Genomic DNA, 72,089 nt, shown 5'->3' with positions numbered 1-72,089 from the left:
GTTCTACCATTGCTTGGTAGTCTCCACCTCTTAGACCAATAGCTGCCCGGCACCAAATCATCATCTCACTTTTCGGGGGCATGGCAATAGGGAACGGGTCACACATTCTCACGCTACCTATCTCACCACCAGATAGTTCCACCTGTTGCCGTTTCATCAGTGCCCGGATCTCTTTTTGGAGGACACGCTGCTAGCTGGAACTGGCGTTCTTGGCAACCTGTTGCAAAATAAGAATCACCTCTGCAAGACAGTTTTCGATTACGTTAGTACCTAGGGTTATTTTTGGGTGACTCTCGCGACGGTCAATGTCCACAATGATCAGTCCTTGTGCCGGCAGTTTAACCTTACCGACCTTGATGGTCACCTCTTTAAATCCTATCTGTGGCACGGGCTGACCATTGATGGCAATAATGCTCAGGTCGTCATCTGCGTAGCGGGTTATGTCCGAGTCATTCCAGTACCGCTTGAAGAGCACGTACGGGATGGTAGTCACCTGTGACCCAGTGTCTAGTAGGGCACTCATAGGAATGCCATCCAGTACCACAGGCAAGACCGGACGTCCCCCTACGTATTTATCACGCCAGTTCGATGGGCCTGATGATCTTAAGCCTGGGGGTTGGCCCTCTACCCCAGGTTGTGCCCGTTTAAATGACAGTACCTTGCCATGTGTCCGGGTTGATTGCAGCGGCGGCAGATGGGTCGTCCGTCCTCGTTGTATCGGTCGCTGGGTCTTCCTCTGGCCGGTGGGGTCCTCCTCAGTCGGCGCCACGGGATGTCCTCCGGTCCGGATGCCAGCTGGATCTTTCCTGGAGAAGAGACCTGTAAAGACTGCACAGTTCTGGTAAGTGCGGCAACGCTCTTAGTCAGCTCTTGGACCTGATGGTGCAGGTCTGTAGCCGGGTTATTGTTCAAAGCCTGCGCCTCAGCTCCCACAGGCCCTGCAGACAAGGGCGCCGCGTCCTGGTGATAAGTGATAGCAGGGCGCCTGTGGGTCACAGCGCCACCTGGTGCCAGTTCTCGGAGCACCCGGATGGCTCTGTCCTTGAACTGTGCAAAGTCCAGGTCAGGGTCCTGTAAGGCCATTTCCCGCAACTGGGTTCGGTGGGCATTGCACAGTAGACCCTCAATAAATTGTTCGGTCAACAGCTTGTCTTCATTCCTCACGCTGTCAGGGTCTGCCTGCTTAATGGCTCTCAGGGCCTCTTGTAGGTTTAGAGCATAGTCTCTTATACTTTCATGTGGCCGTTGTTTGCACCCGTAAAATCTGAGCTTTATTTCGGCTGAGGTGCAGGTGTCAAATGTGTCTTTCAGCCGGGCTAGTATTTCTCTGACAGTCCTCTTCTTCCCAGGTGACCAGGACTTTACCTTCCTTTGGGCTGCCCCGATTAACTGGGCCACCAGGATGCTTACTTTTTGCTCTTCCGTGAGGGGGTATACCTGGAAGAGGCTAGCCAGTCTTTCCCTAAAGTCACTTAGGGTATGTGACTCCCCTGAGTACTGGGATAGCCAGGTTGCCCCCGGGATATAGGGCATGGTGAATGGCATGACCGCAGCAGCGGTTGCGGTGGCAGCCGGTGTGGCGGTGGAGCTCCCCTCGGTGTCCGACATCCTCCTTCCCCCCTAGTGGACCGTGGCCTACCTTGCGATGCTCTTCTTTAGTAGGCCGCGGCTCCGCAGTCGATCGTCGGGGTCGAGGGCCTTGCGTCGCGCTACTGTGACGTCAGCGTCGCTCCCTCTCCCTTCCAGGACCTTACGCAGCGTCAGTGCGTGGGATGGAGCTTCGGGTCTCGCGCGCTTTCGGCGTCCATGCCCCTCTTCTTCCCGCGCGGCATCCTGAAGATGGCGGGAAGCAGCTGCGGAAGGCGGGAAGACGGCAAAAGACGGCGGGAAACGACCCAAGATGGCGTCCGATGGCGGGAAACGACTCCGGACGGCGGGAAACTTCGCCACAGGTAATTACAAAAGTCTTTTTCAGGCACGCAGTACCCGGGCACGAGATCTTGCCGACTACGCCAAAGTTGACGAGCCCCCTGGGCCTGTGCTGTGCAGGGGATACCCGGAGCCGGATCGCTGGGGGTTGTAGTCCTCTGTGGCTGTAACTTGGTCAGTGCCCAGGGCGGTCAAACCAGTGGCAGTCTTAGTGTAATAACAAATGTCCGACTACGCCACCCGTGGATTGCGGTCAGTGGGGACCGCCGCTGCGCTGCAGACCGCTGAGGCTGATGTTGTATGCGCAGCCAAGTGTGGGATAACTCCCCACGGGAGAAGTATTGCCTCAGGGCAGCTAGTGTGGATGATGGGAGTGATGGTGTGAGCGTCCCATTACTAATGGTGCTGGTGCGGCGATGAAACACAGAGACATGTGGTGCAGTTCAGGGTCTTTACTGATGGCATAACGCAGACCCTCCTGGGAGTACTGGCTAGCAGTAGAGGCCTGGTCAGTCTGAGAGCTAGCAGGAGCTCCCCCTGGCCAGGTGGAGTTGTAGGCCTCCCCGTCCATCTGTACTCTTTCCTGGCTACCTTGCTGTGTGCGGGTAGAAGTAGCCCACGTCCCTGAGTATACCGTGTGGTGCTCACCCGTATGGCCGGTGACTTGGGGCCTTCCGTTAGCCTCCGCTTCACGATGGCGGTGCTGGTCCCTAGCTTGTGACCGTGCCTCCGGGCTTCTATGGCCAGAGGACATGGAATCCCCTGCCGGTTGGATTCTGCTGCTGGAGCTGGATGTCCCCACAGCCTCGGACTCCGTGTCCGGGTTTAGTGTCTTCAGCCAAGGCGAGCTATCTAGCTTCCAGGATCTGGCACTCGCTCCTGCTCCTACAGAGCTCCTAGTTCTTGCTTTCCCTGTGTCTGCTGTCCTCCAGACCTGACTGCGTCTCTGTCTGGAACTTCACTCTGACTCTCCTAATCCCGCCCCAGACCTAGTTTATAAGGGGAGATTCCTCCCCTCCCAGGTCTGGGCGGGCAGTGTTGTATGCTTAGGGCTCCTGACCAGAGAAACCTCCCACTTGCTCTCAGACATAATATTTCTATTACTGTGGCAACCAGACCCCTGGGGTGCCACACATCTTTTGAGTGCGTTTTTGTGGCTTCTTTTTGTGGCTCACAAAACTCACCAAAAGTCACTCAGGAGCCTTCCAGGGGTCTCTCTTACCTTCCCCTTGACTTGCATTATAAGTCTGGAACTCTTCTAAGTGAAAAACACCTGAAGAATGATGTGCTCATTTCAGTTAACCGCTTGGCGTTTTTGGCATCTTGATGAGGTTAAAAGGCGCTCAAAAGCCTGATCATATGAAAAGCAAATCTCTTTTACATGGAAATTAATATGTTCAGACCTTTGAGCATTTTCAAAGTTTTTTTCAGGATGTTTTTGTTGTGGACCCAGTTCAAATCCGCCTTATGAAGAGGGAAAAGCCGTGAACTGTACAAGGTTCTAATTGATGATGACTTTAAATCAGATTTTTACATTTTAGTGAGGCCTAGAAGTTTGCTTTGCTTTTCTAAGATGTCTTCCAGAGGGATAATCACTGAACTTGATCACGGTGCTTTAAGAAAAGGTGTGTGAAACTCACATGGATTTCATGTCTGAGTAGTCGTGGCCGAGTGGTTAAGGCGATCGACTAGAAATACATCGGGGTCTCCCCGCGCAGTTTCAAATCCTGCTGACTGCGTCCATGTTCCCAAAACTTCTGACAGATTATTGAAGATCAATTTTCATATTCCCTCGTCTATCTCCCAAGACAGTGGTCTGTGACCTTTCGACCGGGTTAGTAGAACCATACTGACAGCATCTTCGGATATTCTTTTGATTAGCCTGCCCTGCGCGACATAACGTGCGTCCCGATGCTAAACAAAAGAAGCACCGCAGGTGCCATCAAGTAAGAAGACCTTCTTCCGCTCTTGTCCAGCGGCCACAGAGCACTATCGTGGTTGATGGACTGGGACATGGGCTTTAATTTCTACAAACTCTACTTGAATTATGTCTCGGATGAAAGCTTTTACTACTAGTGTTGAGCCACCCCCAAAGTGTTCGAGTTCGGTTCGGTTCGTCGAACACCCGTGTGTTCTCCGAACTGTTCGTCGAACACCTTCGAACACCCTTAAAACCAATGGCAGGCAAACAAAAACACATAGAAACACATAGAAAACATCTTCAAAGGTGTCCAAAAGCTGACAAACTGCTCAGAAGACACAACTAACACATGGAAAAGTGACAAGTACATATAGTCATGCGAAAAGAAAAGAGGTGGAGGAGTAAAAGGAGGGGGAGACACAGATATAGGCATGTCATGCCCTCCTAAAATCCAAAAAGTGAGAAGCCGAAAAGACCAGTCCGTTCCTGCCCGTGCCACCTCCGTGTCGCCGGGTTTGTGCCAGAGCCGCGGTGGACCCTGACGGCCAGCCCCCCTCTCCCAATACTGGTGCCTGTCCGCTGGTGGGTTGAGCTGGACCCCCCCTGTGGTTGAGGCAGCTCTAAGCTTTTTAATTTAAATTGTCTCTCTAATTTGAATGAATACACTTTAACTCCTTTTTCAAGGATCTATTGGAGGGCAAGTCTCATGCCAGCAGCCGCGCAATTCCAGCTCCAGTAGCGTCCACTAAAGCTGCTGCAGATAAAAAGCTTTTATAAGGATCGAGCTCGGCTGTCCACCGCAAGGCATCCTACCGCCAGTCCCAGCCCCTATGCCTTGGGGTGCCTCCTGATGCTCTTCACTGAGTATCCCATGGTCCCGAAGCATTTCCTTTGAAAAAATTAAGTGTCAAAACTACAGGTGGCGTAGCTTGCTTAACAGCCGGGATAATCCGCTGACTAGCAGACACTGCTACTAGGCACAAAGTATTTCCTGGGCTAGATGCAGTTAAAAATTTGTAATTAGATACTCTCGTTGGATGCTGAGAAAGCATTCCATAGAGTCTCCTGGCACGCCATATATTATTCTCTTAAAAAGCTTGGGGTAGGGGTCTAGGGGACCCTTTTATAGCCAAAATTACGGCCCTGTATCGCAATACATCACCTAGGCTGAAGATAAATGGAACTGTAGCACCCTGAGGGCTATGTTGCTACAGAGGTATTGCACCTCACCCAGAGGTGTGATATCTCACTCTCAGGTAAGGATGGAGTGTGGATCAGGACCCGACACCTGCATGCTTTACACCACATTGCCATGGGGCAGGGCGACCAATATGCCACTGAGATGGGCACGACAGTCCCTGTCCCTGGCTGGAGTGGGGGGAGGGAACACTGAGGAAGGGGAACCCTGTAGTGCAGGAGCAGGGAGGAAGCAGTTCCTGGGTGCATTGAGAAGGGAGTATAAAAGGTGGGCACCATCTTAGTTCAGTGCAGAGAAGTCTGAGCAGAAGTGACAGGGAGCAGGGGCTCTGCGTGAGCTCAACTCCGAAGGCAGGCCTAGTAACAGAGGCCCAGGCCTGGAAGAGGGAGAAGGAAGGAAGAGGAGCGGAGAAGGCTCCAGGAACGAGGAACGAAGGGATCCCAGGGGTGCGGCCGGGCGAGTCGCCACCGCACGCCCAAATCCACCTGCGTGGAGGGGTCAGGCCAAAGGGGGAGACCTGTCCCCGAAATTAGTGGAGGCGGGAAACGACCCTCAGCTAGAAACCGGAGGCTGTGACATTTTATGTGGCACAGCCCCTCGCTACACCCGCTAGGAAGGCACCACATAGGGTCAGGGAAACTGGCGCCAAGTTTACCAAGAGGAGGCCCGAGGCAGCTGCACAGAAGGGTTGGTAAGAAAGGCCAGACAAAGGACACACAAAGGGGGTCCTGTGAAGCACTCCAAAGTTATCTGGGAGTTGTCTGAGCCCCTCACCTGGTGAGCACAGTACGACGTGTGCAGCCGTTACCTGCAGAAGTGGTCTGGATAATAAGAACTGCGAGTAAAGGCCCTGGACTGCATCACTGACTCTGTGTCAATACTGCTGCTGCCCTGCACCATCACCCCCATCCTCCGCATACACTGCCCTGAGGCTATACTCCTCTCGTGGGGAGTTATGCTACGCTCTGCTGCACCCACAACACCAGCCTCAGCGGTCTGCCCTGCAGCGGTGGTTCACTTTGACCGCAATCCACGGGTGGCGTAGTCGGACATTTAAACGTCAAAACCACATAAATAGTTCCGCAACTGATTTGACCGCCCTGAGCCACGGAACCGGGTCGCCGCCACGGAGACTACAACCACCAGCATCCACCAAAAAGGGTCCAGTTCCGGGTGTCCCAAGGCCCAGGGGACGCGTCAGAACATTTTCATCACCTTTCATAATCACCAATGGGACAAGGCAGGGATGTCCTCTGTCCCCTCTCTTATACATCCTAGTGATGGAGCACCTGCTCTCATCAATTTGCCATAACCCCAATATTAGGTGGATTGAGGTGGGAGGCACCGAGTACAAGTGCTCTCTATTTTCTGATGATGTCCTTGTATATATCACTCAATCACATATATCCATCCCTGCTGTTATGGCTGAAATAGATCACTTTGTTACATGGTCAAATTTTAAAATCAATGCAGCGAAGTCTGAGGCCCTCGATGTCTCCCTCCCCAAATCCATACAGGATTCCATCCAGTCCAACTTTCCCTTTGCCTGGCCCTCACAGGGTATCAAATACTTAGGAATTCCTATTCATAGAGACCTCTCCCGTCTATGTTATCTTAATTTTGGGCCCTTTATTGAACAACTCCATACAGACCACGGTTGGCAAGTTAGAACTGTAAGATTCACTACGTGAACCACTGGTGTTTTGTGGAAAAGCACATGTACACTGTGTTCCAAATTATTATGCAAAAAGTGTTTAGGAGTGATAAGGGAAGAATTTGTTTGTTTGTCAGTTAAACTCATTGATGGTGATGTGTGTCAGGGCTCTTTATATCACTGTAAGCAATTGCAGACACCTGTGCTAATTAGTTTGGCAGGTGTGTCCAATGAAAGGCAAGACTACTTAAGAAGGCTGTCCCACATTATTAAGCAGCCTACATTTTCTGCCAAAATGGGAAAGAAAAAGGATGTGTCGGCTGCTGAGAAGCAACAAATTGTGCAGTGTTTAGGTCAAGGCATGACTACAATCAACATTGTGCGATGATCAGGATGAAGTGTCTTGACAATCAAGAAGTATGTAGCTGATTCACAGTACACACGTGTGCGTGCTGATAAGGGCAAATTGAGGACTCTTTCCTACAGGCAATTACATCAGGTTAAAAGAGCAGCGGCAAAAATGCCATGTCATAGCAGCAGACAAGTTTTTGAAGCTGCTGGTGCCTCCAACGTCCCCCAAACAACAAGATGCAGGGTCCTTCAGAGGTTTGCAGCTGTGCGTACACCATCCTGTCGACCTCCTCTATCCACTTCACACAAGCAGAATCGGCTCCAGTGGGCCAAAGATTACATGAAGACTGATTTCAAAACTGTTTTGTTCACAGATGAGTGCCGTGCAACGCTCGATGGTCCAGATGGATGGAGTGGAGGATGGCTGGTTGATGGACACCCCACGCAAACACGGCTACAGCGCCAACAAGGAGGAGGTGGAGTAATGTTTTGGGCTGGAATCATGGGGAGAGAGATTGTTGGCCCCTTTAGGATCCCTGAAGGGGTAAAGATGATCTCCATAATGTATGTGGAGTTTCTCAAATAGCACTTCCTCCCATGGTTCAAGAAGAAGAACCATGTATTCCACAGCAAGATCATTTTTATGTATGATAATGCACAGTCTCATGCTGCACATAACACATCTGCATCTCTGGCTGATATGGGCATAAAAGGGGACAAACTTATGGTGTGACCCCCATGCTCCCCTGACTTCTACCCCATTCAGAACCTCTGGAGCATCATCAGAAGGAGTGTCTATGATGGCGGGAGGCAGTTCACATCTAAGCAACAGCTCTGGGAGGGTATTCTGTCCTCATGCAAAACAATTGAAGCAGAAACCATCCAAAACCTGACAAATTCAATGGACAAGAGAGTTCAGAAGCTCCTTTCGAACAAGGGGTCCTATGTGCAAATGTAACATCACCTAGAATAAAGTTTTGAGTTTAAAACTGTTTGATTTCAGTTTCTAATAACCTGCTAATGCTTATAATTTCAAAAATGACCATTTTTTTGGTCTTTATTAAAATTAAAAGGTTGATCGAAGAGTGTGGGGGAGCTAAGAGTGTGGCAACCCAGTAGTCAGGTTTACTTCGAATTCTGACAATCTGAGGGTCATGTTGCAGGTAATGCAGCAAGAAGGCACTTATGTGTCTGGCGCATCTCGGAGCCCCAAAATAATTTTCCGGGCTAGATGCAGCTAAAAATTATTATTAATTTTAAATCTGGTGGAACTTAGTATAGATGGCCTAATAGAATCAGTACTGCACACTGCTACAAAGCCCAAATTATTTTCCAGCCAAGATACAGATAAACATGATTAGTAATTTTAAATCGTGTGGAACTTATTATAGATGGCCTAATAGAATCAGTGCTGCACACTGCTACAAAGCCCAAATTATTTTCCAGCCAAGATACAGATAAACATGATTAGTAATTTTAAATCGTGTGGAACTTAGTATAGATGGCCTAATAGAATCAGTGCTGCACACTGCTACAAAGCCCAAATTATTTTCCAGCCAAGATACAGATAAACATGATTAGTAATTTTAAATCTGGTGGAGCTTAGTATAGATGGCCTAATAAAATCATCACTGCACACTGCTACAAAGCCCAAATTATTTTCCAGCCAAGATACAGATAAACATGATTAGTAATTTTAAATCTGGAGGAGCTTAGTATAGATGGCCTAATAGAATCAGTACTGCACACTGCTACAGAGCCCAAATTATTTTCCAGCCAAGATACAGATAAACATGATTAGTAATTTGAAAGCTTAAAACGGTTGGTGAGGTGATTTTAACCAATCATCAAGCTTTTACTCTCCCCAGGATGACACAGGGGTAGAAAAGTTGTTTCGGATCCATGATTTGTTCATCTTTATGAACGTGAGTCTGTCTACATTATCAGTGGAGAGCCACGTGCGCTTATCTTTCAGCACACCACCAGCAGCGCTGAACACACGTTCAGACAGAACGCTGGCTGCGGGGCATGACAAGATCTCCAAGGTGTAAGTGGCTAGCTCCGGCCATTTATCCAGATTGGAAGCCCAAGAAGAGCAAGGTCCAGTGACACAGTCATGGCTTCAATGTTTACTTGGAGATACTCCTGTACCATCGTCTCTAGGCTTTGACTATGTGTCAGACTTCTTGTCTCCTGTGGCCTTGCAAAGGATGGGCTAAAAAAGTGGTGAAATGATTCCGCAAAATTGATGTTACCAGCAGATACTGTGTTTCTGTTACGGTTTAAGTGCTGAACACTCGACGGTCCCACGGTTGGCAAGTTGGAACTGTGAGATTCACTACGTGCACCACTGGTGTTTTGTGGAAAAGCACATGTAAGATTCTGCAACAGTCTCTGCTGATACTCCTGCATGCGTGCATCCCTTTTTAGGGCAGGAATAATTTCTGCAAATTTACTTTTGTACCGGGGATCTAACAGTGTGGCAACCCAGTAGTCAGGATTATTTCTAATTCTCACAATTCGAGGGTCATGTTGCTTGTAGTGCAGCAAGAAGGCACTCATGTGTCTTGCGCATCCAGGAGCACCAAGTCCCTTTTGTGTTGGTGGCGAGGTAACAATCATGCTTCCTTCCTCTGTCCTCTCCCCCCAACCTCGCACAACAGAAATGTGATCAAGGTCTCCCTCATCTGATGAGTCTTCCATCAGTTCGTCCTCCACTCCTTCCTGGGCTCCTGCACCTTCCTCACTAGTTTGGCTGCTACCATGCGCCCTGGTAAAACCATCTCCCCCACCCTCACATGCCAGCTGCCTTGGTGCTGCCGACCGTCTGGACCTTGCAAATGTTAGCCCTTCCGCATACAACTCCTCCTCCTCTACTTCCTCCACCTCCTCTTGTGCCACCAACTGACTCCGAATTCTGTTTAACATGTGCTCCAGCATGTAAATCACCGGAATAGTCATGCTGATAATGGCATCGTCAGCACTAAACATCTACGTCGCCATTTCAAAACTGTGCAGAAGGGTGCATAGGTCCATGATCTGAGACCACTCCTCCAGCGTGATTTGCCCCACCTCTGGATCTCGTTGGCCCAGGCTATACGTCAGAACGTATTGCACCAGGGCTTGTCGGTGCTGCCACAGTCGCTGCAACATGTGCAGAGTTGAATTCCACCGGGTAGGCACATCGCATTTTAGCCGGTGAAGTGGCAGGCCCAACGACTTCTGTAGAGATGTAAGTCGCTGAGCTGCGGGATGCGTACGGCGGAAGTGAGCACACAGCGACCGTGCCCTCTGCAGAAGGCCATCTCATCAGGGATAGTGGGCTAAAAATTGCTGGACAACCAGGTTCAACACGTGAGCCATACAAGGCACGTGTGTGACATTGCCCGGCGAAGGGCCGCACCCAGGTTTGCAGCATTGTCGCACACAGCCTTCCCTGGTTTCAGGTCCAGTGGAGACAACCATTCATGAAATTGGTACTCCAGAGCTGACCACAACTCCTCAGCTGTGTGACTCACATTTCCCAGACATTTCAAAGTAAAAACCGCCTGATGACGTTGAGCTCTACTGCCAGCATAGTAAGGAGGTGTGCAGGATCCGTTCTGCGCAGTTAGAAAGCTTGTGGCATGACCAGACAGGCTTTGGGTTCAGGTGGAGGACCGAGAGGAGGTTGAGGAGGCAGAAGCAGTGGAGGAACTTTGAGATAAAGAGGATTGACGCACAACTCGTGGGGATGGCAAGACTTGGTCAGCAGCCCCTTGTCCTGCTGTCACCACAGTTACCCAGTGCCCCGTCAGCGACATGTAACGCCCCTGTCCATGCCTACTCGTCCAAGTGTCTGTGGTGAAATGCACCCTGTCACACACAGAGTTTCTCAAAGGAGCGGTGATGTTGTGTGCGACATGCTGGTGGAGCGCAGGCACACCTTTCTTTGAGAAGTAGTGCCGACTGGGCATCTGGTACTGGGGCACTGCGACGGACATAAGGTCTCGAAAATCCTCTGTGTCCACCAGGCGGAAAGGCAGCATTTCTGTAGCCAAGAGCATGCAGATGGTGAAATTCAACCTCTTAGCTTTCTCATGGCTAGGAGGAAATGGTCTTTTACTTGTCCACATCTGGGGGACCGAGGGCTGGCTATTGTGCTTAGACGGGGTTGATAAGGGTGTCCCCGGCAAACTGCCGGTCTGTGAGGAAGATGCAGGCGGACGTGTTGGGTTGCCTTGATCCAAAGGTGGTGCTATCGATGTCGGACAGCGCTCAACACCAGCTGGTGTTACCACCTCCAAAGAAAATGATGACTTGCCAATCACGCTGGCTGTTGCGGGTAAAGAGGTGGAAGGTCTGTGCCCCAAAACAGGTGTGACTGCTGTCCCCCCAGTCACAGAGGATGAAGAGGCCGCGGATGCACAAAATATGGCAGACGGCGGTTGGCCCGGCCGGCTAGGCCGCATTGTAGCACACTGAGCTTCCCACTGCAACTTATGCTTCATGTCCATGTGCCGGTTCATGCATGAAGTACTCAAACTATGTATTTTTTGGCCTCTACTTAGCTTTTGCTGACAAATGTTACAGATAACACGAGTTGGGTCATCTTTATCGATCTGAAAAAATGCCCAGGCTATGCAAGGCTTAGCACCCATGCGACCTGAAGAGCCACCACGACTTGTGGTGAGAGGCAGAGTTGTGTTTGAGGATGCAGTTGTTGACGTGCTTCCAGTACTACGTCTCTGTCCAGGAAGGCGCAACCTGACCTCGTCGTCACTAGCATTCTCCTCCACCTCCTCTGCTGACCTCATCTCTTGGCTGACTGTGGGTTGACAGTAAGTGGGATCTCCAACTTCATCATCATCACCCTGTGCGTTATCACACCCGTCGTCCTCAGAGTCAACCTGTTCCTGCCCTGACAAAAAACTAAAGTTGTCGCTCCAATCAGGTCTTTGAGTCTCATCATCGTCTTCCTCATTGTCTCCAACAACAGGATGTAACGGGTCTGGGAGGCGGAACCTCTGAGCAACTATACAAGGGGGCGGTCCTTGTAAGGAAGCGGGTGGCTCCCAGGGAAGACGGGCAGGTAGTCACGGCAAGTGACAGGGACAGTCTCTGGGTAGAAGGGCAGGTAGTCACAGCAAGTGACAGGGACAGTCTCTGAGTAGAAGGACGGGTACTCACGGCAAGTGACAGGGACAGTCTCTGGGTAGAAGGACAGCAGGCAGGTGGCTGGTGAGCACTCCCAGGTGAGCGGGCGAGAGTCTCTGGACAGGCAAGTGGTCACGGAAAGTGATGGCAGAGCCTCCAGGTAGGCTAGCAGGCAGGTAGCAGGTGAGCGCTTCCAGGTGAGCGGGCAAGAGTCTCTGGATGGGCAGGTGGTCACGGCAAGTGACGGCAGAGCCTCCAGGTAGGCTAGCAGACAGGTAGCAGGTGAGCGCTCCCAGGTGAGCAGGCAAGAGTCTCTGGACAGGCAGGTCGTCACGGCAAGTGACGGAAGAGCCTCCAGGTAGGCTAGCAGACAGGTAGCAGGTGAGCGCTACCAGGTGAGCAGGCAAGAGTCTCTGGACAGGCAGGTGGTCACGGCAAGTTACGGCGGAGCCTTAAGGTAGGCTAGCAGGCAGGTAGCAGATGAGCGCTCCCAGGTGAGCGGGCAGGCTGGTCCATAGACAGACTGACAGGTGTCGGAAGGCAGACCGTCGGACCGCAGGCTTGCAAGCAGGTAAACGGATATCAGGCAGGTATCAAGCAAGAATCTGGCAGGTGACTGGCAGGTAACAAGCAGGAATCTGGCAGGTGACTGGCAGGTAACAAGCAGGAATCTGGCAGGTGACTGGCAGGTAACTGGTAACGGGACCTGAGGGCTGAAGCAGAGTGAAGGCTTTGCAACAACATTGCTCGGTCACCTCCATTTTGGAGGAGGTGCCTTATATATGGTGAAGTCCTCCGGCCATTGGCCGGGGACTCCTTGGGACGGCGCGCCAGCAGGGCAGGAGGAAGACGCCAGGCACGGAGCGGAGAGGTGAGGGGAACAGCGGCCCTGCCTAGCAGGAGGCAGGGACGCCGACGCTACAGTACCCCCTCTTTAGGCCCCACCTTTTTTAGGCCAGAGAGAAATTTATCAAGGATGAGAGGGGCATGGATGTTCTCCCGAGGCTCCCACGTTCTCTCCTCAGGACCAAACCCCTTCCAATCTACCAGAAAAAAGGTCTTTCCTTTTACCCTTTTGGTGGCCAGAATGTTCTCTACCTCAAACTCGTTCTCAGCGGAAACCGGAGCAGGAGGCGTACCTGTAGATTTGGAAAAAGAGTTAAGTACCACAGGTTTGAGGAGAGATACATGGAAGGAGTTAGGGATCCGTAGGTTGGCCGGGAGTTTCAATTTATAGGACACCGGATTGATCTGTTTGATAACTTACAGTGGGCCGATGAACCGAGGCCCTAACTTGTAGGAAGGAACCTTGAGCCGGACATACTTGGACGAGAGCCAGACTTTATCTCCAGGACGGAATTGTGGAGGATCCAGGCATTTTTTGTCAGCGTTTTTTTCATCCGCTCAGACGACTGAAGGAGTGCGGATCGGGTACTTTCCCAAATGGAGGAGAATTCACTAACGAGAGATTCCGCAGCCGGATTGTCCACCGAGGTGGAGACGGGAAACGGGATCCGAGGATGCTGACTGAAGACTAAAAAAAACGGGGATTTGGAGGAAGATTCGGTCTCGTGATTATTGTAAGAGAACTCGGCCCATGGGAGGAGATCCACCCAGTCCGAATGGTGGGCATTAACGAAGTGCCGGAGGTAACTGGTCAGGTTCTCATTGATCCGCTCCACTTGACCATTGGACTGTGGATGGTAAGCGGAGGAGAAGTCCAGAGTGACGTCAAGCAACTTACATGTGGCTCTCCAGAAGCGTGAGGTGAACTGAACCCCACGATCTGACACGATGTGGAGGGGCAGGCCATGGAGACGGAAGATGTGGCGGATAAAGTCTTTAGCCAGTTCGGGTGCAGACGGGAGGCCCGGCAGGGGAATGAAGTGCGCCATCTTGGAAAAGCGATCAGCGACCACCCAAATGACAGTACAACCGGCAGAGACAGGGAGATCCGTTATAAAGTCCATAGCTATATGCTGCCACGGGGCAGCAGGTACTGGAAGAGGAAGGAGGCGACCGGCTGGCAGGTGTCTCGGAACTTTGTTGCGGGCGCAAGACACACAGGCAGAAACAAAGTCTATTACATCCTTGTGCAGGGTAGGCCACCAGTAATGCCGGGTAATGAGCTGGAGGGTCTTTTTCTGACCGGCGTGGCCAGCTAGCTTAGACGAGTGACCCCAGTGTAGGACCTTCCTCCGATCAGGTACAGTTACGAACGTCTTACCGGGAGGGAGATGATTTAGATTCACAGGGGCCACTTGCATTACTCTGGCGGGATCAATGATGTGCTTAGGTTCTTCCTCTAGATCAGATACCAGGAAGGATTGGGACAAGGCGTCAGCTTTGATGTTTTTGTCTGCCGGGCGAAAATGAAGAACAAAATCAAAGTGGGCAAAAAACAAGGACCACCGGGCTTGGCGCGGGTTAAGTCTCTGGGCGCTCTGAAGGTAAGCCAAGTTCTTGTGGTCCGTGTAAATTATTACCGGGTGAAGAGCCCCCTCGAGCAGGTAACGCCACTCCTCCAGTGCCAGCTTAATGGCTAACAATTCTCGGTCTCCAAAAGAATAATTGCGCTCAGAAGAGGAGAAGAGTTTGGAGAAAAAAACGCAGGTTACCATTCTTCCGGAAGATTACTTTTGGGTAAGTACCGCCCCTGCTCCGGAGGAGGAAGCGTCAACTTCTAGGAAGAATTGTTTGTTGCCGTCCGGACGATGCAGCACCGGGGCGGAGGAGAAAGCCTGTTTTAAGGAAAGAAAGGCCTCCTCAGCTTCGGGTGGCCATCTTCTGGGATTAGTGCCCTTACGGGTGAGCGCAGAGATAGGGGCAGTCCGGGAAGAGAAGTGCGGTATGAAGAGGCGGTAATAGTTGGCGAAGCCCAGGAACCGCTGAATAGCCTTCAACCCCTCTGGTCAGGGCCACTTCTGGATGGCAGACAGTTTCTCAGGATCCATTTGTAGGCCGGTCTGAGAGATTATGTAGCCCAGAAATGGAAGAGAGGTCTGTTCAAAGATGCAATTCTCATATTTAACTTAGAGGTGATTCTGCCTGAGCCTGAGCAGGACCTGACGAACATCCCTCCGGTGAGTAGGAAGGTCCGGAGAGAAGACCAAGATGTCATCCAGGTACACCACCACGCAGGAGTAGAGAAGGTCACGGAAGATGTCATTGACCAACTCTTGAAAGACGGCAGGAGCATTACAGAGACCGAAGGGCATTACAAGGTACTCATAGTGGCCGTCCCGGGTGTTGAATGCCGTCTTCCACTCATCCCCCTGACAGATACGGACCAGGTTATACGCCCCACGGAGATCCAGTTTGGTGAAGATTCTAGCCCCCCTCAGACGGTCAAATAATTCAGGAATGAGCGGGAGGGGGTATTTATTCTTCACTGTAATCTGGTTAAGGCCTCTATAATCTATACATGGACGGAGTGAGCCGTCCTTCTTTTTGACGAAGAAGAAGCCTGCTCCCGCCGGGGAGGTAGACTTCCGGATAAATCCCCGGGCCAGATTCTGCTCAATATATTCTGACATGGACCGGGTCTCCGCAGCGAACAAAGGGTAGATACGCCCACGGGGAGGAGTAGAGCCGGGTATCAGGTCGATTGGGCAGTCGTATGGTCTATGAGGGGGTAATGTCTCTGCTTCTTTTTAATTGAAGACATCCGCATAAGACCAATAGGAAACCGGTAGACCGGGTAGATTGACTGGGGTAGGAGAAGGACGAGCAGGATGAACGGGAACTAGACAAGTCTTATGGCAGTCCTGTCCCCAGCGAAGGACTTCTCCGGTCTGCCAGTCCAGCACGGGTGCATGTTTCTGGAGCCAAGGTAGGCCTAGCAAGAGTGCGTGAGAGAGTCCAGACAGAACATGAAAGGAGATGCTCTCAGAATGCAGCATTCCCACCTGTAGAGTTAGAGATTCGGTGATGAGTTGGATGGGATGTGGTAAGAGGCCCCCATCCACGGCGGCGACAGATAAGGTACGGCCAGAGGTTTGGTGGGAATACGGTATTTCTCTACCAGGGATTGAGAGATGAGATTTCCAGCAGCTCCTGAGTCAAGTTGAGCCAGTTCAAAATAGCGGTTCTCTCCGCAGATGATAGAGACTGACAGCATCAGGGATGGAGAGGGTTTACTTTTGTCTAGGGCGACCTCTCTAAGCGATCCTAGACACAGGTGTTTCCCGACCTCTCAGGGCAGGAACGGATCCGGTGCTCCTTACTGCCAAAGTAGAAGCAGCTCCCCTCGGCACGGCGTAAGTCTTGACGGGTTTTGACCATCTTGGTCTGGTCGACCTGCATAGGCTCAGGTGAGTGTGCCTGGGGAGTAACGGAGGGAGTAACGGGTTTCTGGAAGGTAGGAGCTAGACGTGGAAACCTCCTCTCACGGGTGACCTCTTTGGCGCGCTCCTGGAACCGGATGTCAATCCGGGTGGCAAGTGTTATTAAGTCGTCGAGAGTGGTAGGAATGTCCCGACCGGCGAGTTCATCTTTAATACGGCCGGACAGACCCTCCCAGAAGACAGACACCAGGGCGTCGTTATCCCAGGCCAGCTCCGAAGCAAGGGTACGGAACCGTATGGCATATTGGCCTACGGTGAGATTTCCTTGATGGAGGCGTGGCAGAGACGATGCGGATGAGGTTCTCCGTCCGGGTTCGTCGAAGACTTTCCGGAAAGCCGTGAGAAAGGCTGGCAGGTCGGACACCAGGGGGTCTCCTCTCTCCCATAGAGGATTTAGCCAAGCCAGAGCCTCCCCCGTGAGGTGGGACATGATAAAGGCTACTTTGGACCGGTCAGAGATAAACTGGTGGGACAAAAGTTCAAAGTGCAGGGTGCACTGGTTTATGAAGCCCCGAGCTTGAGCGGAGTCACCTCCAAAGCGAGGAGGTGCAGAAAGCCGGGGTCCGGGGCAGGATACCATGGTATTGGTGGGCAGCGGCGCTGCCGGGTTGCGAGTCATGACACTAGCGGTGGTAGCTGGTGGAGCAGTCAGAGTGTCCAGGCGAGAGTTGACATTCCGCAGGTGACTCAGGATGGACTCCTGTTGGGACCTCTGATGGGACAGTTCATTACATAGATCCGAGAGCGAGGGAGCTTGGGTGCCACCGGGTTCCATGGCCCGAGCAAACTGTAACGGGTCTGGGAGGCGGAACCTCTGAGCAACTATACAAGGGGGCGGTCCTTGTAAGGAAGCGGGTGGCTCCCAGGGAAGACGGGCAGGTAGTCACGGCAAGTGACAGGGACAGTCTCTGGGTAGAAGGGCAGGTAGTCATGGCAAGTGACAGGGACAGTCTCTGGGTAGAAGGGCAGGTAGTCACGGCTAGAGATGAGCGTTGTTCGACTCGAACTGTTTGCCAAATTCGAGCTGTTTTGGGCGGTGTTCGAGCCGTTCGGCGAACACGAACGATTTGAGAAAAATTCGGCTGTTCGAGGTTATGTTCGATAACTGTTCGTGCACCAAAATCATAACTGGATTTTTTCTCAGTAATGATGAAAATTAATGTTAATACGCAGTTTGAGTGTACAGCGGGGTGGGGGGAGGGGCAGGGGATGGATCTCTGCAGGAATAATGAAGATCTCCATTTTTTTTTCTCTTTCCCGCATTTACAGTGGGGAGGTGCAATCTGTCAGCCTATCAGCAGCGCACACACGGAGCGAAGTGTTTTTTTTCACACAAGCAAGGGCATGTGTCATTGGCAGTGTATGTCACATGTCTTGCCCTATAAGACCAAGCCATTTTCCCCGTCGCCACCATTTTCTCACTGCTGCAGCTGCGTGTTAGACGGCACCGCTGTTGCTGTGTGCGCTATACCTTGTTAATTTCAAGCCAATTTTCGCACAAATCTTCAGATAGCTTGGGAGTAGGGAATAGTTGTGATTGCAGTCCTTTTAAGGACTAGGTTACAGCATTTCCTACGACTTTTATCAGGCAAGTCTGTGCTCTTAAATAGATAGATTGTGGGAGTAAAGAGTAATTGTAATTGCAGTCCTTTTCAGGACTAGGTTACATCAGTTCCTATCAGTTTTTGCCAGGCAGGTCTGTGCCAGTGCTGTGCAAATTTTTTTCACAGCATTTGGCTGAATCTAGCAAAGCTAATATTTTTTGGCCTATTGCAGAGTGTGTTAGTCAGTGGAGTAGCCTATCTGTGTTGCAAGATATACCACCTGTGTATAGAATACCAATTTTTTTACTGCACCTAGTGAAGTAAAATCTTTTGGGCATAGCATCATTCTATTAGTCCATCTATACTGACCTCCATCAGGTTGCAAATTGAATATAATTTTTTTCTGCATCTAGCTCTGAAAAAATATATTTGGCCTTCTAGCAGTGTGTGGGACTTTCTCTATTAGTCCATCTATACTGACCTCCATCAGGTTGCAAATTAAAAATAATTTTTTGTCTGCATCTAGCTCTGAAAAAATATTTGGCCTTCTAGCAGTGTGTGGGACTTTCTCTATTAGTCCATCTATACTGACCTCCATCAGGTTGCAAATTCAAAATAATTTTTTGTCTGCATCTAGCTCTGAAAAAATATTTGGCCTTCTAGCAGTGTGTGGGACTTTCTCTATTAGTCCATCTATACTGACCTCCATCAGGCTGCAAATTAAAAATAATTTTTATCTGCATCTACCTCTGAAAAAATATTTGGCCTTCTAGCTGTGTGTGGGACTTGTTCTATTAGTCCATCTATACTGACCTCCATCAGGTTGCAAACTGAATATAATTTTTTTCTGCATATAGCTCTGAAAAAATATTTGGCCTTCTAGCAGTGTGTGGGACTTTCTCTATTAGTCCATCTATACTGACCTCCATCAGGTTGCAAATAAAAAATAATTTATATCTGCATCTAGCACTGAAAAAATATTTGGCCTTCTAGCAGTGTGTGGGACTTTCTCTATTAGTCCATCTATACTGACCTCCATCAGGTTGCAAATTAAAAATAATTTTTTGTCTGCATCTAGCTCTGAAAAAATATTTGGCCTTCTTGCAGTGTGTGGGACTTTCTCTATTAGTCCATCTATACTGACCTCCATCAGGTTGCAAATTAAAAATAATTTATATCTGCATCTAGCTCTGAAAAAATATTTGGCCTTCTAGCAGTGTGTGGGACTTTCTCTATTAGTCCATCTATACTGACCTCCATCAGGTTGCAAATTAAAAATATTTTTTTGTCTGCATCTAGCTCTGAAAAAATATTTGGCCTTCTAGCAGTGTGTGGGACTTTCTCTATTAGTCCATCTATACTGACCTCCATCAGGTTGCAAACTGAATATATTTTTTTTCTGCATCTACCTCTGAAAAAATATTGGGCTTCTAGCTGTGTGTGGGACTTGTTCTATTAATCCATCTATACAGACCTCCATCAGGTTGCAAACTGAATATAATTTTTTTCTGCATCTACTTCTGAAAAAATATTTGGGCTTCTAGCTGTGTGTGGGACTTGTTCTATTAATTCATCTATACAGACCTCCATCAGGTTGCAAACTGAATATAATTTTTTTCTGCATCTACCTCTGAAAAAATATTTGGGCTTCTAGCTGTGTGTGGGACTTGTTCTATTAGTCCATCTATACTGACCTCCATCAGGTTGCAAACTGAATATAATTTTTTTCTGCATCTAGCTCTGAAAAAATATTTGGCCTTCTAGCAGTGTGTGGGAATTTCTCTATTAGTCCATCTATACTGACCTCCATCAGGTTGCAAATTAAATATAATTTTTATCTGCATCTAGCTCTGAAAAAATATTTGGCCTTCTAGCAGTGTGTGGGACTTTCTCTATTAGTCCATCTAAACTGACCTCCATCAGGTTGCAAATTCAAAATAATTTTTTGTCTGCATCTAGCTCTGAAAAAATATTTGCCCTCTAGCAGTGTGTGGGACTTTCTCTATTAGTCCATCTATACTGACCTCCATCAGGTTGCAAATTCAAAATAATTTTTTGTCTGCATCTAGCTCTGAAAAAATATTTGGCCTTCTAGCAGTGTGTGGGACTTTCTCTATTAGTCCATCTATACTGACCTCCATCAGGCTGCAAATTAAAAAAATTTTTTATCTGCATCTACCTCTGAAAAAATATTTGGCCGCCTAGCTGTGTGTGGGACTTGTTCTATTAGTCCATCTATACTGACCTCCATCAGGTTGCAAACTGAATATTATTTTTTTCTGCATCTAGCTCTGAAAAAATATTTGGCCTTCTAGCAGTGTGTGGGACTTTCTCTATTAGTCCATCTATACTGACCTCCATCAGGTTGCAAATTAAAAATAATTTACTTCTGCATCTAGCTCTGAAAAAATATTTGGCCTTCTAGCAGTGTGTGGGACTTTCTCTATTAGTCCATCTATACTGACCTCCATCAGGTTGCAAGTTAAAAATATTTTTTTGTCTGCATCTAGCTCTGAAAAAATATTTGGCCTTCTAGCAGTGTGTGGGACTTTCTCTATTAGTCCATCTATACTGACCTCCATCAGGTTGCAAATTAAAAATAATTTATATCTGCATCTACCTCTGAAAAAATATTTGGCCTTCTAGCAGTGTGTGGGACTTTCTCTATTAGTCCATCTATACTGACCTCCATCAGGTTGCAAATTAAAAATATTTTTTTTTCTGCATCTACCTTTGAAAAAATATTGGGCTTCTAGCTGTGTGTGGGACTTGTTCTAATAATCCATCTATACAGAACTCCATCAGGTTGCAAACTGAATATAATTTTTTTCTGCATCTACCTCTGAAAAAATATTTGGGCTTCTAGCTGTGTTTGGGACTTGTTCTATTAGTCCATCTATACTGACCTCCATCAGGTTGCAAACTGAATATAATTTTTTTCTGCATCTACCTCTGAAAAAATATTTGGGCTTCTATCTGTGCTTGGGACTTGTTCTATTAGTCCATCTATACTGACCTCCATCAGGTTGCAAACTGAATATAATTTTTTTCTGCATCTAGCTCTGAAAAAATATTTGGCCTTCTAGCAGTGTGTGGGACTTTCTGTATTAGTCCATCTATACTGACCTCCATCAGTTTGCAAATTAAAAATAATTTTTATCTGCATCTAGCTCTGAAAAAATATTTGGCCTTCTAGCAGTGTGTGGGACTTTCTCTATTAGTCCATCTATACTGACCTCCATCAGGTTGCAAATTCAAAATAATTTTTTGTCTGCATCTAGCTCTGAAAAAATATTTGGCCTTCTAGCAGTGTGTGGGACTTTCTCTATTAGTCCATCTATACTGACCTCCATCAGGCTGCAAATTAAAAATAATTTTTATCTACATCTACCTCTGAAAAAATATTTGGCCTTCTAGCTGTGTGTGGGACTTGTTCTATTAGTCCATCTATACTGACCTCCATCAGGTTGCAAACTGAATATAATTTTTTTCTGCATCTAGCTCTGAAAAAATATTTGGCCTTCTAGCAGTGTGTGGGACTTTCTCTATTAGTCCATCTATACTGACCTCCATCAGGTTGCAAATTAAAAATAATTTATATCTGCATCTAGCTCTGAAAAAATATTTGGCCTTCTAGCAGTGTGTGGGACTTTCTCTATTAGTCCATCTATACTGACCTCCATCAGGTTGCAAACTGAATATATTTTTTTTCTGCATCTGCCTCTGAAAAAATATTTGGGCTTCTAGCTGTGTGTAGGACTTGTTCTATTAGTACATCTATACTGACCTCCATCAGGTTGCAAACTGAATACAATTTTTTTCTGCATCTACCTCTGAAAAAATATTTGGGCTTCTAGCTGTCTGTGGGACTTGTTCTATTAGTCCATCTATACTGACCTCCATCAGGTTGCAAATTGAATATAATTTTTTTCTGCATCTAACCCAGCCAATAGTTTTGGCCTAATACCACAGTTTGGCCACTCAGCTCTGCTCGGTTCCCATCCATTGTTTTTTTGTGCAAACAACTCCAGAGTTGTGAATTAGTTAACCACCAAAATGAGTGGAAAAAGGCCTGCTGCTGGTGGAAAAGGGAATAGGCGTGTTGGGAAGGAGAAAAAAGGTTGTGTCCGTGGGGTAGGTGTTAAAGCATCAGTAACATCTGCAGAAGAAAGACCATCTTCCAGCCAAACTAAAATGTCTACTTCTTTTATCGGACAATGTGATAAGATCTCTTTCTTACGGCCACGCCAATCGCTACAAATTCCAGATGAGTCACAAAAACAGCAGGTGCTTCAACGGATATCAAGTGCTCCTTTAAGTGGGCTCTCCTCCACATCAACTTCAACATCACAAATACTCCAGTCCTCAAAGGTGTCACCCCAATCGCACTTGCTTCCTCACAGCTCCCAAATCTCCAGCTGCCCGTCTGAGTATGAGGTAGAACAGATGGTTGAGTCTGCAGAGCTGTTTACTCATACTATAGCCTGGGAATCAGAGGTCGACTCCAGCGCTTCTGTGAATCCAGACGAGGAAATGATCTGCACTGATGCCCAGAATCTTTATGAGTCGGATCCAGGACCAGACGCAAAAGGTTCTGACCATAATGTAGACCCTCATTCCCAAACTGTAACTCCTGTTGGTGGAGACAATGAGGAAGACGATGATGAGACTCAAATACCTGATTGGAGCGACAACTTTAGTTTTTTGTCAGGGCAGGAACAGGTTGGCTCTGAGGACGACGGGTGTGATAACGCACAGGGTGATGATGATGAGGTTGGAGATCCCACTTACTGTCAACCCACAGTCAGCCAAGAGATGAGGTCAGCAGAGGAGGTGGAGGAAGATGCTAGTGATGACAAGGTCAGGTTGCGCCTTCCTGGACAGAGACGTAGTACTGAAAGGATGTCAACAACTGCATCCTTAAACACAGCTCTGCCTCTCACCACAAGTCGTGGTGGCTCTTCAGGTCGCATGGGTGCTAAGCCTTGCATAGCCTGGGCATTTTTTCAGATCGATAAAGATGACCCAACTCGTGTTATCTGTAACATTTGTCAGCAAAAGCTAAGTAGAGGCCAAAAAATACATAGTTTGAGTACTTCATGCATGAACCGGCACATGAACATGAAGCATAAGTTGCAGTGGGAAGCTCAGTGTGCTACAATGCGGCCTAGCCGGCCGGGCCAACCACCGTCTGCCATATCTTGTGCATCCGTGGCCTCTTCATCCTCTGTGACTGGGGTGACAGCAGTCACACCTGTTTTGGGGCGCAGACCTGCCACCTCTTTACCCGCAACAGCCAGCGTGATTGGCAGGTCATCATTTTCTTTGGAGGTGGTAACATCAGCTGGTGTTGAGCGCTGTCCGACATCGATAGCACCACCTTTGGATCAAGGCAACCTAACATGTCCGCCTGCATCTTCCTCACAGACCGGCAGTTTGCCGGGTACACCCTTATCAACCCCGTATAAGCACAATAGCCAGCCCTCGGTCCCTCAGATGTGGACAAGTAAAAGACCATTTCCTCCTAGCCATGAGAAAGCTAAGAGGTTGAATTTCACCATCTGCAAGCTCTTGGCTACAGAAATGCTGCCTTTCCGCCTGGTGGACACAGAGGATTTTCGAGACCTTATGTCCGTCGCAGTGCCCCAGTACCAGATGCCCAGTCGGCACTACTTCTCAAAGAAAGGTGTGCCTGCGCTCCACCAGCATGTCGCACACAACATCACCGCTTCTTTGAGAAACTCTGTGTGTGACAGGGTGCATTTCACCACAGACACTTGGACGAGTAGGCATGGACAGGGGCGTTACATGTCGCTGACTGGGCACTGGGTAACTATGGTGACAGCAGGACAAGGGGCTGCTGTCCAAGTCTTGCCGTCCCCACGAGTTGTGCGTCAATCCTCTTTATGTCAAAGTTCCTCCACTGCTTCTGCCTCCTCAACCTCCTCTCGGTCATACACCTGCACCCAAAGCCTGTCTGGTCATGCCACAAGCTTTCTAACTGCGCAGAAGGGATCCTGCACACCTCCTTACTATGCTGGCAGTAGGGCTCAACGTCATCAGGCGGTTTTTACTTTGAAATGTCTGGGAAATGTGAGTCACACACAGCTGAGGAGTTGTGGTCAGCTCTGGAGAACCAATTTCATGAATGGTTGTCTCCACTGGACCTGAAACCAGGGAAGGCCGTGTGCGACAATGCTGCAAACCTGGGTGCGGCCCTTCGCCGGGGCAATGTCACACACTTGCCTTGTATGGCTCACGTGTTGAACCTGGTTGTCCAGCAATTTTTAGCCCACTATCCCAGACTAGATGGCCTTCTGCAGAGGGCACGGTCGCTGTGTGCTCACTTCCGCCGTTCGCATCCCGCAGCTTAGTGACTTACATCTCTACAGAAGTCGTTGGGCCTGCCACTTCACCGGCTAAAATGCGATGTGCCTACCCGGTGGAATTCAACTCTGCACATGTTTCAGCGACTGTGGCAGCACCGACAAGCCCTGTTGCAATACGTTCTGACGTATAGCCTGGGCCAGCGAGATCCAGAGGTGGGGCAAATCACGCTGGAGAAGTGGTCTCAGATCAGGGACCTATGCACCCTTCTGCACAGTTTTGAAATGGCGACGAAGATGTTTAGTGCTGACGATGCCATTATCAGCATGACTATTCCGGTGATTTACATGCTGGAGCACATGTTAAACAGAATTCGGAGTCAGGTGGTGGCACAAGAGGAGGTGGAGGAAGTAGAGGAGGAGGAGTTGTATGCGGAAGGGCTAACATCTGCAAGGTCCAGACGGTCGGCAGCACCAAGGCGGCAGGCATGTGAGGGTGGGGGAGATGGTTTTACCAGGGTGCATGGTAGCAGCCAAACTAGTGAGGAAGGTGCAGGAGCCCAGGAAGAAGTGGAGGACGAACTGATGGAAGACTCATCAGATGAGGGAGACCTTGGTCACATTTCTGTTGTGCGAGGTTGGGGGGAGAGGACAGAGGAAGGAAGCATGATTGTTACCTCTCCACCAACACAACAGGGACTTGGTGCTCCTGGATGCGCAACACACATGAGGGCCTTCTTGCTGCACTACCTGCAACATGACCCTCGAATTGTGAGAATTAGAAATAATCCTGACTACTGGGTTGCCACACTGTTAGATCCCCGGTACAAAAGTAAATTTGCTGAAATTATTCCTGCCATAGAAAGGGATGCACGCATGCAGGAGTATCAGCAGAGACTGTTGCAGAATCTTACATGTGCTTTTCCACAAAACACCAGTGGTGCACGTAGTGAATCTCACAGTTCCAACTTGCCAACCGTGGGACCGTCAAGTGTTCAGCACTCAAACCGTACCAGAACCACAGTATCTGCTGGTAACATCAATTTTGCGGAATCATTTCACCACTTTTTTAGCCCATCCTTTGCAAGGCCACAGGAGACAAGAAGTCTGACACATAGTCAACGCATATTGACGATGGTACCGGAGTATCTCTAAGTAAACATTGAAGCCATGACTGTGTCACTGGACCCTTGCTCTTTTTGAGCTTCCAATCTGGATAAATGGCCGGAGCTAGCCACTTACACCTTGGAGATCTTGTCATGCCCCGCAGCCAGCGTTCTGTCTGAACGTGTGTTCAGCGCTGCTGGTGGTGTACTGACAGATAAGCGCACGCGGCTCCCCACTGATAATGTAGACAGACTCACGTTCATAAAGATGAACGAATCATGGATCCGAAACGACTTTTCTACCCCTGTGTCATCCTGGGGAGAGTAAAAGCTTGATGATTGGTTAAAATCACCCTACCAACCGTTTTAAGCTTTCAAATTACTAATCATGTTTATCTGTATCTTGGCTGGAAAATAATTTGGGCTTTGTAGCAGTGTGCAGCACTGATTCTATTAGGCCATCTATAATAAGCTCCACCAGATTTAAAATTACTAATCATGTTTATCTGTATCTTGACTGGAAAATAATTTGGACTTTGTGGCAGTGTTCAGCACTGATCCTATTAGGCTAAGCTCCACCAGATTTAAAATTAATAATAATTTTTAGCTGCATCTAGCCCGGAAAATAATTTTGGGGCTCCGAGATGCGCAAGACACATAAGTGCCTTCTTGCTGCACTACCTGCAACATGACCCTCATATTGTCAGAATTCGAAGTAATCATGACTACTGGGTTGCCACACTCTTAGATCCCCCAAACTTTTCGATCAACCTTTTCATTTTAATAAAGACCAAAAAAATGGTCATTTTTGAAATTCTAAGCATTAGCAGGTTATTAGTAGTGTTGAGCCACCCCCGTAGTGTTCGAGTTCGGTTCGGTTCGTCGAACACCCGTGTGTTCGCCGAACTGTTCGTCGAACACCTTCGAACACCGTTAAAACCAATGGCAGGCAAACAAAAACACATAGAAACACATAGAAAACACCTTCAAAGGTGTCCAAAAGCTGACAAACTGCTCAGAAGACATAACTAACACATGGAAAATGACAAGTACATATAGTCATGCGAAAATAAAAGAGGTGGAGGAGTAAAAGGAGGGGGAGACTCAGATATAGGCATGTCATGCCCTTCTAAAATCCAAAAAGTGAGAAGCCGACACGGCCAGTCCGCTCCTGCCCGTGCCACCTCCGTGTCGCCGGGTTTGTGCCAGAGCCGCGGTGAACCCTGACGGCCAGCCCCCCTCTCCCAATACTGGTGCCTGTCCGCTGGTGGGTCGAGCGAGCCCCCCTGTGGTGGAGGCAGCTCTAAGCTTTTTAATTTAAATTGTCTCTCTAATTTGAATGAATACACTTTAAATCCATTTACAAGGATCTATTGGAGGGCAAGTCTCATGCCAGCAGCCGCGGTAATTCCAGCTCCAGTAGCGTCCACTAAAGCTGCTGCAGTTAAAAAGCTTTTATAAGGTCGAGCTCGGCTGTCCACCGCAAGGCATCCTACTGCCAGTCCCAGCCCCTATGCCTTGGGGTGCCTCCTGATGCTCTTCACTAAGTATCCCATGGTCCCGAAGCATTTCCTTTGAAAAAATTAAGTGTCTAAACTACAGGTGGTGTAGCTTGCTTAACATCCGGGATAATCCGCTGACTAGCAGACACTGCTACTAGGCACAAAGTATTTCCTGGGCTAGATGCAGTTAAAAATTTGTCATTAGATACTCTCGTTGGATGCTGAGAAAGCATTCCATAGAGTCTCCTGGCACGCCATATATGATTCTCTTAAAAAGCTTGGGGTATGGGTCTAGGGGACCCTTTTATAGCCAAAATCACGGCCCTGTATCGCAATACGTCACCTAGGCTGAAGATAAATGGAACTGTAGCACCCTGAGGGCTCGGTTGCTACAGACGTATTGCACCTCACCCAGAGGTGTGATATCTCACTCTCAGGTAAGGATGGAGTGTGGATCAGGACCCGACACCTGCATGCATTACACCACATTGCCATGGGGCAGTGCGACCAATATGCCCCTGAGATGGGCACGACAGTCCCTGTCCCTGGCTGGAGTGGGGGGAGGGAACACTGAGGAAGGGGAACCCTGTAGTGCAGGAGCAGGGAGGAAGCAGTTCCTGGGTGCATTGAGAAGGGAGTATAAAAGGTGGGCACCATCTTAGTTCAGTGCAGAGAAGTCTGAGCAGAAGTGGCAGGGAGCAGGGGCTCTGCATGAGCTCTGCTCCGGAGGCGGGCCTAGTAACTTAGGCCCAGGCCTGGAAGAGGGAGAAGGAAGGAAGAGGAGCGGAGAAGGCTCCAGGAGCGAGGAATGAAGGGATCCCAGGGGTGCGGACGGGCGAGTCGCCACCGCACGCCCGAATCCACCTGCGTGGAGGGGTCAGGCCAAAGGGGGAGACCGGTCCCCGAACTAGTGGAGGCAGGAAACGACCCTCAGCTAGAAACCGGAGGCTCTGACATTTTATGTGGCGCAGCCCCTCGCTACACCCGCTAGGAAGGCACCACATAGGGTCAGGGAAACAGGCGCCAAGTTTACCAAGAGGAGGCCCGAGGCAGCCGGACAGAAGTGTTGGTAAGAAAGGCCAGACAAAGGACACACAAAGGGCGTCCTGTGAAGTGCTCCAAAGTTATCTGGGAGTTGTCTGAGCCCCTCACCTGGTGAGCACAGTACGACGTGGGCAGCCGTTACCTGCAGACGTGGTCTGGATAATAAGAACTGTGAGTAAAGGCCCTGGACTGCATCACTGACTCCGTGTCGTTACTGCTGCTGCCCTGCACCATCACCCCCATCCTCCGCATACACTGCCCTGAGGCTATACTCCTACAGTGGGGAGTTATGCTACGCTCTGCTGCACCCACAACACCAGCCTCAGCGGTCTGCCCTGTAGCGGCGGTTCACTCTGACCGCAATCCACGGGTGGCGTAGTCGGACATTTAAACATGAAAACCACATAAATAGTTCCGCCACTGGTTTGACCGCCCTGAGCCACGGAACCGGGTCGCCGCCACGAAGTCTACAACCACCAGCATCCACCAAAAAGGGTCCGGCTCCGGGTGTCCCAAGGCCCAGGGGGTGCGTCAGAACATTTTCATCACCTTCCACAATCACCAATGGGACAAGGCAGGGATGTCCTCTGTCCCCTCTCTTATACATCCTAGTGACGGAGCACCTGCTCTCATCAATTCGCCATAACCCCAATATTAGGTGGATTGAGGTGGGAGGCACCGAGTACAAGTGCTCTCTATTTGCTGATGATGTCCTAGTATATATCACTCAATCACATATATCCATCCCTGCTGTTATGGCTGAAATAGATCACTTTGTTACATGGTAAAATTTTAAAATCAATGCAGCGAAGTCTGAGGCCCTCGATGTCTCCCTCCCCAAATCCATATAGGATTCCATCCAGTCCAACTTTCCCTTTGCCTGGCCCTCACAGGGTATCAAATACTTAGGAATTCCTATTCATAGAGACCTCTCCCATCTATGTTATCTTAATTTTGGGCCCTTTATTGAACAATTCCATACAGACCACGGTTGGCAAGTTAGAACTGTAAGATTCACTACGTGAACCACTGGTGTTTTGTGGAAAAGCACATGTACACTGCGTTCCAAATTATTATGCAAAAAGTGTTTAGGAGTGATAAGGGAAGAATTTGTTTGTTTGTCAGTTAAACTCATTGATGGTGATGTGTGTCAGGGCTCTTTATATCACTGTAAGCAATTGCAGACACCTGTGCTAATTAGTTTGGCAGGTGTGTCCAATGAAAGGCAAGACTACTTAAGAAGGCTGTCTCACATTATTAAGCAGCCTACATTTTCTGCCAAAATGGGAAAGAAAAAGGATGTGTCGGCTGCTGAGAAGCAACAAATTGTGGAGTGTTTAGGTCAAGGCATGACTACAATCAACATTGTGCGATGATCAGGATGAAGTGTCTTGGCAATCAAGAAGTATGTAGCTGATTCACAGTACACACGTGTGCGTGCTGATAAGGGCAAATTGAGGACTCTTTCCTACAGGCAATTACGTCAGGTTGAAAAAGCAGCGGCAAAAAAGCCTTGTCATAGCAGCAGACAAGTTTTTGAAGCTGCTTGTGCCTCCAACGTCCCCCGAACAACAAGATGCAGGGTCCTTCAGAGGTTTGCAGCTGTGCATACGCCATCCTGTCGACCTCCGCTTGATTTCAGTTTCTAACAACCTGCTAATGCTTATAATTTCAAAAATGACCATTTTTTTTGGCCTTTATTAAAATGAAAAGGTTGATCGAAAAGTTTGGGGGATCTGAGAGTGTGGCAACCCAGTAGTCATGATTACTTCGAATTCTGACAATATGAGGGTCATGCTGCAGGTAGTGCAGCAAGAAGGCACTTATGTGTCTTGCGCATCTCGGAGCCCCAAAATTATTTTCCGGGCTAGATGCAGCTAAAAATTATTTTTAATTTTAAATCTGGTGGCGCTTATTATAGATGGCCTAATAGGATCAGTGCTGCACACTGCTACAAAGCCCAAATTATTTTCCAGTCAAGATACAGATAAACATGATTAGTAATTTGAAAGCTTAAAACGGTTGGTAGGGTGATTTTAACCAATCATCAAGCTTTTACTCTCCCCAGGATGACACAGGGGTAGAAAAGTCGTTTCGGATCCATGATTTGTTCATCTTTATGAACGTGAGTCTGTCTACATTATCAGTGGAGAGCCGCGTGAGCGTATCTGTCAGCACACCACCAGCAGCGCTGAACACACGTTCAGACAGAACGCTGGCTGCGGGGCATGACAAGATCTCCAAGGCGTAAGTGGCTAGCTCCGGCCATTTATCCAGATTGGAAGCCTAAAAAGAGCAAGGGTCCAGTGACACAGTCGTGGCTTCAATGTTTACTTGGAGATACTCCTGTACCATCCTCTCTAGGCGTTGACTATGTGTCAGACTTCTTGTCTCCTGTGGCCTTGCAAAGGATGGGCTAAAAAAGTGGTGAAATGATTCCGCAAACTTGATGTTACCAGCAGATACTGTGGTTCTGTTACGGTTTGAGTGCTGAACACTTGACGGTCCCACGGTTGGCAAGTTGGAACTGTGAGATTCACTACGTGCACCACTGGTGTTTTGTGGAAAAGCACATGTAAGATTCTGCAACAGTCTCTGCTGATACTCCTGCATGCGTGCATCCCTTTCTATGGCAGGAATAATTTTGGCAAATTTACTTTTGTACCGGGGATCTAACAGTGTGGCAACCCAGTAGTCAGGATTATTTCTAATTCTCACAAATCGAGGGTCATGTTGCAGGTAGTGCAGCAAGAAGGCACTCATGTGTGTTGCACATCCAGGAGCAACAAGTCCCTGTTGTGTTGGTGGCAAGGTAACAATCATGCTTCCTTCCTCTGTCCTCTCCCCCCAACCTCGCACAACAGAAATGTGATCAAGGTCTCCCTCATCTGATGAGTCTTCCATCAGTTCGTCCTCCACTTCTTCCTGGGCTCCTGCACCTTCCTCACTAGTTTGGCTGCTACCATGCGCCCTGGTAAAACCATCTCCCCCACCCTCACATGCCTGCCGCCTTGGTGTTGCCGACCGTCTGGACCTTGCAGATGTTAGCCCTTCCGCATACAACTCCTCCTCCTCTACTTCCTCCACCTCCTCTTGTGCCACCACCTGACTCCGAATTCTGTTTAACATGTGCTCCAGCATGTAAATCACCGGAATAGTCATGCTGATAATGGCATCATCAGCACTAAACATCTTCGTCGCCATTTCAAAACTGTGCAGAAGGGTGCATAGGTCCCTGATCTGAGACCACTCCTCCAGCGTGATTTTCCCCACCTCTGGATCTCGTTGGCCCAGGCTATACGTCAGAACGTATTGCACCAGGGCTTGTCGGTGCTGCCACAGTCGCTGCAACATGTGCAGAGTTGAATTCCACCGGGTAGGCACATCGCATTTTAGCCGGTGAAGTGGCAGGCCCAACGACTTCTGTAGAGATGTAAGTCGCTGAGCTGTGGGATGCAAACGGCGGAAGTGAGCACACAGCGACCGTGCCCTCTGCAGAAGGCCATCTAGTCTACGATAGTGGGCTAAAAATTGCTGAACAACCAGGTTCAACACGTGAGCCATACAAGGCACGTGTGTGACATTGCCCCGGCGAAGGGCCGCACCCAGGTTTGCAGCATTGTCGCACACGGCCTTCCCTGGTTTCAGGTCCAGTGGAGACAGCCATTCATGAAATTGGTTCTCCAGAGCTGACCACAACTCCTCAGCTGTGTGACTCACATTTCCCAGACATTTCAAAGTAAAAACCGCCTGATGACGTTGAGCCCTACTGCCAGCATAGTAAGGAGGTGTGCAGGATCCCTTCTGCGCAGTTAGAAAGCTTGTGGCATGACCAGACAGGCTTTGGGTGCAGGTGGAAGACCGAGAGGAGGTTGAGGAGGCAGAAGCAGTGGAGGAACTTTGACATAAAGAGGATTGACGCACAACTCGTGGGGACGGCAAGACTTGGACAGCAGCCCCTTGTCCTGCTGTCACCATAGTTACCCAGTGCCCAGTCAGCGACATGTAACGCCCCTGTCCATGCCTACTCGTCCAAGTGTCTGTGGTGAAATGCACCCTGTCACACACAGAGTTTCTCAAAGAAGCGGTGATGTTGTGTGCGACATGCTGGTGGAGTGCAGGCACACCTTTCTTTGAGAAGTAGTGCCGACTGGGCATCTGGTACTGGGGCACTGCGACGGACATAAGGTCTCGAAAATCCTCTGTGTCCACCAGGCGGAAAAGCAGCATTTCTGTAGCCAAGAGCTTGCAGATGGTGAAATTCAACCTCTTAGCTTTCTCATGGCTAGGAGGAAATGGTCTTTTACTTGTCCACATCTGAGGGACCGAGGGCTGGCTATTGTGCTTAGACGGGGTTGATAAGGGTGTCCCCGGCAAACTGCCGGTCTGTGAGGAAGATGCAGGCGGACATGTTAGGTTGCCTTGATCCAAAGGTGGTGCTATCGATGTCGGACAGCGCTCAAGACCAGCTGGTGTTACCACCTCCAAAGAAAATGATGACCTGCCAATCACGCTGGCTGTTGCGGGTAAAGAGGTGGCAGGTCTGCGCCCCAAAACAGGTGTGACTGCTGTCCCCCCAGTCACAGAGGATGAAGAGGCCGCGGATGCACAAGATATGGCAGACGGTGGTTGGCCCGGCCGGCTAGGCCGCATTGTAGCACACTAAGCTTCCCACTGCAACTTATGCTTCATGTCCATGTGCGGGTTCATGCATGAAGTACTCAAACTATGTATTTTTTGGCCTCTACTTAGCTTTTGCTGACAAATGTTACAGATAACACGAGTTGGGTCATCTTTATCGATCTGAAAAAATGCCCAGGCTATGCAAGGCTTAGCACCCATGCGACCTGAAGAGCCACCACGACTTGTGGTGAGAGGCAGAGTTGTGTTTGAGGATGCAGTTGTTGACGTGCTTCCAGTACTACGTCTCTGTCCAGGAAGGCGCAACCTGACCTCGTCGTCACTAGCATCTTCCTCCACCTCCTCTGCTGACCTCATCTCTTGGCTGACTGTGGGTTGACAGTAAGTGGGATCTCCGACCTCATCATCATCAACCTGTGCGTTATCACACCCGTCGTCCTCAGAGCCAACCTGTTCCTGCCCTGACAAAAAACTAAAGTTGTCGCTCCAATCAGGTATTTGAGTCTTATCATCGTCTTCCTCATTGTCTCCACCAACAGGAGTTACAGTTTGGGAATGAGGGTCTACATTATGGTCAGAACCTTCTGCGTCTGGTCCTGGATCCGACTCATAAAGATTCTGGGCATCAGTGCAGATCATTTCCTCGTCTGGATTCACAGAAGCGCTGGAGCCGACCTCTGATTCCCAGGCTATAGTATGAGTAAACAGCTCTGCAGACTCAACCATCTGTTCTACCTCATACTCAGACAGGCAGCTGGAGATTTGGGAGCTGTGAGGAAGCAAGTGCGATTGGGGTGACACCTTTGAGGACTGGAGTATTTGTGATGTTGAAGTTGATGTGGAGGAGAGCCCACTTAAAGGAGCACTTGATATCCGTTGAAGCACCTGCTGTTTTTGTGATTCATCTGGAATTTGTAGCGATTGGCGTGGAAGTAAGAAAGGGATCTTATCACATTGTCTGCTAAAAGAAGTAGACATTTTAGTTTGGCTGGAAGATGGTCTTTCTTCTGCAATTGTTACTGTTGCTTTAACACCTAACCCACGGACACAACCTTTTTTCCCCTTCCCAACACGCCTATTCCCCTTTCCACCAGCAGCAGGCCTTTTTCCACTCATTTTGGTGGTTAACTAATTCACGACTCAGGAGTTGTTTGCACAAAAAAACAATGGATGGGAACCGAGCAGAGCTGAGTGGCCAAACTGTGGTATTAGGCCAAAACTATTGGCTGGGTTAGATGCAGAAAAAAATGATATTCAATTTGCAACCTGATGGAGGTCAGTATAGATGGACTAATAGAACAAGTCCCACACACTGCTAGAAGCCCAAATATTTTTTCAGAGCTAGATGCAGAAAAAAAATTATTTTTAATTTGCAACCTGATGGAGGTCAGTAGAGATGGACAAATAGACCAAGTCCCACACACTGCTAGAAGCCCAAATATTTTTTCAGAGCTAGATGCAGAAAAAAATTATATTCAATTTGCAACCTGATGGAGGTCAGTATAGATGGACTAATAGAACAAGTCCCACACACTGCTAGAAGCCAAAATATTTTTTCAGAGCTAGATGCAGAAAAAAATTATTTTTAATTTGCAACCTGATGGAGGTCAGTATAGATGGACTAATAGACCAAGTCCCACACACTGCTAGAAGCCCAAATATTTTTTCAGAGGTAGATGCAGAAAAAAATTATATAAAATTTGCAACCTGATGGAGGTCAGTATAGATGGACTAATAGAACAAGTCTCACACACTGCTAGAAGAAAAAAAATTATTTTTAATTTGCTACCTGATGGAGGTCAGTATAGATGGACTAATAGACCAAGTCCCACACACTGCTAGAAGCCCATATATTTTTTCAGAGCTAGATGCAGAAAAAAATTATATTCAATTTGCAACCTGATGGAGGTCAGTATAGATGGACTAATAGAACAAGTCCCACACACTACTAGAAGCCCAAATATTTTTTCAGAGCTAGATGCAGAAAAAAAATATTTTTAATTTGCAACCTGGTGGAGGTCAGTATAGATGGACTAATAGACCAAGTCCCACACACTGCTAGAAGACCATATATTTTTTCAGAGCTAGATGCAGAAAAAAATTATATTCAATTTGCAACCTGATGGAGGTCAGTATAGATGGACTAATAGAACAAGTCCCACACACTACTAGAAGCCCAAATATTTTTTCAGAGCTAGATGCAGAAAAAAAATATTTTTAATTTGCAACCTGGTGGAGGTCAGTATAGATGGACGAATAGAACAAGTCCCACACACTGCTAGAAGCCCAAATATTTTTTCAGAGCTAGATGCAGAAAAAAAATATTTTTAATTTGCAACCTGATGGAGGTCAGTATAGATGGACTAATAGAACAAGTCCCACACACTGCTAGAAGCCCAAATAGTTTTTCAGAGCTAGATGCAGAAAAAAATTATATTCAATTTGCAACCTGATGGAGGTCAGTATAGATGGACTAATAGAACAAGTCCCACACACTGCTAGAAGCCCAAATATTTTTTCACAGCTAGATGCAGAAAAAAATTATTTTTAATTTGCAACCTGATGGAGGTCAGTATAGATGGACTAATAGACCAAGTCCCACAAACTGCTAGAAGCCGAAATATTTTTTCAGAGCTAGATGCAGAAAAAAATAATATTCTATTTGCAACCTGATGGAGGTCAGCATAGATGGACTAATAGACCAAGTCCCACACACTTCAAGAAGCCCAAATATTTTTTCAGAGCTAGATGCAGAAAAAAAATATTTTTAATTTGCAACCTGATGGAGGTCAGTATAGATGGACTAATAGACCTAGTCCCACACACTGCTAGAAGCCCAAATAGTTTTTAAGAGCTAGACGCAGAAAAAAATTATTTACAATTTGCAACCTGATGGAGATCAGTATAGATGGACTAATAGAACAAGTCCCACACACTACTAGAAGCCCAAATATTTTTTCATAGCTAGATGCAGAAAAAAAATATTTTTAATTTGCAACCTGATGGAGGTCAGTATAGATGGACTAATAGACCAAGTCCCACACACTGCTAGAAGCCCAAATATTTTTTCAGAGCTAGATGCAGAAAAAAATTATATTCAATTTGCAACCTGGTGGAGGTCAGTAGAGATGGACTAATAGACCAAGTCCCACACACTGCTAGAAGCCCAAATATTTTTTCAGAGCTAGATGCAGAAAAAAATTATATTCAATTTGCAACCTGATGGAGGTCAGTATAGATGGACTAATAGAATTATGCTATGCCCAAAAGGTTTTACTTCACTAGGTGCAGTAAAAAAATTGGTATTCTATACACAGGTTGTGTAGCTTGCAACACAGATAGGCTACTCCACTGACTAACACACTCTGCAATAGGCCAAAAAGGATTAGCTTTGCTAGATTTAGCCAAATGCTGTGAAAAAAACTTGCACAGCACTGGCACAGACCTGCCTGGCAAAACTCATAGGAACTGATGTAACTTAGTCCTGAAAAGGACTGCAATTACAATTAGTCTTTACTCCCAACCTATCTATTTAAGAGCACAGACCTGCCTGATAAAAGTCGTAGGAAATGCTGTAACCTAGTCCTTAAAAGGACTGCAATCACAACTATTCCCTACTCCAAAGCTATCTGTAGACTTGTGCGAAAATTGGCTTGAAATTAACAAGGTATAGCGCACACAGCAACAGCGGTGCAGTCTAACACGCAGCTGCAGCAGTGAGAAAATGGTGGCGACGGGGAAAATGGCTGGGTCTTATAGGGCAAGGACATGTGACATACAATGCCAATGACAAATACCCTTGCTTGTGTGAAAAAAAGCACTTCTCTCCGTGTGTGCGCTGCTGATAGGCTGACAGATTGCACCTCCCCACTGTAAATGCGGGAAAGAGAAAAAAAAATGGAGATCTTCATTATTCCTGCAGAGATCCATCCCCTGCCCCGCTGTACACTCAAACTGCGTATTAACATTAATTTTCATCATTACTGAGAAAAAATCCAGATTTTGGTGCACGAACATTTATCGAACATAACCTCGAACAGCCAAATTTTTTTCAAATCGTTCGTGTTCGCCGAACGGCTCGAACACCGCCCAAAACAGCGCGAATTTGTGATTGGCGAACAGTTTGAGCCGAACAACGCTCATCTCTATTTACGACACAATGATTAATCTTTAGCAACTTCTGGATGAACAGCTTTCTAACAGTATAAAATTTGCAATTTATTTTTTCTCACCCTTTTTCCAAGTAATAGATGCAACACTCTATTTGCCAGTTTTTATCAACATTTAAAACTCTCCTTGTAGTGATAGCGTGGAATTCTACGCACACTTGTGAAATAAAAGGATAGTAGATATTAATTTACCATTTTGTATTAATAGTAGATTTGCACTGCAGCTTTAGAGCCTGTTTTCACAACCATTCATGATTTAACATGCTCGTTTCACCATTTTCTTCACAAGAATATCCAGCTAGGTCCATTGTTTCTCTGGTTCCATGGTGTAATTGTTAGTACTCTGGACTTTGAATCAAGTGATTTGAGTTCAAACCTCAGTGGAGCTGGGTAATTCTTCATGAAAAACAGGTTTCACTTTTTCCGCTCACACTGTGTCCTCCTATGCCCAAAGTTTAACATATAAAGACGAAGTTAAAATCCACATACGAAAAGCCAAAAAAAAACTTGAATATTGCAAGGATCCATAAAATTATCACTTTGAATCCTATGGCCAAAGTTATCTATTATATAGGATTAGCGAAAGTTGAAATTGACATCAGGAAACAAAACTCATACTATTTATGTGACACCAAGCAACCATTCTCTATAACTTGTGTTAATGATCACATGACGCTTTTTCCAGATGGGTAAAACTGACATGGATTTCAAGCCAAAATGGCTTCAGGAAACATCAGCATTTTATTTTCCTGAGTCATCTTTTCTCTTGTTTTTCAGCATTTCCTAATGCGGTTTGTAAACATTTTTGGTGACGTTTTTCTAAGAATTGTTTTGGGCATCTTTTGAGTGCATTTTTGTGGCTTCTTTTTGTGGCTCACAAAACTCACCAAAAGTCACTCAGGAGCCTTCCAGGGGTCTTTCTTACCTTCTCCTTGACTTGCCTTATAAGTCTGGAACTCTTCTAAGTGAAAAACACCTGAAGAATGATGTGCTCATTTCAGTTAACCGCTTGGCATTTTTGGCAACTTGATGCGGTTAAAAGGCGCTCAAAAGTCTGATCATAGGAAAAGCAAGTCTCTTTTACATGGAAATTAATATGTTCAGACCTTTGAGCATTTTCAGAACGTTTTTGTAGTGGACCCAGTTCAAATCCGCCTTATGAAGAGGGAAACGCCATGAACTGTACAAGGTTCTAATTGATGATGAATATAAATTAGATTTTTACATTTTAGTGAGGCCAAGAAGTTTGCTTTGCTTTTCTAAGATGTCTTCCATAGGGATAATCACTGATTTTGATCATGGTACTTTAAGAAAAGGTATGTGAAACTCACAAAGATTTCAAGTCTGAGTAGTCGTGGCCGAGTGGTTAAGGTGATGGGCTTGAAATCCTTTAGGGTCTCCCCGCCTAGGTTCAAATCCTGCCGGCTACATGCATGTTCCCTAAATTTTTGACCGAATATTGAAGTTCAATTTTCATATTCCCTCGTCTATCTCCCAAGACAGTGGTCTGTGATCTTTCTACTGGGTTTGTAGAACCAGACTGAAAGCATCTTCGCATCTTCTTTTGATTAGCCTGCCCTGAGCGACATAACATGGGTCACGATGCTAAAGAAAAGAAGCACCGCGGGTGCCATCAAGTAAGAAGATCTTGACCCGCTCTTGTCCAGCGGCCACAGAGCACTATCGTGGCTGATGGACTGGGACATGGGCTTTGATTTCTACAAACTCTTCTTGAATTATGTCTCGGATGAAAGCTTTTACTACACAATGAATAATGTTTAGCAACTTCTGGATGAACAGCTTTCTAACAGTATAAGTTTTGCAATTTATTTTTTCTCACCCTATTTCCAAGTAATAGATACAACACTCTATTTGCCAGTTTTTATCAACATTTAAAACTCTCCTTGTTATGATATTGTGGAATTCTACGCACACTTGTGAAATAAAAGGATAGTAGATATTATTTTACCATTTTGTATTAATAGTAGATTTGCACTGCAGCATTAGAGCCTGTTTTCACAACCATGCATGATTTAACATGCTCGTTTTAGCCTTTTCTTCACAAAAAGATCCAGCTGAGTACATTGTCTCTGTGGTTCCATGGTGTAATGGTTTGCACTCTGGACTTTGAATCCAGTGATCTGAGTTCAAATCTCAATGGAACCTGGGTAATTCTTCATGAAACGCAGGTTTCACTTTTGCAGCTCACACTGCCAAAGGTTTAACATATAAAGACAAAGTTAAAATCCACACACCAAAAGCCATAAAAACTTGAATATTACAAGGATCCATAAAATGATCACTTTGAATCCTATTGCCCAAGTTATCTATTATATAGGATTAGCGAAAGTTGAAATTGAGATCAGGAAACAAAACTCATACTATTTATGTGACACCAAGCAACCATTCTCTATGACTTGTGTTAATGATCACATGACACTTTTTCCAGGTGGGTAAAACTGACATGGATTTCAAGCCAAAATGGCTTCAGGAAACATCAGCATTTTATTTTCCTGAGTCAACTTTTCTCTTGTTTTTCAGTATTTCCTAATGCGGTTTGTAAACATTTTTGGTGGCATTTTTCTAAGAATTGTTTTGGGCATCTTTTGAGTGCGTTTTTGTGGCTTCTTTTTGTGGCTCACAAAACTCACCAAAAGTCACTCAGGAGCCTTCCAGGGGTCTTTCTTACCTTCCCCTTGACTTGCATTATAAGTCTGGAACTCTTCTAAGTGAAAAACACCTGAAGAATGATGTGCTCATTTCAGTTAACCGCTTGGCGTTTTTGGCAACTTGATGCGGTTAAAAGGCGCTCACAAGCCTGATCATATGAAAAGCAAGTCTCTTTTACATGGAAATTAATATGTTCAGACCTTTGAGCATTTTCAGAGATTTTTTCAGGATGTTTTTGTAGTGGACCCAGTTCAAATCCGCCTTATGAAGAGGGAAAAGCCATGAACTGTACAAGGTTCCAATTGATGATGACTTTAAATCAGGTTTTTTCATTTCAGTGAGGTCTAGAATTTAGCTTTGCTTTTCTAAGATTTCCTCCAGAGGGATAATCATTGATCTTGATCATGTTGCTTTAAGAAAAGGTGTGTAAAACTCACAAGTATTTCATGTCTGGGTAGTCGTTGGCGAGTGGTTAAGGCGATGGCCTAGAAATCCTTTGGGGTCCTCCGCGTAGGTTCAAATACTGCCCGCTATGTCTATGTTCCCAAAACTTTTGACCGATTATTGAAGATCAATTTTCATATTCCCTCGTCTATCTACCAAGACAGTGGTCTGTGATCTTTGGACTGGGTTCGTAGAACCATACTGACAGCATCTTCGGATCTTCTTTTGATTAGCCTGCCCTGAGCGACATAACATGCGTCCCAATGCTAAACAAAAGAAGCACCGCGGGTGCCATCAAGTAAGAAGACCTACTCACGCTCTTGTCCAGCAGCCACAGAGCACTATCGTGGCTGATGTACTGGGACATGGGCTTTGATTTCTACAAACACTACTTGAATTATGTCTCGGATGAAAGCTTTTACTACACAATGAATAATCTTTAGCAACTTCTGGATGAACAGCTTTCTAACAGTATAAGTTTTGTAATTTATTTTTTCTCACCCTTTTTCCAAGTAATAGATGCAACACTCTATTTGCCAGTTTTTATCAACATTTAAAACTCTCCTTGTTGTGATCTCGTGGAGTTCTATGCACACTTGTGAAATAAAAGGATAGTAGATATTAATTTACCATTTTGTATTAATAGTAGATTTGCACTGCAGCATTAGAGCCTGTTTTCACCACCATTCATGATTTAACATGCTCGTTTCACCCTTTTCTTCACAAGAAGATCCAGCAAGATGCAATGACCCTCTGGTTCCATGGTGTAATGGTTAGCACTCTGGACTTTGAATCCAGTGAACTGAGTTCAAACCTCTGCGGAACCAGGGTAATTTTTCATGAAACACAGGTTTAACTTTTTCCGTTCACTCTGTGTCCTCTTATGCCCAAGGTTTAACATATAAAGACAAATTTAAAATCCGCATACCAAAAGCCAAAAAACACTTGAATACTACTAGGATCCATAAAATGATCACTTTGAATCCTAGGGCCAAAGTTATATAGGATTAGCGAAAGTTGAAATTGACGTCAGGAAACAAAACTCATACTATTTATGTGACACCAAGCAACCATTCTCTATGACTTGTGTTAATGATCACATGACACTTTTTCCAGGTGGGTAAAACTGACATGGATTTCAATTCAAAATGGCTTCAGGAAACATCCGCACTTTATTTTCCTGAGTCATCTTTTCTCTTGTTTTTCAGCATTTCCTAATGCGGTTTGTAAACATTTTTGGTGGCGTTTTTCTAAGAATTGTTTTGGGCATCTTTTGAGTGCGTTTTTGTGGCTTCTTTTTGTGGCTCACAAAACTCACCAAAAGTCACTCAGGAGCCTTCCAGCTGTCTTTCTTATCTTCCCCTTGACTTGCATTATAAGTCTGGAACTCTTCTAAGTGAAAAACACCTGAAGAATGATGTGCTCATTTCAGTTAACCACTTGGCCTTTTTGTCAACTTGATGCGGTTAAAAGGCGCTCAAAAGCCTGATCATATGAAAAGCAAGTCTTTTTTACATGGAAATTAATATGTTCAGACCTTTGAGCATTTTTAGAGTTATTTTTCAGGATGTTTTTGTAGTGGACCCAGTTCAAATCCGCCTTATGAAGAGGGAAAAGCCATGAACTGTAAAAGGTTCTAATTGATGATGAGTTCAAATCAGATTTTTACATTATAGTGAGGCCTAGAATTTTGCTTTGCTTTTCTAAGATGTCTTCCAGAGGGATAATCACTGATCTTGATCATGGTGCTTTAAGAAAAGGTATGTGAAACTCACAAGAACTTCATGTCTGAGTAGTCGTGGCTGAGTGGTTAAGGCGATGGGCTAAAAATCCATTGGGGTTTCCCCGCCCAGGTTCAAATCTTGTCGACTACGTCCATGTTCCAAACCTTTTGAGAGATTATTGAAGATCAATTTTCATTTTCCCTCGTCTATCTCCCAAGACAGTGGTCTGTGATCTTTGGACTGGGTTTGTAGAACCATACTGACAGCATCTTCGGATCTTCTTTTGATTAGCCTGCCCTGCACGACATAACGTGCGTCCCGATGCTAAAGAAAAGAAGCACCGCGGGTGCCATCAAGTAAGAAGACCTTTTCCCGCTCTTGTCCCGCGGCCACAGAGCACTATCGTGACTGATGGACCGGGACATGGGCTTTGATTTCTACAAACTCTACTTGAATTATGTGTCGGATGAAAGCTTTTACTACACAATGAATAATCTTTAGCAACTTCTGGATGAACAGCTTTCTAACAGTATAAGTTTTGCAATTTATTTTTTCTCACCCTTTTTCCAAGTAATAGAAGGAACACTATTTGCCAGTTTTTATCAACAGTTAAAACTATCCTTGTTGTGATATCGTGGAATTCTACACACACTTGTGAAATAAACGGATAGTATATATTAATTACCATTTTGTATTAATAGTAGATTTGCACTGCAGCATTAGAGCCTGTTTTCACATCCATTCATGATTTAACATGCTCGTTTCAACCTTTTTTTCACAAGAAGATCCCGCTACTTTGAATCTAGTGATCTGAGTTCAAATCACAGTGGAACCTGGCTAATCCTTTATGAAACGCAGGTTTCACTTTTTCCGCTCACACTGTGTCCTCCTATGCCCAAGGTTTAACATATAAAGACAAAGTTAAAATCATCATACCAAAAGCTAAAAGAAAATTGAATATTACAAGGATCCATAAAATGATCAGTTTGAATCCTATGGCCAAATTTATCTATTATATAGGATTAGTGAAATTAAAATTGACGTCACGAAACAAAACTCATACTATTTATGTGACACCAAGCAACCATTCTCTATGACTTGTGTTAATGATCACATGACACTTTTTCCAGGTGGGTAAAAATGACAAGGATTTCAAGCCAAAATGACTTCAGGAAACATCAGCATTTTATTTTCCTGAGTCATCTTTTCTCTTGTTTATCAGCATTTCCTAATGCGGTTTGTAAACATTTTTGGTGGCGTTTTTCTAAGAATTGTTTTGGGCATCTTTTGAGTGCGTTTTTGTGGCTTCTTTTTGTGGCTCACAAAACTCTCCAAAAGTCACTCAGGAGCCTTCCAGCTGTCTTTCTTATCTTCCCCTTGACTTGCATTATAAGTCTGGAACTCTTCTAAGTGAAAAACACCTGAAGAATGATGTGCTCATTTCAGTTAACCACTTGGCCTTTTAGTCAACTTGATGCGGTTAAAAGGCGCTCAAAAGCCTGATCATATGAAAAGCAAGTCTTTTTTACATGGAAATTAATATGTTCAGACCTTTGAGCATTTTTAGAGTTATTTTTCAGGATGTTTTTGTAGTGGACCCAGTTCAAATCCGCCTTATGAAGAGGGCAAAGCCATGAACTGTACAAGATTCTAACTGATGATGAGTTCAAATCAGATTTTTACATTTTAGTGAGGCCTAGAATTTTGCTTTGCTTTTCTAAGATGTCTTCCAGAGAGATAATCACTGATCTTGATCATGGTGCTTTAAGAAAAGGTGTGTGAAACTCACAAGGACTTCAGGTCTCCTTGCTTAGATTCAAATCCTGCTGGCTACATCCATGTTCCCAAAACTTTTGACCGATTATTGAAGATTAATTTGCATATTCCCTCGTCTATCTCCCAAGACAGTGGTCTGTGATCTTTGGACTGGGTTTGCAGAACCATACTGACAGCATCTTCGGATCTTCTTTTAATCAGCCTGCCCTGCGCGACATAACGTTCGTCCCGATGCTAAACAAAAGAAGCACCACGGGTGCTATCAAGTAAGAAGACCTTCTCCCACTCTTATCCAGCGGCCACAGAGCACTCTCGTGGCTGATGGACTGGGACATGGGCTTTGATTTCTACAAACTCTTCTTGAATTATGTCTCGGATGAAAGCTTCTACTACACAATGAATAATCTTTAGCAACTTCTGGATGAACAGCTTTCTAACAGTATAAGTTTTGCAATTTATTTTTTCTCACCCTTTTTCCAAGTAATAGAAGCAACACTCTATTTGCCAGTTTTTATCAACATTTAAATCTATCCTTGTTGTGATATTGTGGAATTCTATGCACACTTGTGAAATAAAAGGATAGTAGATATTAATTTACCATTTTGTATTAATAGTAGATTTGCACTGCAGCATTAGAGCCTGTTTTCACATCCATTCATGATTTAACATGCTCGTTTCACCCTTTTCTTCACAAGTAGATCCAGCTAGGTACATTGTCCCTATGGTTCCATGGTGTAACTGTTAGCACTCTGGACTTGGAATCCAGCAATCTGAGTTCAAATCTCAGTGGAACCTGGTTTATTCTTTATGAAATGCCAGTTTCACTTTTTCTTCTCACACTGTGTCCTCCTATGCCCAAGGTTTTACATATAAAGACAAAGTTAAAATCCACATACCAAAAGCCAAAAAAACATTGAATATTACAAGGATCCATAAAATTATCACTTTGAATCCTATGGCCAAATTTATCTATTATATAGGATTGGCGAAATTAAAATTGACGTCAGGAAACAAAGCTCATACTATTTATGTGACAACAAGCAACCATTCTCTATGACTTGTGTTAATGATCACATGACACTTTTTTCAGGTGGGTAAAACTGACATGGATTTCAAGCCAAAATGGCTTCAGGAAACATCAGCATTTTATTTTCCTGAGTCATCTTTTCTCTTGTTTTTCAGCATTTCCTAATGCGGTTTGTAAACATTTTTGGTGGCGTTTTTCTAAGAATTGTTTTGGGCATCTTTTGAGTGCGTTTTTGTGGCTTCTTTTTGTGGCTCACAAAACTCACCAAAAGTCACTCAGGAGCCTTCCAGGGGTCTTTCTTACCTTCCCCTTGACTTACATTATAGGTATGGAACTCTTCTAAGTGAAAAACACCTGAAGAATGATGTGCTCATTTCAGTTAACCGCTTGGCGTTTTTGGCACCTTGATGCGGTTAAAGGGTGCTCAAAAGGCTGATCATATGAAAAGCAGGACTTTTTTACATGGAAATAAATATGTTCAGACTTTTGAGAATTTTAAGATTTTTTTTCAGGATGTTTTTGTAGTGGACCCAGTTCAAATCCGCCTTATGAAGAGGGAAAAGCCATGAACTGTACAAGGTTCTAATTGATGATGACTTTAAATCAGATTTTTACATGTTAGTGAGGCCTAGAATTTTGCTTTGCTTTTCTAAGATGTCTTCCAGCGGGATAATCACTGATCTTGAACATGGTGCTTTAAGAAAAGGTGTGTGAAACTCGCTAGGATTTCATGTCTGAGTAGTCGTGGCCGAGTGGTTAAGGCGATGGACTAGAAATCCATTGGGGTCTCCCTGCGCAGGTTCAAATCCTGTTGGCTACACCCATGTTCCCAAAACTTTAGACAGATTATTGAAGATCAATTTTCATATTCCCTCGTTTATCTCCCAAGACAGTGGTCTGTGATCTTTGGACTGGGTTTGTAGAACCATACTGACAGCATCTTCGGATCTTCTCTTTATTAGCCTACCCTGCGCGACATAACGTGCGTCCCTGATGCTAAACAAAAGTAGCACCGTGGGTGCCATCAAGTACGAAATCTTCTCTCTCTCTTGTCCAGCGGCCACAGAGCACTATCGTGGCTGATGGACTGGGACATGGGCTTTGATTTCTACAAACTCTACTTGAATTAAGTCTCGGATGAAAGATTTTACTACACAATGAATAATCTTTACCAACTTCTGGATGAACAGCTTTCCAACAGTATAAGTTTTGCAATTTATTTTTTCTCACCCTTTTTCCAAGTATTAGATGCAACACTCTATTTGTCCGGTTTTATCAACATTTAAAACTCTCCTTGTTGTGATCTCATGGAATTCTATGCACACTTGTGAAATAAAAGGATAGTATATATTAATTTACCATTTTGTATTAATAGTAGATTTGCACTGCAGCATTAGAGCCTGTTTTCACCACCATTCATGATTTAACATGCTCGTTTCAACCTTTTCTTCACAAGAAGATCCAGCTAGGTACATTGTCCCTTTGGTTCCATGGTGTAATGGTTAGCGCTCTGAATTTAGAATCCAGTGATCTGAGTTCAAATTTCAGTGGAGCTGGGTAATTCTTTATGAAATGCAGGTTTCACTTTTTCCGCTCACACTGTGTCCTCCTATGCCCAAGGTTTACCATTTAAAGACAAAGTTAAAATCCGCATACAAAAAGCCAAAAAAAACTTGAATATTACAAGGATCCATAAAATGATCACTTTGAATCCTATGGTCAAATTTATCCATTATATAGGATTAGCGAAATTAAAATTGACGTCAGGAAACAAAACTCATACTAATTATGTGACACCAAGCAACCATTCCCTATGACTTGTGTTAATGATCACATGACACTTTTTCCAGGTGGGTAAAACTGACATGATTTCAAGCCAAAATGGCTTCAGGAAACATCAGCATTTTATTTTCCTGAGTCATCTTTTCTCTTGTTTTTCAATATTTCCTAATGCGGTTTGTAAACATTTTTTGTTGCGTTTTTCTAAGAATTGTTTTGGGCATCTTTTGAGTGCGTTTTTGTGGCTTCTTTTTGTGGCTCACAAAACTCACCAAAAGTCACTCAGGAGCCATCCAGGGGTCTTTCTTACCTTCCCCTTGACTTGCATTATAAGTCTGGAACTCTTCTAAGTGAAAATCACCTGAAGAATGATTTGCTCATTTCAGTTAACCGCTTGGCCTTTTTGTCAACTTGATGCGGTTAAAAGGCGCTCAAAAGCCTGATCATATGAAAAGCAAGTCTTTTTTACATGGAAATTAATATGTTCAGACCTTTGAGCATTTTTAGAGTTATTTTTCAGGATGTTTTTATAGTGGACCCAGTTCAAATCCGCCTTATGAAGAGGGCAAAGCCATGAACTGTACAAGTTTCTAACTGCTGATGAGTTCAAATCAGATTTTTACATTTTAGTGAGGCCTAGAATTTTGCTTTGCTTTTCTAAGATGTCTTCCAGAGGGATAATCACTGATCTTGATCATGGTGCTTTAAGAAAAGGTGTGTGAAACTCACAAGTACTTCAGGTCTGAGTATTCGTGGACAAGTGGTAATGGCAATGGACTAGAAATCCTTTGGAGTCTCCCTGCTTAGGTTCAAATCCTGCTGGCTACGTCCATGTTCCAAAAACTTTTGACCAATTATTGAAGACTAATTTTCATGTTCCCTCGTCTATCTCCCAAGACAGTGGTCTGTGATCTTTGGACTGGGTTTGCAGAACCATACTGACAGCATCTTCGGATCTTCTTTTAATTAGCCTGCCCTGCGCGACATAACGTGCGTCCCGATGCTAAAAAAAAGAAGTTCCACGGGTGCCATCAAGTAAGAAGACCTTCTCCCGCTCTTGTCCAGCGGCCACAGAGCACTATAGTGGCTGATTGACTGGGACATGGGCTTTGATTTCTACAAACTCTTCTTGAATTATGTCTCGGATGAAAGCTTTTACTACACAATGAATAATCTTTAGCAACTTCTGGATGAACAGCTTTCTAACAGTATAAGTTTTGCAATTTATTTTTTCTCACCCTTTTTCCCAGTAATAGAAGCAACACTCTATTTGCCAGTTTTTATCAACATTTAAAACTATCCTTGTTGTGATATCGTGGAATTCTACACTCACTTGTGAATTAAACGGATAGTAGATATTAATTACCATTTTGTATTAATAGTAGATTTGCACTGCAGCATTAGAGCCTGTTTTCACATCCATTCATGATTTAACATACTCGTTTCACCTTTTTCTTCACAAGAAGATCCAGCTAGGTACATTGTCCTTCTGGTTCCATGGTGTAATGGTTAGCAATCTGGACTTTGAATCCAGTGATCTGAGTTCAAATCTCAGTGGAACCTGGGTAATCCTTTATGAAATGCAGGTTTCTCTTTTTCCGCTCACACTGTGTCCTCCTATGCCCAAGGTTTAACATACAAAGACAAAGTTAAAATCCACATACCAAAAACTAAAAAAAAATTGAATATTACAAGGATCCATAAAATGATCATTTTGAATCCTATGGCCAAATTTATCTATTATATAGGATTAGCGAAATTAAAATTGATGTCACGAAACAAAACTCATACTATTTATGTGATACCAAGCAACCATTCTCTAAGACTTGTGTTAATGATCACATGACACTTTTTCCAGGTGGGTAAAACTGACATGAATTTCAAGCCAAAATGGCTTCAGGAAACGTCAGCATTTTATTTTCCTGAGTCATCTTTTCTCTTGTTTTTCAGCATTTCCTAATGCGGTTTGTAAACATTTTTGGTGGCGTTTTTCTAAGAATTGTTTTGGGCATCTTTTGAGTGCGTTTTTGTGGCTTCTTTTTGTGGCTCACAAAACTCACCGAAAGTCACTCAGGAGCCTTCCAGGGGTCTTTCTTACCTTCCCCTTGACTTGCATTATAAGTCTGGAACTCTTCTAAGTGAAAAACCCCTGAAGAATGATGTGCTCATTTCAGTTAACCGCTTTTCGTTTTTGGCAAATTGATGCGGTTAAAAGGCGCTCACAAGCCTGATCATATGAAAAGCAAGTCTCTTTTACATGGAAATTAATATGTTCAGACCTTTGAGCATTTTCAGAGTTTTTTTCAGGATGTTTTTGTAGTGGACCCAGTTCAAATCTGCCTTATGAAGAGGGAAACCCCTTGAACTGTACAAGGTTCTAATTGATGATGACTTTAAATTAGATTTTTACATTTTAGTGAGGCCTAGAAGTTTGCTTTGCTTTTCTAAGATGTCTTCCAGAGGGATAATCACTGATCTTGATCATGGTGCTTTAAGAAAAGGTATGTGAAACTCACAAGAATTTCATGTCTGAGTAGTCGTGGCCGAGTGGTTAAGGCGATGGGCTAGAAATCCTTTGGGGCCTCCCCGCGCAGGTTCAAATTCTGTCGACTACGTCCATGTTCCAAAACTTTTGACAGATTATTGAAGATCAATTTTCATATTCCCTCGTCTTTCTCTCAAGACAGTGGTCTGTGATCTTTGGACTGGGATTGCAGAACCATACTGACAGCATCTTCGGATCTTATTTTGATTAGCCTGCCCTGCGCGACATAACGTTCGTCCTGATGCTAAACAAAAGAAGCACCGCGTGTGCCATCAAGTAAGAAGACCTTCTCCTGCTCTTGTCCAGCGGCCACAGAGCACTATCGTGGCTGATGGACTGGGACATGGGCTTTGATTTCTACAAACTCTACTTGAATTATGTCTCGGATGAAAGCCTTTACTACTAGAGATGAGCGTTGTTCTACTCGAACTGTTCGCCAATCTCAAATTCGAGCTGTTTTGGGCGGTGTTCGAGCCGTTCGGCGAACACGAACAATTTGAGAAAAATTCGGCTGTTCGAGGTTATGTTCGATAACTGTTCGTGCACCAAAATCATAACTGGATTTTTTCTCAGTAATGATGAAAATTAATGTTAATACGCAGTTTGAGTGTACAGCGGGGTGGGGGGAGGGGCAGGGGATGGATCTCTGCAGGAACAATGAAGATCTCCATTTTTTTTTTCTCTTTCCCGCATTTACAGTGGGGAGGTGCAATCTGTCAGCCTATCAGCAGCGCACACACGGAGCGAAGTGCTTTTTTTTCACACAAGCAAGGGCATGTGTCATTGGCAGTGTATGTCACATGTCCTTGCCCTATAAGACCAAGCCATTTTCCCCGTCGCCACCATTTTCTCACTGCTGCAGCTGTGTGTTAGACGGCACCGCTGTTGCTGTGTGCGCTATACCTTGTTAATTTCAAGCCAATTTTCGCACAAATCTACAGATAGCTTGGAAGTAGGGAATAGTTGTGATTGCAGTCCTTTTAAGGACTAGGTTACAGCATTTCCTATGACTTTTATCAGGCAGGTCTGTGCTCTTAAATAGATAGGTTGTGGGAGTAAAGACAAATTGTAATTGCAGTCCTTTTCAGGACTAGGTTACATCATTTCCTATCAGTTTTTGCCAGGCAGGTCTGTGCCAGTGCTGTGCAAGTTTTTTTCACAGCATTTGGCTGAATCTAGCAAAGCTAATCCTTTTTGGCCTATTGCAGAGTGTGTTAGTCAGTGGAGTAGCCTATCTGTGTTGCAAGATATACCACCTGTGTATAGAATACCAATTTTTTTACTGCACCTAGTGAAGTAAAATCTTTTGGGCATAGCATCATTCTATTAGTCCATCTATACTGACCTCCATCAGGTTGCAAATTGAATATAATTTTTTTCTGCATCTAGCTCTGAAAAAATATTGGGATTCTAGCTGTGTGTGGGACTTGTTGTATTAATCCATCTATACTGACCTCCATCAGGTTGCAAACTGAATATATTTTTTTCTGCATCTACCTCTGAAAAAATATTTTGCTTCTAGCTGTGTGTGGGACTTGTTCTATTAATCCATCTATACAGACCTCCATCAGGTTGCAAACTGAATATATTTTTATCTGCATCTACCTCTGAAAAAATATTGGGCTTCTAGCTGTGTGTGGGACTTGTTGTATTAGTCCATCTATACTGACCTCCATCAGGTTGCAAATTAAAAATAATTTTTATCTGCATCTACAGTACCTCTGAAAAAATATTTGGGCTTCTAGCTGTGTGTGGGACTTGTTCTATTAGTCCATCTATACTGACCTCCATCAGGTTGCAAATTGAATATAATTTTTATCTGCATCTAGCTCTGAAAAAATATTTGGCTTTCTAGCAGTGTGTGGGACTTTCTCTATTAGTCCATCTATACTGACCTCCATCAGGTTGCAAATTAAAAATAATTTTTATCTGCATCTAGCTCTGAAAAAATATTTGGGCTTCTAGCTGTGTGTGGGACTTGTTCTATTAATCCATCTATACAGACCTCCATCAGGTTGCAAACTGAATATATTTTTTTCTGCATCTACCTCTGAAAAATATTGGGCTTCTAGCTGTGTGTGGGACTTGTTGTATTAGTCCATCTATACTGACCTCCATCAGGTTGCAAACTGAATATATTTTTTTCTGCATCTACCTCTGAAAAAATATTGGGCTTCTAGCTGTGTGTGGGACTTGTTCTATTAATCCATCTATACAGACCTCCATCAGGTTGCAAACTGAATATATTTTTTTCTGCATCTACCTCTGAAAAAATATGTGGCCTTCTAGCAGTGTGTGGGACTTTCTCTAATAGTCCATCTATACTGACCTCCATCAGGTTGCAAATTCAAAATAATTTTTTGTCTGCATCTAGCTCTGAAAAAATATTGGGCTTCTAGCTGTGTGTGGGACTTGTTGTATTAGTCCATCTATACTGACCTCCATCAGGTTGCAAATTAAAAATAATTTTTATCTGCATCTACAGTACCTCTGAAAAAATATTTGGTCTTCTAGCTGTGTGTGGGACTTGTTCTATTAGTCCATCTATACTGACCTCCATCAGGTTACAAATTGAATTGAATTTTTATCTGCATCTAGCTCTGAAAAAATATTTGGCCTTCTAGCAGTGTGTGGGACTTTCTCTATTAGTCCATCTATACTGACCTCCATCAGGTTGCAAATTGAATATAATTTTTATCTGCATCTAGCTCTGAAAAAATATTTGGCCTTCTAGCAGTGTGTGGGACTTTCTCTATTAGTCCATCTATACTGACCTCCATCAGGTTGCAAATTAAAAATAATTTTTATCTGCATCTACCTCTGAAAAAATATTTGGGCTTCTAGCAGTGTGTGGGACTCATTGTATTAGGCCATCTATACCAAGCTCCACCAGCTTTGAAATTAATAATAATTTTTAGCTGCATCTAGCCCTGAAAATAATTTTTCCCAATAGTGGTAGCAATAGAAATATGGGGCACGCGCCTGGCTAACAAAAATATACGCTTCATAACACAAAACACCAGCCTAGCGCACTGCATTAATAAGATGGCATCATCGTCTCTCCCAGTGCTAGGCCCTACTACGCAGGCTAGTATTCCTGTGCCTAAAACACAATGTATGGGTCCGCGCTAGCCACTATGCTGAGGGGTATAAAGCTGCTGCTAACGCTTTATAACAATTCAATTGGCAGATTTTAACAGAGCTCTTCCACAACGCCCACCCATCGGGCAACAGTTGCCCACCCTCCCTATGGGATCTAGTGGCGAATAGTTGATGCCATTAATCAGAGCGTCAGTTGCCCCGTCAACGTGGCAAGCATACGGTAGGGCATGGGAAGAGTGGACACGACTAGTAGCAGGCAGACGGGTTGACCAATGTGAACAAGCCAGATCACAAGTCAAAATAGAATTTCTCCACCAGCTAATGATGAGGGGCATATCAGGGGCGTCAGCGCAGCGGTGTCTGACCGGAGTAGCATTTCACTTCCAACTACTGAATTGGGGAGATGTAACAAAGATTCATCATCAGACAATCCATAAAAGGGTGGAAAAGGGGTCAGAAAGTCAGGAATGTAGACGTCCCATCCCGTGTCACTAAAACTGATTTCTCACATCTTATCCCTAACACCATTAACATGACACTCACAATTTGAAGCAACACTAATGTCTACTGCATTTGTGATCGCCTTCTTCGGGGCGCTATGTATAAGCGAATTAGTCCCTCAATCCAAAATTACCACCAGTGGACGCTTATTACACCAGGAAGTAGTCATAGCCAATAATGCAATACGTGTACGCATACACCAATCGAAAACGGTTCCAGCGGGCAGGGGTACTTGGGTACTTCTACAACCCACAAACGGTACACTGAGTCGGGTAACAATAGTAAAAACATATCTAACCATCAGATCACAAAGTAATTTCGTCGTATCACACATTGATGGAACGCCATTATCAAGATACCTGTTCCAAGCTATATTTAATAAATGCATAACATCGGCAGGGAACCACCCCAAAGATTACGGGACACACTCATTCCGCATAGGTGCGGCCACGGAAGCAGCAAGAGCAGGACTGTCAGAAACGGAAGTTCAGAGGATAGGGAGATGGCGATCCACGTGTTTGGCGAGATACATAAGACCGGACTTGTTATCCCAACGTGGTTTCTTTCTTTTACAGGTGACGCTAAGCCAAAAGTGTGAGTGATAGGCCACTCGTATATATATTTGGCACAAAAAAGGGCGAAAGTCCGCCCAGGCGGGAGGAAAATAGAGTTTCATAACACATATTTCAACTGGAGAGGTATTAGAGGCCTGCTATGGCCACAGGTACTAATGGAGGTAATCAAGGTAGGGAGAGAGGCAAGAGGTCCGGTCATCTTAGTTATACAGGCCGGGGGAAACAACCTAGGTCATCACAAGAGCGCATAACTAATGGCAATAATGAAACTAGACACTGAGCGCTTCAGAGAATTTTTCACAAAATTAGCTATAGTATGGTCAGAGATTGTGCCGATAGCGGTATGGCAAGGTGCGCGAGACATCACGGCCATCGAATGGACAAGGCGGGTAATAAATATTCGGATGGCAAAATTTAGAAGAGACAGAGGCAGTGTAGTGATACGACACCGACAACTGGAAGGAGATAAAGCAGGCCTCATACGGCCCGACGGTGTTCACTTAATAGATATTGGACTGGACATATTCCTGTCAGGACTCCAGGACGGAGTGGAACAAGCGTTAAGAGTGATGGGTGGGGGTCAGAGTCCTGCATACGAGTACGCTGGATCCTCCGTGGCCTGGAAATAGAAAGGACATGTTGGAGAGTTACACTTGTTGTCCAACTTGCCGGAGTGGGGACCCAGGGCATGCTGCAACAAGCTGAATTATTTTAGAAATAAAATGCCTTTCTAATGGAATGAGTATAAAGAGTTAATAAAGCTGTGACCAATCCTCACCCATCCAGTTGTAAGAGTTACATTATTGGGTTGTCTATGAAAGGGGGGCGGTAGGGGGGCTGAGCATTTGGGTTTGGTTGGGGGTCCCCACAGTCTGCCTAGGCTAGATTAATTTAAAAATTCTTATTAGATACACAGGCGGTGCAGCTTGCTTCGCAGCTGGGCTACTACGCCCAAAGTATTGCCTAGGCAAGATGCAGTTAAAAATTCTACGCTGACTAGCAGACACTGAAGATTTGGAGCAGACCTCTGAGTAAACAGCTCTTCAGACTCAACCATCTGTGTTACCCCAAGCCATAGTGTATGTAGTTTCTTACAGTTAAAAGGGGGGGGGCGCGACCCAACCCACCTGGAATTGACGATGCCAACGTCACGTAAGACACAGCAAGGGGACTCCCAAAATTGTGGCACAGACACCACTTAACCCTAGAACGCATACCTGTGGCCTTGCAGGCCCGCCCAGTTAATTGTTTTCTATTTTCTGCAAGATTGCTTTAGTTAGAATTTTGAAACTCTAGGTATTCTTCATGTATATAGTTGTTTGTCATTTGAGTTTGAGTTATTCCATGTTATTTGCACATGGGCCTAAAGGGCCCCAGGTATGTGAAAGTGTAGATTTTTATGGTCATGCGTTCTAGGGTTAAGTGGCATCAATTGCCCCACTGTTGCTTAAAACGGTTGGTGAGGTGATTTTACCAAATCCCCAAGCTTTTAGTCTCCCAAGGATGACACAGGGGTAGAAATGTCCTTGCGAATCCATGATTTGATCATCTTTATGAACGTGAGTCTGTCTACATTCTCAGTGGACAGCCGCGTGCGCTTATCTGTCAGCACACCACCAGCAGCGCTGAACACACGTTCAGAGAGAACGCTGGCTGCATGGCATGACAAGATCTCCAAGGCGTGAGTGGCGAGCTCCGGCGATTTTTCAAGATTGGAATACCAAAATGAGCAAGGGTCCAGTGACACAGTCATGGCTTCGATGTTCACTTGGAGATTCTCCTGTACCATCCTCTCTAGGCATTGACTATGTGTCAGACTTCTTGTCTCCTGTGGCCTTGCAAAGGATGGTCTAAAAAAGTGGTGAAACGATTCCACAAAATTGCTGTTACCAGCAGATACTGTGTTACTGTTACTGTTTGAGTGATGAAGACTTGACAGTCCCACCGTTGGCAAGTTAGAACTGTGAGATTCACTACGTGCACCACTGGTGTTTTGTGGAAAAGCACATGTAAGATTCTGCAACAGATACTCCTGCATTCGTCAATACCTTTTTATGGCAGGAATTATTTCGGCAAATATACTTTTGTACCAGGGATCTAAGAGTGTGGCAACCCAGTAGTCGGGATTACTTCGAATTCTGACAATCCGGGGGTCATGTTGCAGGTAGTGCAGCAAGAAGGCACTCATGTGTCTTGCGCATCCAGAAGGACCAAGTCCTTGTTGTGTTGGTAGCGAGGTAAGAATCATGCTTCCTTCCTCTGCCCTCTCCCTCCAACCTCGCACAACAGAAATGTGATCAAGGTCTCCCTCATCTGATGAGTCTTCCATGCCCATTGGCAGTTCGTCCTCCACTTCTTCCTCGGCTCCTGCACCTTCCTCAACAGTTTGGCTGCTACCATGCGCCCTGGTTAATCCCTCTCCCCCACCCTCCCATGCCTGCCGCCTTGGTGCTGCCAACCGTCTGGACCTTGGAGATGTTATCCCTTCCGCATACGACTCCTCCTCTACTTCCTCCACCTCCTCTTGTCCCACCACCTGACTCCGAATTCTGTTTATCATGTGCTCCAGCATGTAAATCACCGTAATAGTCATGCTGATAATGGCATCGTCAGCACTAAACATCTTGGTCGCCATTTCAAGACTGTGCAGAAGGGTGCATAGGTCCCTGATCTGAGACCACTCCTCCAGCGTGATTTGCCCCACCTCTGGATCTCGTTGGCCCAGGCTATACGTCAGAACGTATTGCACCAGGGCTTGTCGGTGCTGCCACAGTCGCTGCAACATGTGCAGAGTTGAATTCCACCGTGTCGGCACATCGCATTTCAGCCGGTGAACTGGCAGGCCCAACGACTTCTGTAGAGATGTAAGTCGTTGAACTGCGGGATGCGAACGGCGGAAGTGAGCACACAGCGACCGTGCACTCTGCAGAAGGCCATCTAGTCCGGGATAGTGGGCTAAAACCAGGTTCAACACGTGAGCCATACAAGGCACGTGTGTGACATTGCCCCGGCGTAGTGCCGCACCCAGGTTTGCAGCATTGTCGCACATGGCCTTCCCTGGTTGCAGGTCCAGTGGAGACAACCTTTCATGAAACTGGGTCTCCAGAGCTGACCAAAACTCCTCAGCTGTGTGACTCACATTTCCCAGACATTTCAAAGTAAACACTGATGCGTTGAGCCCTGCTGCCAGCATAGTAAGGAGGTGTGCAGGATTCCTTCTGCGCAGTTAGAAAGCAGGTGGCATTACCAGACAGGCTTTGGGTGCAGGTGGAGGACCGAGAGGAGGTTGAGGAGGCAGAAGCAGTGGAGGAAGTTCGAGATAAAGAGGATTAACACACAACTCGTGGGGACGGTAAGACTTGGACAGCAGCCCCTTGTCCTGCTGTCACCATAGTTAAACAGTGCCCAGTCAGCGACATGTAACGCCCCTGTCCATGCCTTCTCGTCCAAGTGTCTGTGGTGAAGTGCACCCTGTCACACACAGAGTTTCTCAAAGAAGCGGTGATGTTGTGTGCGACATGCTAGTGCAGCGCAGGCACACCTTTCTTTGAGAAGTAGTGCCGACTGGGCATCTGGTACTGGGGCACTGTGACGGACATAAGGTCTTGAAAATCCTCTGTGTCCTCCAGGTGGAAAGGCAGCATTTCTGTAGCCAACAGCTTGCAGATGGTGAAATTCAACCTCTTAGCTTTCTCATGGCTAGGAGGAAATGGTCTTTTACTTTTCCACATCTGAGGGACCGATGGCTGGCTGTTGTGCTTAGACGGTGTTGAGTAGGGTGTCCCCGGCAACTGCCGGTCTGTGAGGAAGATGCAGGTGGACATGTTAGGTTGCCTTGATCCAAAGGTGGTGCTCTCGATGTCGGAGAGCGCTCAACACTAGCAGGTGTTTCCACTTCCCAATGAACTGACGACCTGCCAATCACACTGGCTGTTGCGGGTAAAGAGGTGGCAGGTCTGCGTCCAAAAACATGTGTGACTGCTGTCCCCCCAGTCACAGAGGATGAAGAGGCTTTGGATGCACAAGATGGGGCAGACGGTGGGTGGCCCAGCCGGCTAGGCCGCATTTTAGCACAGTGAGCTTCCCACTGCAACTTATGCTTCATATCCATGTGACGGTACATGCATGAAGTACTCAAACTATGTATTTTTTGGCCTCTACTTAGCTTTTGCTGACAAATATTACAGATAACACGAGTTGGGTCATCCTTATCGATCTGAATAAATGCCCAGGCTATGCAAGTCTTAGAGCCCATGTGACCTGAAGAGCCACTACGACTTGTGGTCAGAGGCAGAGTTGTGGTTGAGGATGCAGTTGTTGACGTGCTTCCAGTACTCCGTCTCTGTTCAGGAAGGCGCAACCTAACCTCGTCGTCAATAGCATCTGTGATGCCCCGCTGCGCTTGGTATCACAGATCCTACAAGAGTGCATTGATGGAATCCTCCACAAGAGGCCCCCATAAACATTCACACATCTCCACCTTCCACCTCAGACCAGCAGAGGGAGCCCGTTAGGGATATAAATAGGGAAGGTGGAGCTAGGCAGTTCAGTTCCTCTGAAGAGTTCCTGCAGTAGAGAAGCCTAAGAGAGGTCAGTCTGCAGTGGAGCTCAGTCTAGTCTAGAGAACGCAGTTAATAGTTCAGCAGTGGAGCACGAGGCTCCTGCTTGCTAGATTCAGGGAGCCCAGATAGAGCTTAAGGTGTGCCGGTGCCGTAAGATCAGTGAAGCGCGGCAAGCTGCCGTTAGTGTGTATAGCCTAGTGAGGGCCCGAATAGGCCGAAGGCGAGTGGCGAGTTAGTACATAAGGGGCAGAGGAGCTTAACCAGCTCACCCCGAAGCATTTACCGGACACAGGATCCGAGCTTACCTGTATCTCTATGACCCAGTAAGGCATAACCGGAATCCCTGGAGAACTACAGGTCCCAGGATCGCTAGGGTGCTGATATGTAACAGAGCCAGGAGACGCTTAGGCCCCGCATACTGGGAGCGTGAACTCCAAGAGAAGGCCCTACCACAAGGTCAGCCAGCGCAGGACAGAGACAAAGTTAGGCCTAGCTCCAGGCAGGTCAGAAACTTACTACGCAGAGGCAAGAAACAGGAGGCCCTACACCCGCTCATTGGGGAGGATCCTGATATGCACCCTTCACCCTACAGTGCTCCGGGATGTGCCTGAATTTCCACCAGTAAAAGGTACTGAAGTGACTACCGTGTCCGTTCCCGTTCTTGCTCTGACCCAGCTGGGTCTCGCCTGTCCTGCATTCCCCCTGCATACGCTGCCCTGAGACCTAGCTCCACCTGTGGGGAGCTATACCATCGAGCTGCCTTATCACCGGACTCAGTGGACTGCTGCAGCGCTGGTGCTTGTCACCAGATACCACAGGTGGCGTCATGAACTCTTATAAAATTAACAATTATCCACCCTTTTAAAGAGAGACCCCAGGGTACGGGCCAGGGAGCCGACCACCGCGACATCCCCAAGGCCAGGCAAATGCCCGGGTACCGAGTCATCCCCATCCCCAGGGCTAGTCACATCCTCCTCCACTGACCTCATCGACTGTCTGACTGTGGGTTGACAGTAGGTGGGATCTCCAACCTCGTCATCATCACCCTGTGTGTTATCACACCCGTCGCCCTCAGAGCCAACCTCTTCCTGCCCTGACCGAAAAGTCAAGTTGTCGCTCCAATCAGGTATTTGAGTCTCATCATCGTCTTCATCATTGTCTCCACCAACAGGAGTTACAGTTTGGGAACAAAGGTCTACATTATGTTCAGAACCTTCTTCATTTGGTCCTGGATCCAACTTATAAAGATTCTGGGCATCGGATCAGATCATTTCCTCATCTGGATTAACAGAAGCTCTGGAGCAGACCTCTGTTTCCCAGGCTATAGTATGAGTAAACAGCTGGGCAGACTCAGCCATCTGTGTTACCCCATACTCAGACGGGCAGCTGGAGACTTGGGAGCTGTGAGGAAGCAAGTGCGATTGGGCTGACACCTCTGAGGACTGGAGTATTTGTGATGTTGAAATTGAGGTGATGGAGAGCCCACTTGAAGGAGCACTTGATATCCGCTGAAGCACATGCTGTTTTTGTGCCTCATCTAGAATTTGTAGCGATGGGCGTGTCCGTAAGAATGGGATCGTATCACATTGTCCACGAAAAGAAGTCGACATCTTAGTTTCCCTGGAAGATGGTCTTTCTTCTGCAGATGTTACTCCCCCCCCCACCGTGGGGGGCCTCGACCCACCGGCGGACAGGCACCAGTATTGGGATAGGGGGGCTGGCCGTCAGGGTCCACCGCGGCTCTGGCACAACCCGGCGACACAGAGGTGGCACAGGCAGGAACGGACTGGCCGTGTCGGCTTCTCACTTTTTGGATTTTAGAAGGGCATGACATGCCTATATCTGTGTCTCCCCCTCCTTTTACTCCTCCACCTCTTTTCTTTTCGCATGACTATATGTACTTGTCACTTTTCCATGTGTTAGTTGTGTATTCTGAGCAGTTTGTCAGCTTTTGGACACCTTTGAAGGTGTTTTCTATGTGTTTCTATGTGTTTTTGTTTGCCTGCCATTGGTTTTAACGTTGTTCGAAGGCGTTCGACGAACAGTTCGACGAACCGACGGGTGTTCGACGAACCGAACCGAACTCGAACACTACGGGGGTGGATCAACACTATTTACTACACAATGAATAATCTTTAGCAACATCTGGATGAACAGCTTTCTAACAGTATAAGTTTTGCAATTTATTTTTTCTCACCCTTTTTCCAAGTAATAGATGCAACACTCTATTTGCCAGTTTTTATCAACATTTAAAACTCTCCTTGTTGTGATATCATGGAATTCTAGGCACACTTGTGAAATAAAAGGATAGTAGATATTAATTTACCATTTTGTATTAATAGTAGAATTGCACTGCAGCATTAGAGCCTGTTTTCACAACCATTCAAGATTTAACATGCTCGTTTCACCCTTTTCTTCACAAGAAGATCCAGCGAGGTATATTGTCCTTCTGGTTCCTTGGTGTAATGGTTAGCACTCTGGATTTTGAATCCAGTGATCTGAATTCAAATCTCAGTGGAACCTGGGTAATTCTTCATGAAACACAGGTTTCACTTTTTCCGCTCACACGGTGTCCTCCTATGCCCAAAGTTTAACATTTAAAGACAATGTTAAAATCCACATACTAAGAGCCAAAAAAAACTTGAATATTACAAGGATCCATAAAATGATCACTTTAAATCCTAGGGCCAAAGTTATCTATTATATAGGATTAGCGAAAGTTGAAATTGACGTCAGGAAATAAAACTCATACTATTTATGTGACACCAAGCAACCATTCTCTATGACTTGTGTTAATGATCACATGACACTTTTTCCAGGTGGGTAAAACTGACATGGATTTCAAGCCAAAATGGCTTCAGGAAACATCAGCATTTTATTTTCCTGAGTCATCTTTTCTCTTGTTTTTCAGCATTTCCTAATGCGGTTTCTAAACATTTTTGGTGGCGTTTTTCTGAGAATTGTTTTGGGCATCTTTTGAGTGCGTTTTTGTGGCTTCTTTTTGTGGCTCACAAAACTCACCAAAAGTCATTCAGGAGCCTTCCAGGGGTATTTCTTACCTTCCCCTTGACTTGCATTATAAATCTGGAACTCTTCTAAGTGAAAAATACCTGAAGAATGCTGTGCTCACTTTAGTTAACCGCTTGGCGTTTTTGGCAACTTGATGCAGTTAAAAGGCACTCAAAAGCCTGATCATATGAAAATCAAGTCTCTTTTACATGGAAATTTATATGTTCAGACCTTTGAGCATTTTCAGAGATTTTTTCAGGATGTTTTTGTAGTGGACCCAGTTCAAATCCGCCTTATGAAGAGGTAAAAGCCATGAACTGTACAAGGTTCTAATTGATGATGACTTTAAATCAGATTTTTACATTTTAGTGAGGCCTAGAATTTTGCTTTGCTTTTCTAAGATGTCTTCCAGATGGATTATCACTGATCTTGATCATGGTTCTTTAAGAAAAGTTGTGTAAAACTCACAAATATTTCATGGCTGATTAGTTGTGGCCGAGTGGTTAAGGAGATGGACTAGAAATCCATTGGGGTATCCCCGCGCAGGTTCTAATCCTGCCGGCTACGTCCATGTTCTCAAATCTTTTGACAGATTACTGAGGATCAATTTTTCATATTCCCTCGTCTATCTCCCAAGACAGTGGTCTGTGATCTTTGGACTTGGTTTGTAGAACCATACTGACAGCATCTTCGGATCTTCTTTTGATTAACCTGCCCTGCGCGACATAACGTGCGTCCCGATGTTAAACAAAAGAAGCACCGCGGGTGCCATCAAGTAAGAATACCTTTTCCCGCTCTTGTGCAGCGTCCACAGAGCACTATCGTGGCTGATGGACTGGGACATGGCTTTGATCTCTACAAACTCTACTTGAATTATGTCTCGGATGAAAGTTTTAATTACACATTGAATAATCTTTTCAAACTTCTGGATGAACAGCTTTCTAACAGTATAAGTTTTTCAATTTATTTTATCTCACCCTTTTTCCAAGTAATAGATGCAACACTCTGTTTGCCAGTTTTTATCAACATTTAAAACTCTCCTTGTAGTGATAGCATGGAGTTCTAGGCACACTTGTGAAATAAAAGGATAGTAGATATTAATTTACCATTTGGTATTAATAGTAGATTTGCACTGCAGCTTTAGAGCCTGTTTTCACCACCATTCATGATTTAACATGCTCGTTTCACCCTTTTCTTCACAAGAATATCCAGCTAGGTCTGTTGTCCTTCTGGTTACATGGTGTAAGGGTTAGCACTTTGGACTTTGAATCCAGTGATTTGAGTTCATATCTCAGTGCAACCTGGGTAATTCTTCATGAAACACAGGTTTCACTTTTCCGCTCACACTGTGTCCTCCTATACCCAAGGTTTAACGTATAAAGACAAAGTTAAAATCCACATACCAAAAGACAAAAAAAACTTGAATATTACAAGGATCCATAAAATGATCACTTTGAATCCTATGGCCAAAGTTATCTATTATATAGGATTAGCGAAAGTTGAAATTGACGTCAGGAAACAAAACTCATACTATTTATGTGACACCAAGCAACCATTCTCTATGACTTGTGTTAATGATCACATGATGCTTTTTCCAGGTGGGTAAAACTGACAAGGATTTCAAGCCAATAAGGCTTCAGGAAACATCAGCATTTTATTTTCCTGAGTCATCTTTTCTCTTGTTTTTCAGCATTTCCTATTGCGGTTTGTAAACAATTTTGGTGGCGTTTTTCTAAGAATTGTTTTGGGCATCTTTTGAGTGCGTTTTTGTGGCTTCTTTTTGTGGCTCACAAAACTCACCAAAAGTCACTCAGGAGCCTACCAGGGGTCTCTCTTTCCTTCCCCTTGACATGCATTATAAGTCTGGATCCCTTCTAAGTGAAAAACACCTGAAGAATGATGTGCTCATTTTAGTTAACCGCTTGGCGTTTTTGGCAACTTGATGCGGTTAAAAGGCGCTCAAAAGCCTGATCATATGAAAAGCAAGTCTCTTTTACATGGAAATTAAAATATTCAGACGTTTGAGCATTTTCATAGTTTTTTTCAGGATGTTTTAGTAGTTGACTCAGTTCAAATCCGCCTTATGAAGAGGGAAAAGCCATGAACTGTACAAGGTTCTAATTGATGATGACTTTAAATCAGATTTTTACATTTTAGTGAGGCCTAGAATTTTGCTTTGCTTTTCTAAGATGTTTTCCAGAGGGATAATCACTGATCTTGATCATGGTGCTTTAAGAATAGGTGTGTAAATCTAACAAGCATTTGGTGGCCGAGTGGTTAAGGCGATGGGCTAGAAATGCTTTGGGGTTTCCCCGTGCAGGTTCAAATCCTGCTGTCTATGCTCCAAATCTTTTGACAGATTATGAAAAATCAATTTTCATATTTCCTTGTCTATCTCCCAATACAGTGGTCTGTGATCTTTGGACTGGGTTTGTAGAACCATACTGACAGCATCTTCGGATCTTCTTTTGATTAGCCTGCCCTGCGCGACATAACTTGCATCCCGATGCTAAAGAAAAGAAGCACCGCGGGTGCCATCAAGTAAGAAGACCTTCTCCCGCTCTTGTCCAGCAGCCACAGAGCACTATCGTGGCTGATGGACTGGGACATGGGCTTTGATTTCTACAAACTCTACTTGAATTATGTCTCGGATGAAAGCTTTTACTGCACAATGAATAATCTTTAGCAACTTCTGGATGAGCAGCTTTCTAACACTATAAGTTTTGCAATTTATTTTTTCTCACCCTTTTTCCAAGTAATAGATGCAACACTCTATTTGCAAGTTTTTATCAACATTTAAAACTCTCCTTGTTGTGATAGCGTTGAATTCTATGCACACTTGTGAAGTAAAAGGATAGTAGATATTAATTTACCATTTTGTATTAATAGTAGATTTGCACTGCAGCATTAGAGCCTATTTTCACAACCATTCAAGATTTAACATGCTCGTTTCACCCTTTTCTTCACAAGAAGATCCAGCTAGATACATTTGTCCTATGGTTCCTTGGTGCAATGGTTAGCACTCTGGACTTTAAATCCAATGATTTGAGTTCAAATCTTAGTTGAACCTGGTTAATTTTTCATGAAACACAGGTTTCAATTTTTCCACTCACACTGTGTCCTCCTATGCCCAAGTTTTAACATATAAAGACAAAGTTAAAATCCACATATCAAAAGCCAAAGAAAACTTGAATATTACAAGGATCCATAAAATGATCACTTTGAATCCTAAGGCCAAAGTTATCTATTATATAGGATTAGCGAAATTAAAATTGATGTCAGGAAACAAAACTCATACTATTTATGTGACACCAAGCCACCATTCTCTCTGACCTGTGTTAATGATCACATGACACTTTTTCCAGGTGGGTAAAAGTGACATGGATTTCAAGCCAAAATGGCTTCAGGAAACATCAGCATTTCATTTTCCTGAGTCATCTTTTCTCTTGTTTTTCAGCATTTCCTAATGCGGTTTGTAAACATTTTTGGTGGCGTTTTTCTAAGAATTGTTTTGGGCATCTTTTGAGTGCGTTTTTGTGGCTTCTTTTTGTGGCTCACAAAACTCACCAAAAGTCACTCAGGAGCCATCCAGGTGTCATTCTTTCCTACCCCTTGACTTGCATTATAAGTCTGGAACTCTTCTAAGTGAAAAACACCTGAAGAATGATGTGCTCATTTCAGTTAACTGCTTGGCGTTTTTGACAACTTTATGCGGTAAAAAGGTGCTCAAAAGCCTGATCATATGAAAAGCAAGTCTTTTTTACATGGAAATTAATATGTTCAGACCTTTGAGCATTTTCAGAGTTTTTTTCAGGATGTTTTTGTAGTGGACCCAGTTCAAATCCGCCTTATGAAGAGGGAAAAGCCATGAACTGTAAAAGTTTCTAATTGATGATGAGTTCAAATCAGATTTTTACATTTTAGTGAGGTCTAGAATTTTGCTTTGCTTTTCTAAGATGTCTTCTAGAGGGATAATCACTGATCTTGATCATGGTGTTTTAAGAAAAGGTATGTGAAACTCACAAAGATTTCATGTCTGAGTAGTTGTGGCCGAGTGGTTAAGGCAATGGACTAGATATCCTTTGGGATCTACCCACGTAGATTCAAATCCTGAAGGATACGTCCATGTTCCCAAAACTCTTGACCGATTATTGAAGATCAATTTTCATATTCCCCTGTTTATCACCCAAGACAGTGGTCTGTGATCTTTGGACTGAGTTTGTAGAGCCATACTGACAGCATCTTCAGATCTTCTTTGGATTAGCCTGCCCTGCGTGACATAATGTGCGTCCCAATGCTAAGGATAAGAAGCATTGCGGGTGCCATCAAGTAAGAAGACTTTCTTCTGCTCTTGTTCAGTGGCCACAGAGCACTATTGTGGCTGATGGAATGGGACATGGGCTTTGATTTCTACAAACTCTACTTGAATTATGTCTCGGATGTAAGCTTTTACTACACTATGAATAATCTTACCAACTTCTGGATGAACAGCTTTCTAACAGTATAAGTTTTGCAATTTATTTTTTCTCACCCTTTTCCCAAGTAATAGATGCAACACTCTATTTGCCAGTTTTTATCAACATTTAAAACTCTCCTTGTTGTGATAGCGTGGAATTCTAGGCACACTTGTGAAATAAAAGGATAGTAGATGTTAATTTACCATTTTGTATTAATAGTAGATTTGCACTGCAGCTTTAGAGCCTTTTTTCACCACCATTCATGATTTAACATGCTCGTTTCACCATTTTCTTCCCAAGAATATCCAGCTAGGCCCATTGTTCCTCTGGTTCCATGGTGTAATGGTTAGCACTCTGGACATTAAATCCAGTGATCTGAGTTCAAACCTCAGTGGAACCTGGGTAATTCTTCATGAAACACAGATTTCTCTCTTTCCACTCAGACTATGTCCTCCTATGCCCAAGGTTTAACATATAAAGACAAAGTTAAAATCCACATACCAAAAGCCAAAAAAAAACTTGAATATTACAAGGATCCATAATGAGATCACTTTGAATCCTATGGCCAAAGTTATTTATTATATAGGATTAGCGAAAGTAAAAATTGATGTCAGGAAACAAAACTCATACTATTTATGTGACACCAAGCAACCATTCTCTATGACTTGTGTTAATGTTCACATGACAAATTTTCCAGGTGGGTAAAACTGACATGGATTTTAAGACTAAATGGCTTCAGGAAACATCAGCATTTTATTTTCCTTAGTCATCTTTTCTTTTGTTTTTCAGCATTTCCTAATGTGGTTTGTAAACATTTTTGGTGGCGTTTTTCTGAGAATTGTTTTAGGCACCTTTTGAGTGCGTTTTTGTTTCTTCTTTCTGTGGCTCACAAAACTCACCAAAAGTCACTCAGGAGCCTTCCAGGGGTCTTTCTTACCTTCCCCTTGACTTGCGTTATAAGTCTGGAACTCTTCTAAGTGAAAAACACATGAAGAATGTTGTGCTCATTTCAGTTAACCACTTGGCGTTTTTGGCAACTTGATGCGGTTAAAAGGCACTCAAAAGCCTGATCATATGAAAAGCAGGTCTTTTTTACATGGATATTAATATGTTCAGACCTTTGAGCATTTTCAGAATATTTTTCAGGATGTTTTTGTAGTGGACCCAGTTCAAATCCGCCTTATGAAGAGGGAAAAGCCATGAACTGTACAAGGTTCTAATTGATGAAGACTTTAAATTAGATTTTTACATTTTAGTGAGGCCTAGAATTTTGCTTTGATTTTCTAAGATGTCTTCCAAATGGATAATCACTGATCTTGATCATGGTGCTTTAAGAAAAGGTGTGTGAAACTCAAAAGGATTTCATGTCTGAGTAGTTGTGGCCGAGTGATAAAGGCAATGGACTAGTAGTCCTTTGGGGTCTCCCCGCACAGGTTCAAATCCTGCTGGCTACATCCTTGTTCCCAAAACTTTTGACCGATTATTGAAGATCAATTTTCATATTCCCTTGTCTATCTCCCAAAGCAGTGGTCAGTGATCTTTGGACTTGGTTTGTAGAACCATACTGACAGCATCATCGGATCTTCTTTTGATTTGCCTGCCCTGCGCGACATAACGTGCGTCCCGATGCTAAACAAAAGAAGCACCGCGGTGCCATCAAGTAAGAAGACCTTCTCCCGCTCATGTCCAGCGGCCGCAGAGCACTATCGTGGCTGATGGACTGGGACATGGGCTTTGATCTCTACAAACTCTACTTGAATTATGTCTCGGATGAAATCTTTTACTACACAATGAATAATCTTTAGCAACTTCTGGATGAACCGCTTTCTAACAGTATAAGTTTTGCAATTTATTTTTTCTCACCCTTTTTCCAAGTAATAGATGCAACACTCTATTTGTCAGTTTTTATCAACATTTAAAACTCTCCTTGTTGTGATATAATGAATTCTAGGCACACTTGTGAAATAAAAGGATAGTAGATATTAATTTACCATTTTGTATTAATAGTAGATTTGCACTGCAGCTTTAAAGCCTGTTTTCACCACCATTCATAATTTAACATGCTCGTTTCACCCTGTTCTTCATAAGAAGATTCAGCTAGGTAAATTGCTTCTCTTGTTCCATGGTGTAATGGTTAGCACTCTGGACTTGGAATCCAGTAATCTGAGTTCAAATCTCAGTGAAACCTGGGTAATTCTTAATGAAACACAGGATTCAATTTTTCCGCTCACACTGTGTCCTCCTATGCCCAAGCTTTAACATATAAAGACAAAGTTAAAATCCACATACCAAAAGCCCCAAAAAACTTGAATATTACAAGGATCCATAAAATGATCACTTTGAATCCTATGGCCAAAGTTATCTATTACATAGGATTAGTGAAAGTTAAAATTGACGTCAGGAAACAAAACTCATACTATTTATGTGACACCAAGCAACCATTCTCTATGACTTGTGTTAATGATTACATGACACTTTTTCCAGGTGGGTAAAACTGACATGGATTTCAAGCCAAAATGGCTTCAGGAAACATCAGCATTCTATTTTCCTGAGTCATCTTTTCTCTTGTTTTTCAGCATTTCCTAATGCGGTTTGTAAGCATTTTTGGTGGCGTTTTTCTAAGAATTGTTTTGGGCATCTTTTGAGTGCGTTTTTGTGGCTTCTTTTTGTGGCTCACAAAACTCACCAAAAGTCACTCAGGAGCCTTCCAGTGGTCTTTCTTACCTTCCACTTGACTTGCATTATAAGTCTGGAACTCTTCTACGTGAAAAACACCTGAAGAATGATGTGCTCATTTCAGTTAACCGCTTGGCGTTTTTGGCAACTTGATGCAAGTTAAAAGGCGCTCAAAAGCCTGATCATATGAAAAGCAAGTCTTTTTTACATGGAAATTAATATGTTCCGACCTTTGAGCATTTTCAGAGTATTTTTCAGGATGTTTTTGTAGTGCACCCAGTTCAAATCCGCCTTATGAAGAGGGAAAAGCCATGAACTGTACAAGGTTCTAATTGATGATGACTTTAAATCAGATTTTTACATTTTAGTGAGGCCTAGAATTGTGCTTTGCTTTTCTAAGATGTCTTCCAGAGGGATAATCACTGATGTTGATCATGGTGCTTTAAGAAAAGGTGTGTGAAACTCACAAAGACTTCATTTATGAGGAGTCGTGGCCGAGTGGTTAAGGCGATGGACTAGAAATCCATTGGGTTCTCCCCACGCTGGTTCAAATCGTGCTGGCTGCAACCTTGTTCCCAAAATTTTTGACCGATTATTGAAGATCAATTTTCATATTCCCTCGTCTATCTCCCAAGACAGTGGTCTGTGATCTTTGGACTGGGTTTATAGAACCATACTGACAGCATCTTCGGATCTTCTTTTGATTAGCCTGCCCTGCGCGACATAATGTGCGTTCCGATGCTAAACAAAAGAAGCACCGCGGGTGCCATCAAGTAAGAAGACCTTCTCCGGCTCTTGTCCCGCGGCCACAGAGCACTATCATGGCTGATGGACTGGGACATGGGCTATAATTTCTACAAACTCTACTTGAATTATGTCTCGGATGAAAGCTTTTACTACACAATGAATAATCTTTAGCAACTTCTGGATGAACAGCTTTCTAACAGTATAAGTTTTGCAATTTATTTTTTCTCACCCTTTTTCCAAGTAATAGATGCAACAGTCTATTTGCCAGTTTTTATCAACATTTAAAACTCTCCTTGTTGTGATATCATGGAATTCTAGGCACACTTGTGAAATAAAAGGATAGTAGATATTAATTTACCATTTTGAATTAATAGCAGAATTGCACTGCAGCTTAAGAGCCTGTTTTCACATCCATTCATAATTAAACATGCTCGTTTTACCCTTTTCCTCACAAGAAGATTCAGCTTGGTGAATTGTCTCTCTGGATCCATGGTGTAATGGTTAGCACTCTAAGATTTTAATCTGGTCATCTGAATTCAAATCTCAATAAAACCTGGGTCATTATCTATGAAAAACAGGTTTCACTTTATCAGCTCACACTGTGCCCTCCAATGCCCAAGGTTTAACATATAAAGACAAAGTTAAAATCTACATACCAAAAGCCAAAAAAAACCTTGAATATTACAAGGATCCATAAAATTATCACTTTGAATCCAAGGGCCAAAGTTATCAATTACATAGGATTAGTGAAAGTTAAAATTGACGTCAGGAAACAAAACTCATACTATTTATGTGACACCAAGCAACCATTCTCTATGACTTGTGTTAATGATTACATGACACTTTTTCCAGGTGGGTAAAACTGACATGGATTTCAAGCCAAAATGGTTTCAGGAAACATCAGCATTCTATTTTCCTGAGTCATCTTTTCTCCTGTTTTTCAGCATTTCCTAATGCGGTTTGTAAGCATTTTTGGTGGCGCTTTTCTAAGAATTGTTTTGGGCATCTTTTGAGTGCGTTTTTGTGGCTTCTTTTTGTGGCTCACAAAACTCACCAAAAGTCACTCAGGAGCCTTCCAGGGGTCTTTCTTACCTTCCCCTTGACGTGTATTATAAGTCTGGAATTCTTCTATGTGAAAAACACCTGAAGAATGATGTGCTCATTTCAGTAAACCGCTTGGCGTTTTTGGCAACTTGATGCAGTTAAAAGGCGCTCAAAAGCCTGATCATATGAAAGCAAGTCTTTTTTACATGGAAATTAATATGTTCCGACCGTTGAGCATTTTCAGAGATTTTTTCATGATGTTTTTGTAGTGCACCAAGTTCAAATCCGCCTTATGAAGAGGGAAAAGCCATGAACTGTACAAGGTTCTAATTGATGATGACATTAAATCAGATTTTTACATTTTAGTGAGGCCTAGAATTTTGCTTTGCTTTTCTAAGATGTCTTCCAGAGGGATAATCACTGATGTTGATCATGGTGCTTTAAGAAAAGGTATGTGAAATAGTGTTGAGCCACCCCCGTAGTGTTCGAGTTCGGTTCGGTTCGTCGAACACCCGTGTGTTCGCCGAACTGTTCGTCGAACTGTTCGTCGAACACCTTCGAACAACGTTAAAACCAATGGCAGGCAAACAAAAACACATAGAAACACTATAGAAAACACCTTCAAAGGTGTCCAAAAGCTGACAAACTGCTCAGAAGACACAACTAACACATGGAAAAGTGACAAGTACATATAGTCATGCGAAAAGAAAAGAGGTGGAGGAGTAAAAGGAGGGGGAGACACAGATATAGGAATGTCATGCCCTTCTAAAATCCAAAAAGTGAGAAGCCGACACGTTCAGTCGGCTCCTGCCCATGCCACCTCCGTGTCGCCGGGTTTGTGCCAGAGCCGCGGTGAACCCTGACGGCCAGCCCCTCTCTCCCAATACTGGTGCCTGTCCGCTGGTGGGTCGAGCGAGCCCCCCTGTGGTGGAGGCAGCTCTAAGCTTTTTAATTTAAATTGTCTCTAATTTGAATGAATACACTTTAAATCCATTTACAAAGATCTATTGGAGGGCAAGTCTCATGCCTGCAGCCACGTAATTCCAGCTCCAGTAGCATCCACTAAAGCTGCTGCAGTTAAAAAGCTTTTATAAGGATCGAGCTCGGCTGTCCACCGCAAGGCATCCTACTGCCAGTCCCAGCCCCTATGCCTTGTGGTGCCTCCTGATGCTCTTCACTGAGTATCCCGTGGTCCCGAAGCATTTCCTTTGAAAAAATTAAGTGTCCAAACTACAGGTGGTGTAGCTTGCTTAACAGCCGGGATAATCCGCTGACTATCAGACACTGCTACTAGGCACAAAGTATTTCCTGGGCTAGATGCAGTTAAAAATTTGTAATTAGATACTCTCGTTGGATGCTGAGAAAGCATTCCATAGAGTCTCCTGGCATTCCATATATGATTCTCTTAAAAAGCTTGGGGTAGGGGTCTAGGGGACCCTTTTATAGCCAAAATCACGGCCCTGTATCACAATACTTCACCTAGGCTGAAGATAAATGGAACTGTAGCACCCTGAGGGCTCGGTTGCTACAGAGGTAATGCACCTCACCCAGAGGTGTGATATCTCACTCTCAGGTAAGGATGGAGTGTGGATCAGGACTCGACACCTGCATGCATTACACCACATTGCTGTGGGGCAGGGCGACCAATATGCCTCTGAGGTGGGCACGACAGTCCCTGTCCCTGGCTGGAGTGGGGGGAGGGAACACTGAGGAAGGGGAACCCTGCAGTGCAGGAGCAGGGAGGAAGCAGCTCCTGGGTGCATTGAGAAGGGAGTATAAAAGGTGGGCACCATCTTAGTTCAGTGCAGAGAAGTCTGAGCAGAAGTGGCTGGGAGCAGGGGCTCTGCGTGAGCTCTGCTCCGGAGGCGGGCCTAGTAACAGAGGCCCAGGCCTGGAAGAGGGAGAAGGAAGGAAGAGGAGCGGAGAAGGCTCCAGGAACGAGGAATGAAGGGATCCCAGGGGTGCGGACGGGCGAGTCGCCACCGCACTCCCGAATCCACCTGCGTGGAGGGGTCAGGCCAAAGGGGGAGACCGGTCCTCGAAACTAGTGGAGGCAGGAAATGACCCTCAGCTAGAAACCGGAGGCTGTGACATTTTATGTGGCGCAGCCCCTCGCTACACCCGCTAGGAAGGCACCACATACGTTCAGGGAAACTGGCGCCAAGTTTACCCGAGGCAGCCGGACAGAAGGGTTGGTAAGAAAGGCCAGACAAAGGACACACAAAGGGGGTCCTGTGAAGCGCGCCCCTCACCTGGTGAGCACAGTACGACGTGGGCAGCCGTTACCTGCAGACGTGGTCTGGATAATAAGAACTGTGAGTAAAGGCCCTGGACTGCATCACTGACTCCGTGTCGTTACTGCTGCTGCCCTGCACCATCACCCCCATCCTCCGCATACTCTGCCCTGAGGCTATACTCCTCCCGTGGGGAGTTATGCTACGCTCTGCTGCACCCACAACACCAGCCTCAGCGGTCTGCCCTGCAGCGGCGGTTCACTCTGACCACAATCCACGGGTGGTGTAGTCGGACATTTAAACATCAAAACCACATAAATAGTTCCGCCACTGGTTTGACCACCCTGAGC

General features: G+C 45.0%; 6 non-coding genes across 6 annotated transcripts; all 6 read left to right on the top strand.

Moving 5' to 3' along the window:
• Positions 1 to 38,961: 38,961 nt before the first annotated feature.
• TRNAQ-UUG (transfer RNA glutamine (anticodon UUG)) lies at positions 38,962 to 39,033 on the top strand. The gene has a single exon. It is a non-coding gene; the product is annotated as a tRNA-Gln (tRNA).
• A 1,703-nt stretch (positions 39,034 to 40,736) lies between these two features.
• Positions 40,737 to 40,808, top strand: TRNAQ-UUG (transfer RNA glutamine (anticodon UUG)). Its single transcript has one exon. It is a non-coding gene; the product is annotated as a tRNA-Gln (tRNA).
• Positions 40,809 to 41,773: 965 nt separating this feature from the next.
• Positions 41,774 to 41,855, top strand: TRNAF-AAA (transfer RNA phenylalanine (anticodon AAA)). Its single transcript has one exon. It is a non-coding gene; the product is annotated as a tRNA-Phe (tRNA).
• Positions 41,856 to 44,204: 2,349 nt separating this feature from the next.
• Positions 44,205 to 44,276, top strand: TRNAP-UGG (transfer RNA proline (anticodon UGG)). Its single transcript has one exon. It is a non-coding gene; the product is annotated as a tRNA-Pro (tRNA).
• Positions 44,277 to 45,246: 970 nt separating this feature from the next.
• Positions 45,247 to 45,328, top strand: TRNAS-AGA (transfer RNA serine (anticodon AGA)). Its single transcript has one exon. It is a non-coding gene; the product is annotated as a tRNA-Ser (tRNA).
• A 2,450-nt stretch (positions 45,329 to 47,778) lies between these two features.
• TRNAQ-UUG (transfer RNA glutamine (anticodon UUG)) lies at positions 47,779 to 47,850 on the top strand. Its single transcript has one exon. It is a non-coding gene; the product is annotated as a tRNA-Gln (tRNA).
• The last annotated feature ends 24,239 nt before the right edge of the window (positions 47,851 to 72,089 follow it).

Source organism: Phyllobates terribilis, unplaced genomic scaffold (assembly GCF_046119375.1).
Source record: "Phyllobates terribilis strain yellow unplaced genomic scaffold, ASM4611937v1 Scaffold_13__5_contigs__length_258822181, whole genome shotgun sequence".
NCBI lineage: Eukaryota > Metazoa > Chordata > Amphibia > Anura > Dendrobatidae > Phyllobates > Phyllobates terribilis.
This window is presented reverse-complemented; position numbering and strand designations above follow the sequence as displayed.